The following is a 72,089-nucleotide window of genomic DNA, read 5'->3' as shown; positions in this document are numbered from 1 at the left end:
GCGTCTGCAAGAGTTCTACCTATATATGGAAAATATGCAACATTAATTATTTACCATAACCTCAAATTTGCAGTAGATTATATTTTATTTAGCGCCTTTAAAACACTACTAGTGTAAGCTCATCTTTAACAGCTCCATGCTTTTTTTTTTTTTTTTTACAATTTGTCACATTTGCTTGCCCCACAGTGTCAAACTGTACAAACACAGTCTTAAATTCAGTTGATAAAAAACACACTCATCTAATTTAATCTAATTTCCCACCATCAGATGAGAAATTTAGATTCACAGCGAGAAAACACCAAGGTCTTTCCTGAGCAGCTTTATTCTTCCTCTCTTGTGTGGGAAACATGTGAGTGTCATTCTGCGAAGCCATTGGCCTGAACATGATAGCAACATGAGAGCTCGGACACCGCACATTATTGGCTGCTGACTGATGATGACGCTCATTACCTGCAATCAGCTGCCCCATCTGTGGCCAAAACAGAAATTGAGTGTGGCATTTTACCTGCTGACTTTGTGTGTATAACTTTATAATTTATGCGGTGTACCCATACTATTGACAAAAACGCAGCGCCGTGATCAAAGCGAGCCATTCAGGAGGTTGGACAGGGCCACGAAGACAGGGCCTGTAACACTAATGATCTTCAAACGCTCGTCTATTTCACTGGGAGCTATGCGCAACTCCCTAGCAAGTTCCCCATCCTCCCCCTGGAGGTAATTGTGCCTGGCTGGTTAGGTGACAGGTGTCAAGTGGCCCCTCCTCAACTGATTCATCATGCTAAGCAGAGAGGAAAAGCCCATCTCAGTCTCTCTCTCTCTCTCTCTCTCTCTCTCTCTCTGTCTTTGTATTTTTCTGCTTGTCTGTCTATTTTCTTGTATCCTCATATAACTACTTTGTCATTACCTCGGAGCGCCCCGATGACATGTATGTTTTATTATGAGATACGTGATCAGCTGTTGGTCCACAACTGGGTTCATGTTGTCAAATACCTGCTCATGTACTTGATCATAACAGAGAGAGAGAGTTGGGCTGCAACTAATGATTAGACTCAGTTTTAAACCGACATTTATTTTGGCCAGTAAAAATGATTGTCCAAAAGATCATGGAGATGTCTTCACCTTGATTGTTTTGTTCATACAGCTTAAACCCAAAGACGTTCAGTTTACAATCACATAAGCCAAAGAGAAGCAGCAAATATTCAGAATGGAGAAACTGGAACCAGAGAATGTTTGGCAAGTGTTTTAGCACAAAAATGCTAATTATTTATCCAAAATGCTGCCAGTTTGTCATCTGTTGATCAGATCATCTAGTACTTACCTATTTGGCATATTAAGCTCTTATAGAGAGTGATATTATAGTAGATTTTCTGCACTCTAACTGTAGTATAAAAAATACAAAGGTTTTAAATTACTATTTCTCCATCGAAAGTAACTCCTGATTTAAATTTCAAGATTCAGAGGTGACACCTATAGATGGATTATTTTGTCCTTCCAACATTAGTGACACCAGATATCAAACATACAACAATCCTCACTTTACAAGCTTAAGCAATTAAATGTGTATTAAAAAAATTGTTGATTAACTAATTCAATAATTAAGAAATTGTTACAGCTAGTGGCTTTAGATCTGCAGTCTTCTTCCTATTTGTGCAGAATAACTGGCGGGAGTTCAGTGAGCTACTGAGTGCATGTACAGAGCAATGCAATCACAGAGCCACTGACAGGCAGGTTAGCAGGCTGGCCAAAAATCCTGCATCCCAGTGGATCTGTGGAGAAAAAATACAGTCTACATTGTGTGTAAGAGAGACAGAGATAGAGACCACACCCTCACCGTGCCGCCTGTCTAAGCAGAATCCCATAGGGACCTGCCTTACGCACACTCTCTCACACACAACCCAGTCATTAATTCCTGCTTTGCATCTCCACACCATGTAATATTCATGGGTCACCGCAGCTTTGTATTCACAAATGGAAACGCCAAGAGAAAAAAGGGAGAAGACACGATACCTCAATCAATTCTGCGAATAAGGTTCAGATTGTCACATCATGGCTTTTTTCCCTCCACTAAGCCAGTGCTTAGGCAGCATTCTTTTCTTTGACCTCTAAGTGTTTTGTATGACGGATTGTCAGACACAACCTCTGAGATGGAGTCATATTTAACTCCGTTAGAGTTGAAAAAGCTCAAGGCAAAGGTATTATGAATGGGAAAATTTCATCGCTGCAGAATTTGAAGAACAACAAAACTGCATTAGTTGGTAAAAACGAATGCAGGCTTGGTTCATTTTTGCCAGACATGACACTGGTGTATAAATGACATGCACCACTCTAGTACAAAGATTTGCTGCAATGCACAATCTCCACACTAATCAAGGGAAGTCTTTGGTGCATTTTCCCCCCTCTACATCTGACAGATCATAATTGGGGCCTTTTTTCCACTTCCTAAGATGCTGCCTGAAACCTGTGATGCAACAGTGGGAGCCATACCCTCACTGCCTTTCAAATCAACAGTGGTGTCAAAATAGAGCCCTGAGGAACCCCCAGTAGAGCATGGCTCACTAGACCCCTGTAGAGATTTGAAGACCACTTTGGAACTCTAATCCACTCAAAATGTGCTGATAATTTTCCTTGCCAGGACACTCTCTGCCTGGTGTCACAAGAGTGGCCTCCCGGGAGCAGATCAGCCAATGATAACAAAGTAGCCAGATGTCTGGCGCTGGCTGAATCCCAGAAGCCAGACAGCGGCACGCAGCAGCATCCGCTGTGGGCCACAGATCAAAGATACCTGAGAATTACTTATGGGCACAAAATATGTGTTGCTTACTCTACAGTTCCCATTAATAACAATCTGGGAGAATTTGTATTTCTAATTAACGCTTTTCTTTCGGCATACAAAGTGCTGTAGGTTGTCTAAGGCTGCAGCAGCAATTTTTCTGTGGCAACTGCGAGTCGACAACAGGAAGTCGGATGCAGCGCTGTCTGAAGGAGCTAGATCAGCTTTAAAAGCAGTTCTGAGGCTCAGAACACCCCCTGACTTGCCTTAATAAACAAATTGTGTAAGAGTCAGCTTATTTAGATTTAATCATGCTGCACGGTGCCTACTTGGACTGGTCCTTGATGCGTACCTCGAAAGCTGTAGGTGTTGACATTGAACTGATTCAAATGAGATTTAAATGTCATTCGTGGCTTCATTGTTGAAGCTTAGTTATTTTTTTTCAGAAAATTTATCCGAAAACAGAGGAGGCAATACTTTATCTGCAAAGACCAGGTCAGTTACACCAACATTTCCAGTCCATTTATGAATTGTAGCCATCGTGTTTCTGAGTCTTGCTGATTTATACGTTCTACAAGATTTGAAGCCCTGGCTTGTTTTTCACCATGGCTGTTTGTGTTAGTCGAACTGACATTAAGAAGCATTGCAGTTCTATGTTGTTTTCTCCTGCAGGCCCTGCACTTCCTTCAGAGTCCTCCATTCATTCCATCTTATGTGCTATGTTTAAGACACAAATATTTAGAGTAGACCCCGACTTTGAACTGAGAAGAATAGTTAAGCTCTCTCTGCATGGGGAAGCAGAGAGAGCTTTCTTTTTCTTCATCTTTATTGGGGGGTGAAGAGACGTACTTCATCTCACACACATTTGTGCATATTTTGTCTGACTCACTATGTTCTAATGCACTTAAAAGTAATTGTTCGGTGGATGGATAGTATGTATCCCATGCAGTGTGTGTGTGTGTGTGTGTGTGTGTGTGTGTGTGTGTGTGTGTGTGTGTGCGCGCGCGCACTGTATTATATTAATTATTAAGTATAGAAAGTGTTGCTTCATGTCCGTATTTGATGGAGAATTCCCTCACCCCATACCCTCCCACCCTTTCCCCCAATTATGTATATTACCTTTGGTGGTGCATAGTTCATGCAAATTCTCATTTGCATCGCTCTCTTGAATGTGCTATCTGCTGGATGGAATTCCTTATAGCACATAGTGAACGCTGCCCTTCATCACATCTCCGTTATGACCTTTTCTCTTTCTATCTGTTGTTCTGCTGTAACTCTCACGGCTGCGAGTGTGCAAATGAGCCACCAACAAAAAAGAGAATTTTCTATAGAGCCATGTTAGGCTCCCATTGTTTCTGGCTCTTAATGGAGATATATAATTCTTTTCTATCTTGCGTTCTGAAAGTATTCACCTATTTTACATGTCAGTTCACGTATCTACATTTAAAAGAAGAGATACTAAACAACCCTCACATGATCTCTAATGATCCACTGAGGTTGACCCTGATGGTGTGGTTTAAAGGATACAGACAATTAACACATGATCCAAAAATACTCCTAGTATGTTTTTGAATAGCCCATTTCTACGCATATTAAGGTTCTTACACTGAAGCTGAGCCACGGAGAGATGTCTTTTATGAGTGTATTTAAAGCCCTGTGCCAACATCCACAGGGTTACTCCAGGTCATTTTTTTTAATGTCGTTTACTTGAAAATGTAACTTTAAAACGAGGCTTAAAACTGCCTTAGTGAGATCCTGTCTCCCAGCTCCGGCAGCTCATCACTCCTAAAACAGCCGCTCTCGTCCACTCCGGCCCCAACCGTTATTAATGTGTGCTGAATAATTTAACAGGGTAAAATTACCATGCTCTTTTGAAAAGATTTTTGCCTACACAATTAAAGAGCATTATAGTGATTTTTAGTTGAACAAGAATTATGACTGTTTTCCCTCCTCACTGCTACGCTTTCTAGCTTCCTTGTTATGAGCTGTGGGTGAGAGAAGTTGTAAAGGCCCGTTATTCTCTGCTTCTGTCTGACTGCGAGGAGGTTGTGCTGTACCTCTGACCTATACCATGATGGGCGGCTGATGGATAATGGATGAAGCAAGTATATGTTCAGTTTCTGCTGAGAAGACCCCCATAATGGTCCGCTGGCCCCGCTAAACACAGGCTATATTTGGACTGTTAAAAAGTACAACCTCAGATAGGACAACTGGCTTGGAGCAGCTGCTTACACTCCACCTGACTGCAGGTGTTCAGAGGTGGATTATATATATATTTTTTTCAGAGTTTCTCGCTGAATGACATGCTAAATCCAAAAGATCCTCTTAGAAATTACAGTTATCGCCTATTTTATGAAAGTTTGTCTGCCAACATTGCCATATTATATTGCTGTTATGCTACATTAGCATCAGCAGCAGCATTTGCCAGGCCTTCACTCTTATTCCATGTGGACTACTGTCCACATCTCAACCACAGGCCAACAATTGGTAGTAATTGGCACGTTGCCTTGGCTGTCCTGGGAGAGATCTAAGAGCGCACACGGCCACAGACAGGCTGCCCTTTCCACCAATTAGAGAGTTGTCGTTTCATGGGGCGGGGGCTGGGGGAGGTATACCTCACTCTTACCTTGTCTCTTGATCAAAATGATTTGTGGAGATCCTTTTTCTCTTCACTCCTCTCTCCCTTCTCGGCTGCCTCCCTCTCTGTCTCGCCGCTGAGCCGCTTCAGTGTGTGAACTGTTAGTGAGAGTCTTCAGTCAGGGACCCCAACCAGCGACTGACAGCCTTACAGTAGCAGTCAGAGGGACATTCACATTAGAGGTGCTCTGACAGTCAGACTGTGCTAGACAGGCCTCCCAATGAAAATGTGAAAATGCTCCCATTGCTCTGCTGCCGGTTTCCTAATACATTACTTACTGGCTCTCTTCTCTATATGAACTTATTTTTTCTACCACTGGATGTGACTCTGAATTGGGTTTGGCAGAAGCTGAAGTTTCTGTGAATAGCTGAACTACAGTCGTTTTTTCAGACTTTCTCTTGTTGCTAGTGTGTTGGCTTTTTGTTGTTGTGTCTCCAGGCGTAAGCAGCGCAATATGGCTGCATGGCTTTATTATGATGGCTTTGACGCAATGATAGCAAGTGTCTCATGTGGTTAGAAATGTGCAGGCCACACAAGGTACCAGGGGACCTCAGTGCAAAGGATCATAGGCCTCAGCACATGCTGCTAACACTCCCCGGTTTATGCCACAGGGAAGGCTGCGGAACCGACACCCAACCCCCCTATTCTCTCCCCTTTCGGTCTCTCTTGTCCTCAAAGCCTATGTCTCTCCGCATTTCACTTCAGTAAATATGAGGAGGCGAGGAGATGCTTCCTATACTCAGAAATATGTGTCAGGCTACTGGGTTATGTTGTGTTGCAATGTGATGTAGAAGGCAACAAAGTGAGCGCACACACAGAGGGAGAGAAAGAAACAGCTTTACTTATTCTCTTTAATTCATCGTGAGATATTCAGAACTAGGTTAAGTTATACCTCACATTACCCAACACTTTGCCCTTTTTTGAGCATGTAACCAGATCACGATTCGCACATGTGCTGCTCCTTGTATTCATTTTCCGTCAACAATTAGCACAGGTAAATCCTTGCCTTTGCTACAGGTTGACAGGCTCGCCATAAAGCAGCTTTATTTCTCTGCAAGGACCTTCATGAGGGGGGCCTACCTAATATGCTGTCTGGCCCTGGGGCCTGTGGGAGTGTGGTTGGATTATTATGTTAATGCATGTGCCTCCTGCCCTCTCCTCAGTCCCAGCTGGCCTCCCTGTCGTTAGGAAGTGCTTTGCTCTGACAGAGGAGTAATATGCTCCGTGATTGAGGGGCCAAAAGATCGAGCTCTATAAGAGAGGGGCCACCACTGATAAGCATATGATAAAAGTGCCATTGTAAGTGAATGCCTCAGAGACATGGAAGATGACTTAGCAATTCCTTTGGATTTCAGTGGGAGAGTGAATATGTATAAGGGCCGCGTGGTCCTTTTTGTGCAGCTGAATTTAATTACCCATAGCATTATATCTTGTGCCATATATTTTATTGTGCTTTTATTACATGAACTCGTTTATTATGAGCTACTGACACCTCCACCTGCATGTATGATGGCTAAACAAGCTATGGTGTGATGTTTTTAATCATCCTGTAGGAATCAATATGACACTAAAAGAAGATATTGTTTGTAGTACTCTGTAAGGTAAATAAAGCAATTAGACAGGCTCTAATTTTGAGTGCTGTCAGTGGAAATATTCAATCAAACCTGCATTTTTAGATATCAGAAATGTAGCAGTGCCTGTGCCGAGCAGTCCTAATATTAACTGATGGAGAGTTAAGCCAGTGTAACTCCATCAGGAAACATGATGACACTGTTCTGCCAGATGGCATTATTCTGCAGAAGTGTGTCACGCACTCCCATCTAATCAGCTTGACACGAAAGTAAAGAAGGAGTTGAGGGAAAAAACTAAACTTCTTGTGACTTGTCGAGAAGGAGAAATGCCAGTTGCACTGCTTTGGATCCTGCACATAATTGTGTAAATATGTCAGCCAAACAGAGGAAGATCTCTCTTTTTAAACAGTTGTCTTTTTCATCTCGCCTCCTCAGGAGCGTACAGGTAGCTACATATTAGCTTTGTGCAGGCCCATTCACAAAGTGTGTGTTTTGTAGGGGGTTTGTTTTGTTTGCTTTTTAATCAAGTTCAATTTCGTCTCCATCAATACGAGCTCTTTCCACACCCCTCTTCCTCGTGTCGGCCCAGATTATAATGTGTCTCTTTTTGCTGAGGAGCCTTCACTGTTGTTATTGTTTGTTCCCTTTTACGGGGCCCTGGATGTAAGGAGAGGAAGGAGATCTGTGGGTAATTGGTGGGTAAATACTTTGCTGTGACTAAATGTCAGAGAAAGAGAGGATGTAACACAAGCAGGTTTTTGTGCTGCTTTTAAGGAGAAAGTACAGAGAGACAGGAGGCCTTTTAATAAAGGTTTTTAGCTAATATTCTTTTAAAACATCACATAAAGTAAAAAAAAAATCAGACTTTGTGAACTTACATAACAGCATGATTTCTGTCTGAAGATGTGATCAATTGAAGCTGCATCAACTTGAAGAAAAGTTGACTTGTTGATTGAACTATTCAGTTATTGTCTTGTTTAAATAATTAATTGCATATTTAATACAATGCCAAACTCTAGTTTAAAAGACCTCCAAGATAACAATTAGTCTTATGTCTTGGTTAACCCTACTAACATACCAAAAACTGAACATATTCAAATGAAAGCCATGTAGAACAGAAATGTGATAAATCCTAATGAGTTAAAAGATTAGAGTTAGACACATTCTACACATTTTTGGCAGTTTTACTTGAAAAAACAACAACTTAAATGATTAAGTTATTTTTTGTGGGATTTTGGACTGTTTGTTGGTTAAAAAAAGATATTTGAAGGTGCTACTTAGAGCTTTAGGTATTTGAGATGAACATTTTCCACTATATGTTTGAGGTTTTATAGAAAATAACTATAAAAAGAATGAAAAAATAATCATGCAAAATGATCAATAATAAAGATAATGGCAGCCATACAGTTGCCACTGTGACATATATACAATTAGCAAAATATTTTAGTCCCCAGTTGTCTATTTGAACACTTCATCATTAACCATGTCTAAACAAAGAATAGGAAAAAATACCAAAACAGAAGTTGTTTGCTTGGGAATGAATTTCAATTGTCTCTGAAAACTCACCTTTAGTGGTATTTGTCATTATGATTTCAGTTTATACTCGACAGGGACACTTCATTGGACATTTTTTTGGCTGTTGTTGGGTTCAATCTGTGCATTCCTTTACACGGGATACTTCACTGAAACACAATTACATTGACTTCATTTACTGTATATCCATTTAGTTCTCAGGGTTCTCTGCTTGTCATGTAAAATGTCATTTTCCACGAGCTGGCAACTTTTCACTCAAGCTGAGCAAAATAGAACAGGGGCACTTTGATTGTTACCCTCTCCTTTGTTGTTTGTTAAAGGCCTTGAGGTTTGGCAGCCATTGTCTTTATAAACTCAAAGCTGTGTTAAATGCAGCCCCAACCCGGCTAATGAGAGGGAGCCTTCAAAACCTCCATTAGATGATGCTGTCAAGTGGGTGACATAAAAACATTGCATGTAATCCCCCTGTGCAGACCCTAGGTGTAAATATGCCGGCTTCACCATTTTCACAGCGTTTACTCCCAGTTCAAACAATATCTCTCCCTCCTCTCTCCCTCTGTGAAAACACAATGACAGCTCTGCGATATTCTCCTCCAGAATCCTTGGCTGCCTGCGACCAATGAAACAACCAGGAACAGCTCTGATAAGCTCTTTCATCCACATTGTGGGTAAGACACCTCTCTCTTCTTCTTTGTTTCTGTGGACTGAAACTTGTGCCACTCACACATTTTGTCATGAATGTGTGCTGAGTTTGGGTGTGTGGTGCTTAGAAATATATTCAGTCATTTTAGTCGTGGAACGGTGCTGTTTGTTTGCAAGCTTGTCCACATATGTTGTTAGAAATTTACTGCTGATTTCAAGGTGAAATGAAATGATTTACATGAACATGTGTAGCTGCTTGAAACCACACTGATTATGTTCCTTAAGTCTTACATAATGCATACAATATGTCCTGAGAGCTAACACTTGGGACTTGTGATTTATTGTTAATGGGATTTTCCTGTCATAGTTGAGGTCCTGTTAACAGCAAAGTAAATACAGATTAATGCAAAGGCACCACCAGCACTGAAGAAGCCTCTTGGATGAGAGGTGAAACGTCTTCAAGGAACCTTCTTAAAGTCCAGTTGGATTGATTAGAACAACTTTGGATAAGTCATCATACATAAATTACAACATACTCAATGATCATTCCAAGAACCAAAGACTTTTTTGTAGACAAACTTTGCTTTTAGTGTTTCTCGTCAAACACACTGTGTGTATCCTTGAGACCCAGTAATAATAATAATAATAATAATAATAATAATAATAATAATAATAATAATAATAATAATAATAATAATAATAATAACTTTATTTATAGAGCACCTTTCAAAACAAAGTTACAAAGTGCTTTACGAAACACAAAAAGAATAATAAACCCCGACAATACGACAATACGTGATTAGTATACAATACAATAGACAATGAGTATGCAATATAAAATTCAACAAATAGGGAACAGATAATGTGATATGTAGCAATAGAGAGCAAGACAAATTTATATAAACAGACTGGGAGAAGGCTTGACAATAAAAATGAGTCTTTAGAAGAGCTTTAATAGAGGACACCAAGTTTGCTTCCCTAAGCTCCTGAGGGAGGGAGTTCCTCAGCTGAACCGCAATATCCCGATCACCTTTAGTCACAAAACAGGACTTTGGAATCATTAAGAGAGCCCTGGTAGAGGATCTCAGACGATGGTCAGGCACATAGGGAGTTAGTAAATCACAAATGTAATTAGGAGCCTGACCATTCAGGGCTTTAAAAACAAGACATAAAATCTTGCAATTGATAGTAAAACTCATACTTGTTGAATGTATTTTATTCCCACATTACTACATTAGCGATGTCACTCTTAAAATTTGACAGATGTGTTGTTTGCATCCACTTTTCTTGACTAGGAGTCTCCCTCTTCCTTGCCTTTATTGACATGTTTTGAATTTTTTTTTTGGCATTTTATTGTCACCAAAATAAAACAGGAACCTACAAAACAATGCTTCATGCTAGTTGCTACTAATTACAAAACTTTAGTTTCTACACAATACTGTTAAGCTTCGGCAAACAAAATTGCATAGGGCAAGGTTATGGTAAAGAGAAACGTTTTTTTCTTGTTGGAAAAGACACTACATGAACAGTAGTCTCTCGATGACCCAACAATCTCCCTTGCCTCTTCCATAAGAGGTTGTGCAGTGATATAAAACTGTCACGTTATTCCCACCTTTGCTACTTAGAGGAGGAAGCAAATATTTTCACAACCTCAAGAGGTCACTTGTCAGGGCGGTGTAAAAATGGGTTGTTTTTGGTGTTTGGACAGCTAACCAATGGTGCTGTTTTTTTGAGGAGAGTCTTAAAACTGGAGGGATTTGGGATTGAAAAAATAAAAAGAAGCATGTCATAGAACATTTTCTTTGTGCATAATTTTTTGCTCAACCATGTCCTGAGCTTGATGCTTGAAAGATGCTCTTAATTTTTTGCCAAAAATTATGTCATGTGAAAAGCTTACAAAGTGAATTTATCTCATTGATAAATCAATTATGAACAACTGTTATTTGTTCACCCAATGATTACAAAAATCATCAAAATCAGTGGATCAGTGTTGAGCTTAAATTAACATTAAATTTTAGTTTATTACAGTGGTTCTCTTTGTTCCTCTAACATTGTCCGGACACAATGCCGATGCTATCCGATACACTGCTTTACTTATGTTTCTGACATGACCCACACATGTTCCTTATCCATCGGCTCTTTCTGTCTAGTTCGGCTGCTCATCACGCTGCAATCCATACTGTGACTTCTCATTTGCAGGCTCCATGTTTTGTGTGGTCCCTCTTTTGCTTCCCATGGATCTGTCTGCAGGGAGTTGAGCTGACAGACTTGTCTGATGGATGTATTGTGGGGCGTCTCGTCAGCTATTGTTTTCCTCGCCAGCGTTCAGTGGCTTCACTTCCCAGCCTTATCTGGCCCTCCTGTGTGGATGCAGATGTGTCGGATTCAGTGCGCTGCAGGGAGAAATGGGTCATACAGTACCCTATGAGCAGTAACGGAAACACAGTAAACTTTACTTTTGCCTGACGTGACAATTTTTAGAGTTTAGTTTTTGTCATGATTTGCTACAAATTTGTTGATTATTTGTGTTTTAGCTGTGGCCTGACTTTGCTCTGTGGAACTTTACTTTGGATGACTTTCCCAACTTCCATATCAAAATAGTCATGACTCCATGCAAGTAGCGTACTCACCTTAAGACCATGAATAGTTTTTGTCTAGTTTGAGTGTGCACCTGAAAACTTTCCCACAGAACTTTCCTGGATGTCAGTGCTCGCTCCCCCGCCTACCCTATGCACCCTTTGATAATCCTGCCCAAAACTCCTTAAATTCACAAGAGGATTCTTAAGAATTCTTGAAAAACTACTCTCTGGCAGTAGATGTGTTACTGCCCAACCGTTCACCTTCTTGATGAAGTGGGCAAGGCTGGAAGGTTGGAGAGGCTGGATGTCCGATCACGGCACAGGCCATTAAAGATGAAGGACTGGAGTGTGGTCAGAGGTAGGGGGGAAAACCAAGTCGGATGGTGGGCGCTCGCACTTTCCCTCGTAGCATCACAAACCAGGCCGACACTTCCCCCAGTAATGAGCAGGGGCCTAGACTATGGGGTCAATTATTCATACCCAGTCAGCTGGGAGAGATGGAGCTGGAGAGGAGGGGTGCTGAAGCCTCATCGAATCCAACAATTCTACCATACCCCACAATGATTTTTGTTGCAGTGCTGCCTCCAACCACACAACTAAATCTAAGCCCAGGTCTTGTCTGGATGGATGGAGTGTAACTTTAAAAGGCATATATGAGTGGCCACTCACTCCAGTGTGCATCCTGGAGTAATAGCCTCAGCTACTCAGCCATTCTCGGGCCTCACAATTACTGTGTTGAAAGGACAGACATTGATCGTCAATATACTACAGCTGTTTCCAAGTATTGCCATTATGCATACAGTGGACCGTGTCAGGTCAGTTATCAAAGAGAATTAGTCAACATGAGGAGCTTCAGTGTCAAGTATTGGTCCTGGGCGTTTGTAAAACATGTGGATTATGTTACTGAATTAGAATTGTAGATGTTTCCGTATGGTGTAGTATCTGCTGAAAATGCAGAAATGCACCTTTATACAGAAGCAGAAGCGTCACAGGGGATTGTAACAGTTTTCCTGTTTTTGTCAGAAACAAGTGAGTGCTTGATCACGAGCAAGCAGGATCAAACCGATTAAGATGCTCCCCATCACATCCATTTAAGACCAGATTGAAGACACTGATGGAGCAACTCATGGGAATGAAAATGACTCCTCCTTCAAAGCCATGTTGCCATGACAGAAATTTCCATGTCTCCATGTTTAGTGGCAATATCTCTGACATCAGGATAATCCATTTAGGTGACAGATTGCTGAGCTTTTCACTCACAAGTTGCATATCAGTCTGCATTTTAATAGTTCTCAAGCGCAAGGGAAAAAGAAATCTAGTTCTTACATGCTGTGTCTACATCAGTGAGTACATGCAGTGATAATGTACTCAACATGTTCTTATTGTTACATACTCACCTAAGGTTATGCATGTACTAAAGGTGACTAAATTGTGCAGTTAACTGTAGTGATAGCAAGTTTTTATGGTGAATGAAAAGCAGTAAAACCTCAAAAAAAGCCTCCTTCCTATCACTATCCACCCACATGCTTAGTATTTTGCAGAAGGATTGTTCTAATATTAAAACTTGCCGCATTTACAGGTAGCCAAGTACTATTTACACATTCTGCATAGTAGAACAGACGAAAACAGTTCACGAAACTTTGGGACTGTCTGTCGTGCTCAAAAGATTGGAATAACAAAAAGGAAGCAAATGGTTATGTGCTGTGTCTGGTCGGTGCTTCTGTATGGTGTTGAAACTTGAACATTGAACAAAGAACTGACAAAAAGGCTAGAAGCATCTGCAATGTGGTGCTGGAGAGGAATGTTATACATCAGTTGAACAAGGGAGATCAGTAATGCAAAGGTTTTGGAAATGGCAAATTATAAGCGCAGGTTAATGGACACCATCAAGTCAAGAAAGATTGCATATTATGGTTACATCTTGAGAAACAATGAACTGTTGCGCTTACTTATTGAAGGCAGCATTAACAGAAAAAAGCAAAGGGCAGGCAGAGGAAGGTGTATGCAGACGATCTGCGCTAATGGATGGGGATTAAGAGAAAAAGAGTACAAACATTAGAAAATTGAAAAACAGAGAGAAGCTCTATGACAGTGGAACATGACCTCCTACCTTCGTTTTGAGGAGATAGAACTAACCTGAGCCTGCAGTACTATTTGCATAGCATTTTCGCGGTTATGTCCACGGTGCCTATTTGAGAGTTCATCAGAGCTCACAAATGATACATGAAACCATCCTATGAATTGTGCAAATGCAAAACTCAGATGAGCTCAGGCATTTTGACCAGCCAATCTGTCTGTTTTTTTTCTTTCCTCTTGTGAGTGTGTGTCTGTCATCTGATGTTGTGTGTCATCATTATAAAAGCGGTTCTAGAAACACCTACTGTGGTAGAAACAAAGTCGGTTGTGACAACTTTCTCAGGTGTCCATATGACTGCCTGGATGTGGACAGATTTTGTCAACACAACCATATAAGATGCACTCAGTAAAGTTTACAGATGTGTTGTTGAGACTAAAATAAAGGAAAGGAACATATTTATTCAAATTACCAAACACACATGATATGTGAGCCCTGTGATAGACTGCCTTCACCCTAAATCAGCTGGGATAGGCTCCAGCCTCCTGCAACCCTACTGAGGATTAAACAGTGTATAGATAATGGATGGATGATATATGTGAGTGATGTACACCAACCAGCTGTAGCATTAATACCACTAACAGTTGAAGTGAATACCACAGATCCTCTCATTATGATTTCATGTTCTGCTGGGAAACCTTGACAACTTGCATTCATGTGGATGTTACTTTGACACATATCACTACTGAAACATGCGGCAACCCAAGCACACTCTCCATGGCAACAGTTCTAACCAACACCAGTGAGCTCCCTGATCAAGACCATGTGCCCACCACACCAAAACCCCTGCTCAGGAACAGCTTGAGGAACACAACCAAGAGCGCAACAGAACCAAAAGATCTACTGTGAGCGTTTTGTTGCCGGAAACTGGAGTTTTTATGGCTGGCTTGTGTGTTTGTCTTAATAAGAAGAAAACGAGGATATTAATTGATAACGATATGGGGAAGTTCTTTCCTAACTCTGTAATGTTTGAGCATGAATATTATTCACATAATATCCAGCGTCATAGTCAGAATATTCTGAAACCAGCTTTTGGGCTGTTGTGGTGCACTAGACTGTTGAATTGTGGGATGCAATCAGCTCTTAATATTGCTTTTTCAAGATGTGGATTAAGTTGTGGGTTGAGTTTGAACTTAGTGTAGCAAATTTTCAGAATGCGCTGAACTTGGCAATACACGAAGATGCACTTGAGTGCTCAAACCCACAAATATTTTTTCAAAACACAGCTGGTCCACAGTTTCTCCAGGACCCTCAAGGAAGAAAATACATGTTGCCATATTTTAAACTCTTTAATACTTATTTGAACTTATTATACATCGCAAAATAAACTTTGGAGCATGACTTTATTAGAATATACAATGGCAGTTTTCTATCAGTGCTATTTTAAATGGCAGTACAACTGAGTCATAATTGTCCATGAATATTTTATGCATGAAGGTTTAGAAGATAAGACGTAGTTGGTACATTCATGTCCAAATGCATAATAATGGACCAAATCAAATCATGTAATAAAAATAAACATCAAAGGATCTCTATTAAAATGGAATTTCCTTGCAGCTAAACGGTATTTTATATTTCTCTGTTCATACCGGAGCCCATGCTGGGTGCATTTTGTGAGAGTGACTGTGACTATGGAAAGGCATCTATCAAAATCGTATAATGGCCGCCATCAAGATGCGCCATGAAGTAAAAACACATGGAAAGAAGAGTCCCCTCTTTATTAGCTGTCATCTTTGCCATGGATATATGTGCAAATAAATGGCTAGTATCACACAGGGAGCAAATGTGTCCCCAATGAATCCTTGGAAATGGGACAGTGGAAGGGAGGCTGAGTGTGTGAGTGGGTGAGTATATATATGTGTGTGTGTGTGTGTGTGTGTGTGTGTGTGTGTGTGTGTGTGTGTGTGTGTGTGTGTGTGTGTGTGTGTGTGTTATTAAGAAAGAGAGAGAGATAGAAGCAGCATGGTGAGGGGGGGTTCATGGATGAAAAATCATCACCAGTCCAAATGCAGATATTGTGGCGGCCTCACACTCCTGCTAGTGTCACCCTCCATTCGTCACTGTCCGCGAGCCTGCCTCTCATTAAGTGGCCCCGCTCTGGCAACAACTTAATTTCCTTAAGAGGACCAGACACCTGATTCAATTGTGCGCCCATTACAGATTTGTTTTCTCCGTCTAGGCCTTGCTGGGACCACATGGCTCTGAACAGAAATACACTCCCACTATATTAAATGTTGTGGATGTAATTCCCAGACATATGATTCATGTCTGCCTCCCAGTATCCATCCCTCACAATGCCCTTAGCTCAGATGTTGCTCCAGTCAGCTGGGCTGGTTCAGCACAGTTCCTGCCGCTCCAGATGTTATATCATCACTGACGTCTTTTATTTTATATGTTCAGATAGCTCTTTTGATTGTGCCTCATGGGTGGAATCCTAACGGTGTTTCTTATAAACTGGCCTATGTCAAGAGGAGGCCTTATACTTTTTTCACACCATTCGATTTTTATTTGGATGATGTTCATTTTTGTCGTTAACTATCATAGGATAACGTTATTTCTTTTACACCGACAAATCAAAAATAAGATGGTTTTACCTTAGCTGACATGTTTCAACTGCAACTGCAGTCTTCTTCAGAGCGTCATCTGGCGTGTGCTGACGTGTCCTTTTTATCATGTGACCAGTCTGACAGATCTGTCAGAATCTGTCAGATAGGCCACGCCCCCCGCTGTCCGGTGACATAATCACCATCCCATATATCCGTGGGATAACAGAACCCATACAGCGCATAATGAAAAAACACAACATCAATACAGCAGTAAAACCACATACAAAACTCTGGCAGCTATTAGTCCATCCTAAAGACAAAATAGAACCAGACAAGAAATGCAACATCATTTATGAAATTCCGTGCAAATCTTGCGAGAAAACATACATTAGAGAAACAGGCAGAACATTCAGCACAAGACGAAAAGAACACCAGACAGAATGTGAAACTGGACAACTCACAAGAACACAAAAAGAAAAAGCCGAACAAGAAAACAAAAAATCAGCCATCAGGGATCACTGCAAAAGAAATAATCATATCATGGACTGGGACAGGGGGAGGATTTTAACACCAACAAACAAACAAGCATTAACGATGGATCAAGGAGGCCATCGAGATCAGGAAGCAGGCGAGCTGCTCCATGAACCGGGACGAGAAGCTACACCCTCTAATACCTGGGACTCCATCCTCCAGAGACCACCGGACGGCGGGGGGGCGTGGCCTATCTGACAGATTCTGACAGATCTGTCAGACTGGTCACATGATAAAAAGGACACGTCAGCACACGCCAGATGACGCTCTGAAGAAGATTGCAGTTGCAGTTGAAACATGTCAGCTAAGGTAAAACCATCTTATCTTTGATTTGTCAGTAAAAGAAATAACGTTATCCTAATTTGATTTTTGATAATTGCAAAAATTAAACCGTTGTGTTCTGAATATTCTTTTAAGTCAAAGATAAGTTTTCATCCGTGGATTATTAAGCCTATTGGTTAGTTATCACGTCATCCAAAGACCCAGAGCTCTTCAATAATTTAGAAACACTTGTGAACCATTTCAACATGACTGCTCCTCAGTCTTCTGTCTTTGAAGATCAGACAGCGTAAGATGTTTTTATCTGTACGTCAGCACGAGCAAGACTGGCATTGTCCATTTGACTGCTGGTCTCCATAGTTTACCTCTCACCTACTCTTGTCAGTCAAACGGTAGCCATTGGAGACCGGTAAGAAACAGCTTTTCCTCTTGTACAGGGTTTAACTGATTGCTGCTGTAATTTTTCTGTCATGGCTTTCATCCACAAGGTGTGAGTGTTTGATACCAGATGCTCACTGAAAACCACACAAAAGCCATTCATTTATTTATGGTTTTATTTCACAATCACTCTGTCATTTACCCAAAAAACAAGTCCCTTGAGGAGTGATTTTTTTAAACAACAATGGCCCAAATATGATTATGTATCTCTGTGTGTTGTCTGGTGTCAGTAATGCTCTGAATTCTGAGTAAAGCCAGAGATTAACACCCACCATCCTCCACACATCTATACACACACAGTCAGAGTGCAGGTTTTGCCTTAAACCTATCCAGAAGATACCTCCTAGATCTAAAACTGCTGAGTATGGGTTTGTTTTCAGCAGCCAATAAAACACAGAGAAAACTTCAGGTTATAGAAGGCATTTCATCCCCCCTCACTGCTCCCTTCCTGTGATGCTTTCCCTCTGATCCTGCTGTACGTGTGTGTGTGTGTGTGTGTGTGTGTGTGTGTGTGTGTGTGTGTGTGTGTGTGTGTGTGTGTGTGTGTGTGTGTGTGTGCTGTTATTGGCAATATGAGAAAGTACAAAAAGCAAAAGGATCCTTTTGTATGTTGCAGATTTTAAAGGATGCTTAGAGTTGAAATTGAGATCAGTAGATTTGTAGGAAATTAAAAATGATTTTTGGTGAGTCCCATTGGAGTCTGGAGAGGTATAATGGATGTTTTTCGCTATTTAGAATAATGGTGGCCTTCCTAATTTTGTGTGGCATATTTCACTCTATGTGAAAAAGTCACAGTCACCTAACAAGGTGTCAGGGTTGACACAAGTCCAGAAATTCCAGCCACTATTTCCACCAATGCAATACATGTTACCGGATCCATTTAGACCAGTGGTGTCAAACTCATTTCAGTTCAGGGGCCACATACAGCCTAATTTGATCTCAAGTGGGGCGGACCAGTAAAATCACAACATAATAACCTATAAATTAACACAGTTTAAAAATTTTCTCTTTGTTATGGTGCAAAAAAGTGCATTCTGAAAATGTTCACATTTGATGAACTATCTTTTGACAAAACATTATGGACAACCTGAAATTTCTGAAGAGAATTAAGTGCAATTTCAACAATATTATGCCTCAGTTTATTATTTGTGCATTACAACTTACAGATCACAGTGTTTCTACAAAGGCACAAAACATTAAGTCACAGGCAGTGATAAAAAATAAATAGTAGTTAAAATGGAAGTTACGTTTATTGAAAATTGCAGTTAATGCCTTCTCTGTCATTTTTACACTTTGCAAAGTCATCGTGTGGGCAAGATTGGACCCTCTGGCGGGCTGGTTTTGGCCCGTGGGCCTTATGTTTGCCACCCCTGATTTAGATAGTGTCCATTTCATTCATTCTCCTGTTGTCCCTTTATACAGTCTGGAAGCTTGATCATTCTGGTTCATATTTACACCAAGAAATTACCAGCTGATTCTGTAAAGTTCTATTTCCTCAGTACTTTTTATGTTTCAGTCCTTCATTTCCTACATTTTTTCCCTCCACCTGGTACGGTAGAGCTCAGCAGGTGTGTGGAGGAGTGTCTCCTGTTCCCCCTGTCCTCTCCCTCTCCAGGAGCATCAAAAGGAGGAGGACCCACACAGTGTGTTTGAAGAGCCCACTGACACTCCCCTATGGGTGGTGAACTGGCAGATGCTCAAACCACACAACTCTATCTAGGCAGGAGGAGCATCCTTCTCATCTGCTTTTGTACCCCTGCCATTGGTTTTCCTTGCAGCCATGAACCAGACATTAGTTTCTACAGTATTGTCGTTTGTAGATTTGTGTTATAGTACGTAGCGCTGTGCAATCACTTTATCATCTGTCCTTCAGTCTTGATGTTGAACCTAATTGTTGTTTGTTTTGTGTCTATATTAACTGATGTGTAATTTAAATACTTTAAATCTTTCAAAGATCTAGAGATGAATATATTTGGATTCACGGTGTGAGATTAATGCAACTCTTAATGTGTGATTTAAGAAGCACTGGTTTGTTTTCAGAACTGAACTTCAGATGCTCCATCACATTTTAATGGGGGTCTACAAATGTAGTTTCCATTCAAGTATTTGAACCCGCAATGAAAAGCAGGAATCCTAACCTCCATACCAAATCAGATCGATTGAAAAGTGACATTGAAATCAGATTCCACTGCAGCATTTATTTCCAGAACTCTAGATATTTTATTCTATTTATCTATCTATTTTCAGACGCACTATTTCTTTGGTGGTATGTAGTCCCAATGAAACTGGTGACAATGAGGTCCAGAGTGACTCGAGAAATGGTAGCATTGATTGGTCCACCACTTTGGTCCAGTCTGAAATGTCCTCCACTACTGCAATGAAGTTTTCTCAAGACATGCGTGATCCCTTTAGGATGAAGCCCATTGGTGTTGGTGATTCTTTCTTCACTGTTTTTGATCCACGGTGAGTAATTATTAGCCTTAACCCCCAGGTACACTGAGACCCGACTTATGTGTGATGGCTATAGTCCCAAGTGAACTGATATGCAGTGGCGTTTTTAGCTTGCAGTGATTTTCCCCCTTGGTTCATTGGGCTCATGTGCAATCGGTATTAATGGTATATATGATTAGACCCTGTTTGGATGAATAGGATGGCGATTTTATGATTTGCACAGTGGATAATAGATTTTATCATTTATACACCTTCCTTTCTTGTTCTCTGATTTACTTAATGCTTGGCCTGTAGTGTCAGGTTCAACACTTAGCCCATTTTGTCGTATGCAATGTTCTGGATGCATTGTACTATCTGGCTGAAATAGGATGAAGCATGCTTTGGCTTGTTTGTATTTTTTTTTATCAACCAATCAGTGGTGAGCGGGGCTACGCAAGGAATGCAGCTTTGGTGTTCCCTCAAAATAGAGGAATTGTATTAATAGACCACCTGGAAACAGAGAGACAAGCGCTGTCAGTAAAATGGGTAATCACGGTGCTGGCTAAGTGCGTAATCCAAATCAACTCTGCAAAACTTAGAATTGTCAGTGTGGTATGTTGCTAGGCTGGAGGTTGTTATTGTTGTTTCCTGTAGCAAAATGGATTTTGTAAATGGTCGCACAAAGAAAACAGAAGACGAGGACGAAGCTGTGTAAATGGTGCGTGCATGTTACATCCGTCAAATGAGCTGACCCAAAAGTTGGCTTCTGTAGTTTTAGGTCAGGGGTGTCAAACTCATTTAAGTTCAGGGGCCACATTCAGCCCAGTGTGAACTCAAGTGGGTCAGACCAGTAAAATCACAGCAATAATAATAATGACAAATCTGATTTTTTCATTTGTTTCAGTGCAAAAAGCTATGTTCTGAAAGTGTTCACATTTAAGGAATTATCTTTTTCCAAAATATTATGAACAACCTGAAATTTCCCAAGAAAAATAAGTTTAATTTCAACAATATTATGCTTCAATTTGTCATTTACACATTACAACTTACAGATCACAGTGTATCTACAAAGGCACAAAACATTTCGTCACAGGTACCTGGAACTGAATGATGTAGGATTTTACTTTTTGATCAAAATGACAGGGCTGCACAGTGGCGTAGTGGTTAGCACTTTCGCCTTGCAGCGAGAAGATCCCTGGTTCGCGTCCCGGCTTTCCCGGGATCTTTCTGCATGGAGTTTGCATGTTCTCCCTGTGCATGCGTGGGTTTTCTCCGGGTACTCCGGCTTCCTCCCACAGTCCAAAAATATGCTGAGGTTAATTGGTAACTCTAAATTGCCCGTAGGTGTGAATGTGAGAGTGATTGTTTGTCTCTATATGTAGCCCTGTGACAGACTGGTGACCTGTCTAGGGTGTCCCCTGCCTTCACCTGAGTCAGCTGGGATAGACTCCAGCCCCCCATGACCCTAGTGAGGATTAAGTGGTGTATAGATAATGGATGGATGGATGGATGGATGGATGGATCAAAACAACAAAAATCTGACAAAAAAGGACCAAAAAAAAAACCAACAAAAAAGACAAAATATTCCAAAATGACAAAAATGAGACACAAAATGACAAAAATGAGACAAATTGGCAAAAATGAGACAAAATAAACAGACAAAATGTCAGACAAAAAAGTTACATCGACAAAAAATGGACATAAATGAGACAATAAATGACAAAAAAACGGAACAAAATGACAAACAAATAGACAAAAAACAACAAAAATAGCACAAAACAATGAATAAAACAAAACACAAAATGTCAAAAATAAGACAAAAAACACAAGTGATACAAAAAGGAAACACAAAATGACAAAAACATGAGACAAACAACAAAAGTCAGACAAAAAAAGACAAAAATCAGACAAAAACAAGATAAAATATTACAAAAAAGAGACACAAAATGACAAAAGAACAATGAACAATCTAGTATTTTACTTTATTATCAAAATAACTTGTCATGGTCTAGAAATTATTTTAAATTTACAGTTTGCAGTTAATGTCTTCTCTGTAATCTTTTCACTTTACAAAGTCGTCCTGTGGGCAGGATTGGACCCTCTGGCAGGCTGGTTTTGGCCCGTGGGCCACATGTTTGACATCCCTGTTTTAGGTGAACTATCACAATCCTCTACTCAGGGCTGGTGGGGCCTCATGTAAGTTACTTACGGCAGGTTAGCTCTGGTTTTGGGAAATCTCTGTCTCTCTCTTGAGCTGCTAAAATGCAAACTTACGTTTTAGCTCTCTGTGGTGCTTTTACTGCAGGAAGTGTACAGTGAGTTTATAGAGTTTTTGTTTAGTTTTTTGAAGAAGCCACCTGCTATAGGTGGAATAGAGGTAATAAAATTAACCACCAAGTGTAAACCAAACCACCAAAGTGTAGTATGGAATGACATGATTAACATGAGGATTTACTGTAGAAAACTTGAGTAATCTCTTAATTTGCTGTTTCGCCTCGTCATCAGGTCAAAATTGGTGCTTCCTAAGCAGTTTATAACCAGTCAGGCTCAATTGCATTTGATGTTTAACTTTACCACTGCTGAATATCACCATGTGTGAGTATATTAACGTCTGTAGTTGTGGCTGTAGATTTAAATTGTTGTTTTACAGGTAATTTGTTAAGGAAATTACAATTTTATTAGGAACCATTTTACTTTTTGGAGGACACTTGGATTAAGTTTCAGCCTGATCTATACATGTTTCACCGAGTTTTCCCCAGTTTTACCACATGAACTACAACATTGTTTGCTGCCAGCACAGAGAAGTACAATGTATTGTCAGTATCTTTTCAGCAGCACAGCTTTTATAGCATCACACAGCTGTGGTCCCTGCCATGCTGACTGTTTGGCCTTTAGCTTCCTGGGTGGCAGCATTGAAGCTCTGACCTGTTCTGTCTCGCTGTACTCCACCTGCTCGCTCATCTGCCTCTATCTGCTCGACAGCACTCACCTCGTCCGTCAGGCCTCCCAGAACATCGGCTCCTGAAAGACAGGTCTCTCTCTTTAATTTATCTCTTTCTTTTCTCCCAATTTTTCCGTTGCCTCCCCCGTATCTCCTTCGCTCTCACTGTCCATCTATCACAGCCAACTCGTCTGCAGCTCCTGTGCTCTCAGTGTCAGCGAGAGGTGAAGGAGGTGTGTCACTGTAAAGGAGAACCTGCAGCTTTGTTTCATATCACACCTCACAGAGCGCTGTAGCTGTCTGTGGCTATCATCCTCCACTGCTGCCTTCTGCAAACACCTTTTTTTTTTCTCCTCGGTATACTCCATCAACTTAGTGATTCAAAAATGCAATAGAAATATGGCAGACACATGGGACAAAACTAGATGATCTAATGTATAATTTATAATTTTATGTTGCGAACAGACAGACAAACAGACGGACAAACGCACGCTGATCAGCACATAACTCTGCTGTTCCTTGGCAGAGTAATAAGGAAAAGAGAATGATAAAATAACTATTGAAAAAATTATATACACATATATAGATATTTACAAATCTAGAAAAGATTATGTATATATACAGTAGTGCAAATGACAATCTGTCAGTGTAAGAATAACTAGATAACATGTAATGTTATTATCAGCTGCATCAGGTCCATTCCAGTGTTCCCAGATTTCCTCCTTATATTGTTTTCTTGTATCATTGATACATCTATATTGCCCAGAACTCCTAACAAACTGAAAAGTCAACATTTAACTGACAGCTAATACAAATCGTTGTTCTAGACTAAGAGACTACATAATCTTGTAAAATGTGCCATTATATTGTCTGGACTGATCGGCACACAAGTTGTTGCTGAAAAGCTGAAGTTTCATTTTGTGTGCACATAACCACGTCTCCAGAGCAATTATCTTTTCCAACCTGCATTTTTATGAACCCGTATCAAGCTTAATAAATAGTCGTATCTCTGACACAGAGTCCCAGAACGCAGCCCTGGAAGTGGACAGCAAGTAAAGAAGACTCAGACAGACTGAGAGATGCGCTGCCCAGCCATGTTAGTGAAACTGACAGACCGGAGAGCAATGCACTATGAGCTAGCACATCAACTAAACGTTACTGGTATTTGCTGCTCAAACTTGGAGAGGAGAGAGCACAAGTTTACCTGATTGTCGTTCACTCTCGCTGTGTTTTGCTTCTCTCTTGTAGTGACCAGAAAGACAGTTCCACTTCATCGCCTCATAGAAGCTGTAAAGACTGACATCTGCTTTGACATAAAAGGGAGGCGAGGGATTTGTAGAATTCATGGAGCCCTATGTAAGCTGCAAATACAGGTGACGGGCTCTGATTTGGGGAAATCTCTCTCTCTTTAGTTGCTAAAGTGCTAAATTATGTTTCAGCTCTCTGTGTTGCTTTTACTGCAGGTAGTGGACAGTGACTTTATAGAATTTTTGTTTAGTTTTTTTGAAGAAGCCTCCTGCTATAGGTGGAAATAATAAATCGAGTAAGCCTCAACAAAACCACCAAAGTCGCATTACATAAAAGCAAAACAATGATCTGAAATATATTAAGAAATGAAGGAACTGTGAATATTCTCTGGGATCATCATGATGAGTAGTCCTTTTTACCTTACACATAGATATTTTAACCATTGTGAACATTAAAACATTCATTCATGCAGCATTTGTTGAGTAAAGCTACATAAATAACTGCTGATTTTTGAACTTTTTGATTTCATTTGACAACTTAATATAGCATAAGCAACTTAAAAACGTCAGGTAATTATTATAAAACAATCTGAAAATGACACTGAAGATGCAAAGACAAACTTTCCCAGTGTTTGTCACTGGCTTTTTGCAAATTGCTATTTGAAATTTCGTCTTTACCGTATCTACTTAAAACTATTTTCCAATTTTTTTTCCAACTAAATGCTCTTTTGACAAAACAATCAACCATCTTCCAGTGCTCCCCCACCCTGGCCTTGCTCTGAGTTGCATCCTTCTCTTGAAATACACAGATTACAGATGCGTTTCTCCCAAGCACTGCTTTTGTGTTAATGGGCCTTTAATCAGCTGAGGGATGCACTACAAATGCGGACATTTTGCATCATGTTTGTTTGTAATTCAGCAGGGAAACAGAAAAACACAGTTCTGTTTTTTACCCTCTTCATTTACAGTGATCCTACTTCCCCCGAGCAAGCTATTACAACTCCGTGGTCATATTTCATTAAAGAACTGTTTAAAATGCAACATTCTTAATAGGCTCATTGTAACTTTGTGTGTGTGCACGTGTGTGTGTGTGCACGTGTGTGTGTGTGTGTGTGTGTGTGTGTGTGTGTGTGTGTGTGTGTGTGTGTGTGTGTGTGTGTGTGTGCGTGCATGCGTGCAGCAGCGCCCGCCCATTATAGTAGTGTGTGTGATTCCTGTGCTTGTTCGATCTCTTTATCTAGTGATCAAAAAGGGACTATGTGCCCATGCTGAAGGGGGCTGGCCCACTGAAGGAAGAGAGAGGGTCTCTACACATGTAATCCTTGTCAATGAATTTAGGCAATCTTTTTTTTTTCATTAATGAATATTTCAGTAGTTATTGCAGTGAGCTTCTCGTGCGAGTCTCTCTTTTCACTGCTCCCTTTGCTCATAAGTGAATCACTCATCTAATGATTTAATTAATAGCATTGTATCCACAGATGAAAAGCTTATATTTAATCAGTAAAATGGAGTGAACTGAGATCAGGGGCCTTGACTGTCATCAAAACGTGCTTGGGGTCCCACTTGCTCACTAAGCCACTCTAAGCCCTGGGACACCCATACTTAATTGAGAGTTAATAAATAAATGTGGTTAGAGTAATCCCTGGATCCAGCTCCTCAGAGCCCCCAATCTAGCTGTGTGTGTGTGTTTTCAATGTGTCTGCGTCTGTGTGAGTGCAAACCCCGGCCAAGCTCCCTGTGTCACCACAGCGCTGCCAAGGCAGACTCTACTGTCGTGTGCCAGATATTGGTTTATTTACCTGAGATGCCCCCCGTGTCACTGCATATGCCATATGTTAGATCCCAGGACGACTGGTCTCAGAACACTCCCTTTTTTCTATTTTAGTCAGATATATGCAATAGGTGAATATATTCCAAGCCTTAGTGTTAATAGATTTTTTTTCCTTTTAAATGTATATTTTTTTCTATTTAGAAGATAAATAAGTGAATGGGTTCAAAACACGCAAACTTGAAACCCTGCATTAAGACAATCTGGCCCTGTTTAGTGAAATCAGGTGTATGTAACTGTGCCATTTGTTTTTCTTCCTGTGTGACTGCGAACTTCTATGTTGCACATTTAAAGATGTGGCTGCCTTGACCAGCATAAACCTGTAAAGAATATCTTTGATCTCAGAGATGCAAAAGCTGTTGCAAGATTTTCTGGGTATCATGTAAAAGCTCATCTGATTTTAGTTTTGCAGGAAGACTGAATGAAATCAGCATAAAAATGAACTAAAATTTATTTGGTTTGTGCAAGTAAAGTCAGAGAAATCTTTAGCGTTGTCTAAACAACTCAGAGCACTCAGAGAGCGCAGTACTCCGCCAAGGCTGCTTAGTTGTTGTATCATTTTTGAAATATCATGGATCCAGACTATAAGCCTCATCACTGCCAAAATCTAATCACCTGACCTTGCCTGAAAATTTCATCCAAATCTGTTAATCCGTTTTTGAGTAATGTTGCTAAAAGACAGACAAACAAACGCTGATCATCACATAACTCCACCTCCTTTGCAGAGTAATAATAGAAACAGAATAAAAGTGGAAAAGCCTATATTTGATCATCAGCTACATGAACATTTTCATTGCTTTAAGAAAAAGTTGGTAAATGACATAATATATAAAGTAAATGAATAAGAATAAAGACACATAACCAGTTAACAATAAAAATAAGTAAAATGCCTTTGGCATTCACGCTATGTTCTTACCATGCTAAGCTAACTGGGAAAAGTACAAACAAACTACAGTAATAAATTGTAGGAGTCCTGAAAAAGCTGCTGAAATTACTGCAAATACTGTCCAAACTTTCTTTAAAGAAGAATCACAATAGGACTCACGAGAAGAAAGAAGTTAGCATTATGAATGTAAAATAGTGTCAAATATAATGTCATATAAACAATATGGAAAATAGATGAAAATGAAAAGTGTTTCCTGCTGTAGGACAAGCACGGGTATTTACATTACATGATTTTGTGACAGTAAGTTAAAACGAACACACCAGAAGTGACCAAACTGCACTTAAACTGAAGCAGCTGAATGTAATGCAGCCCTACCTGTGTACCTGTGCGACTGTGGCATGTCTGGGTGGGTTAAGTGGAATTCTTAACTCAGTTTAACTCAACTTGAGACTTGGTAAGGTCCACATTTTTTTCTTTTTTTTGGTCCATACTATTTTTATCATACTAATACACATTTGCTGTTATGAAAGAGGAGGGAAAGGGAGGAAGAAATGGAGAGAGAAGCGTGTGTTTAGCTAAGCAGGGGCAGCCCCTGGTCCATTGCCCATCATTTATTGATAAAGGCCCTGGAAAATGCGCGGGGGAAAAAAAACTAATGAAATTATCAACGTTGCTGAATTAATGATGAATGCGAATAAGAAAAGGCTGGGTTCTCTGTGGAGTCAGAGAGGAGCGCTGCTTCATTAGCCATGCAGTCTTATCACATCCTCTTTTGGAGCTGCAGACACTGGGGCTCTCCACTCTCTCCTCTCCTCACCATCAGGACCTGCCATTGGATTCCATTCAAAAAAAACTCCCATCTTCCCTTATTCCCTCCGCCCCTACCTCTCAGCTTTTTCTCTGTTGCCTATCTTGTTTTTGTTTTTTTATGGTCTTTCCTATTACGTCACCTGCCCGCCACCTCCATCCTCAAGATGGGAATTTTTCTAATTTCTATTGATTTTTCCTGCAGATGAAGCGAGAAAAGCTGACCCTGTCCCATAGGTTTTTGTGGTCAGGGAGCACACCTCTTTCTTTTTTCTTTTTTTGTTCTCCAGCTCTCCCTCCTGACTGCCTCTCTGTGGATATCATTCCTGATTCTGCACATGCAAATGATACAGGAAGAAGGGAGGGAGGAGGGGGTGGCTTCACTCGGATTCATCGCCCCCCCTCCTCCTGCTCCTCCTCTTCGTCTTCTTCTTCTTTTCCCTGGGTGGAGCAGGAGTGGGCTGGTGAGCCGAAGCACGCTGAGAAACCACGGGCATGGGGTCTCATTAGGTAAGCAGAGGCCAGGGCAGCAGGGCTTCACCCAGACACTGATTATTCTGAGAGCAATATCTGGAGGATCACCTCAGCGATACACCTGATTAGAGCTACTGTCTGTTCGAGTTCACAGCCCTCTTTGACTCAAGAAAATGAATTAATCTTGGCTGTCGTGTGGGTTTCAGTTTTAAGTTTGAAATTTAATGCGGTTAAATGTAAAATATACATATGTGCCTCATTTGTCTGCAGAGTTGCTTTGTTTTTGTTTTTTTTATTTCTAAGGCATTTTCTACTTCTTCTTCTTGAATCCCAGCTGCTCCTGTCTGGCGAGGCCTTCCTCTTTTCATTTATCTGTAGCTGAATGCACTAAATGATTGTTCTTCCAGTTTGATAGATATAATTATCTGTCAGCGCTGTATTTATTTGAATTCATTTCACAGCAGAATGAATAATTTTTGCTATTTTTTTTTTCTTTTTTGGGGCTTCCTAATGCCTACAGCAGATCAGCCATATATGCATGTGGACCACTCATAAAAATCGATGACACCAAGCACGATGCGTGACAGACAGTAGTGACACGCATAATCTAATGTGCAGTCCTTTAACCGGTAATCTGATCTGAGAGGGATTCAATTATTTAATAACAACACGACAGACTATCATTAAAACAAATTGTGTATGTCAACGTGAGCACGGAGAGCTGCGAGGTCACAAATGTAATGTTATGTTTTGAAGTCCTGATCCCTCCCACACACACACACACACAAACACCTCCTCGCCATCCTTCTCTTATGAATTGGCTGAATTGATCCTCATTTGAATTAGGCCTGTCCTCAAAGGGCTTCGTCGATACATTGACTCCTTTTATGAGGGTCATCAAACAGCCATTACTGGGCATCAGGGGGTCCCGTTTGGGGAGAGGAACGCCCAGGATGAGTGATGAGGCGGGTGGGGATGGGAGCTCGTCTGGGGGGCTACGGAGCTGTGGGCCTGTAGCAGGGAAGAGACGGAGGAAGAGGGGGGTGCTTATTGAGCTTTAGATTTATTAGTTAAGGAAAGTCAAATGATGCTGCTGTGAAACAGAGATGCTACAACTATTCCAAAAAATGTTGTCTGCTTTCTATCTGGTGCCTCAGTGTGATCCATGTGAGGAAAACTGAGCAAGTTCTGCAACTAGCAATCCATTTTCATTATCAATTAATGCATCTGTGAATGCAATTACTCTCTTGACCTATCAAATACACTATTTTCTTTATGTGAGCAGTGATTATTATAGTTTTCTAAATCCTAAAGTGTCAGAAAGTTTTCAGTTTATAAGGCCAAAAACAGATATGGATGTTTGATGCTAATAATTGTTTAGCAAGATAATTTAATATTACTCTTATGTCAGTCAACTAATCAATTAATAAACCTCGGCTATAGTTTCTCATTAATAACTTATCAAATTTTAAATTTCTGGTGCAGGGGAATGTACAGCAACATAGTCATAAAACACATTTTGTCTTGCATTAAGTTAATTTAAAACCCTACTTAGTTCATCTCCCCCTGATTCTGTTGCTTTAATGACTTTGTCAGATGTCTCAATTATCACTTTGAGACTGTAAATGATTTCCAGTCTGACATAAGGTTTCAGCATATTTGTTTCATAAATAAAGTGACAATCAAGAAAAAAAACAAGAAAAAAAATCAAACAAATTGCTCAAAATGTGATATTTAACTCATGGCAAGAAAAGATTATGTTGATGTAGCAGCAATAGACAAGCACACAAGAAAAAAAAGTCCTGGAGTATTCCCCACGGTTGCACTCAGGTATTACGAAAGAATCTTTGAAACTGAACACAGCAGGATGTAAACAAACTGTCACTGCTGTCAACCACCCACTTCAAGAAATGTCAAAAGTTCAGACTCTTCAATTACAGCAGTTTTAATATGCAAGCACGCCTCCCCTGACTGATTAAAATGCACCATTTTAAGTCTAATTGTTCAAGAAAACTGTGTTTTATGTTGCTGCAATGGTAATAACTAATGATAGATGCATAAAATTAGCATACATTTCCCAGACTAAGAGAATATCTGATCATTGTGCCATAGAGAATTGCTCTAAGTTAGGAAGTTAATTTCATTATCTCCTCCTCCTCATTTAAAGCCCGCCACTTTACAATAATTGGAAAACAGAATAAAAGATTAGCTTTTGACTGGATGACGGGCGTTAATAAAGTGTGATGGAATGTGAGTGTTACAGAGTGGGTACCAATTACAGCAGCCAATCTGAGCCAGGCAACCACTGATGGTGGTGGTTCAATCTCTTCATCTGCCGTACAGTACCATCAGGGACCCACTGCAGAGACCTCTGCTCCAGCTAGCAGGCTAATTGTCAATTCTGCTTAAGTCATAAGGGGAGCTATTTTACCAGGGCTTTGCAGAGGATGTGAACTGTAAAATTTAAGTAAAAGCGGAGTATGAATGTAGAAATAAAGTTCAAGGAGAGGCACAGGGAGATTTTGTGGAATAATCTGAGTCGGATAATGTGGGAAAAAAATGTTTTTTGTGGAAATAATACCAAAGAATGATATTATCAATCAACTTTATGAAGCTTGGCATGATAAAATTGCTAAAGTTTATATAAGTGTACTTTCTTCTGCAAGAATGTCATCATTGTCTGCATAAAAGTTTGAAATGTGATCATCTTAAAACATTCCCTTTTTTGCAGTATGTAGCACATTAGAGTCGTATTCCAGTAGGACTACCTTGGGCTGGAGTAGAAAATTCATGACACCGGTTTCTTTCGTATCCTCATGGGTCAGCCTCATCCCTCATCATGTCACTGCTTTAGTTAAATTGACCACATCAGTCACGGTGGCCCAACATGTCATCACTCATTGGCTCTTTCAACTATCTTGAATAAGTGACTAACACAATGCAATTTGGCTTGAAGGTTGATTGCCATTTATGCCATGTGGAACATTAAAAATCTGGTTAAAAGCCTATATATAAAGTCAGACATGTGTAGGAAGTATATACATATATATGTAAAAAAAAAAAAAAGATGAGCTATAGAATAAAATAAAGAGCATAGTACAACATAAGAATAGATCATCTTTTAATATTTTGCATAGTTCAACAGAAAACTGCTTTAGATAATAAATACATTGTTTATGAATGTGTGGAGTGTTAATATTTCAACTATGAATTTTTAAAGTTTACTGTTCGTAGATTTATGGTTAAAATATGTAAAATAATAATAATAGTAAGAAGAAGAATGTTGTGTGTTTTTTTTTTTAAAAGCATTCCTAGCTTCTAACTAATTGGTTTATTAATGTTATCAAGCTACTGGTTTACAGATCAAACATTAATAAGAACAGCTTTTGAGTTGCCAGGTTGCACTTGCAGGCTTTTTGAGCCATTAACAGTGGCGTCGTTAAGAAAGTCGTTAAGAAACTGACGAAGAGTCTGCAGTTGTTATTAAAGTTGTTAATAAATGGATTTTTGTTGAGATGCTCAAACATCTGCCCGAACGTCTCAACTCTGCAAAAATGTTTTATTAATTGTTCTTAATTTATCTTTAAAGCTCTGATAAATAGTTTTAAACTGTGAATAAAGCCACCCATCGAGACTCGTATACCCATTTAAAAGGAATTACACCATAGTGTTGGTCTTGATTGGCAAATGTGTGTCACAAGCTTCTCCTTAATGTTTTCTGGCCTACAAAATGACATCTAGACATGATATGTATACGTAATTATATATTTTTGTATGACATTTGACATTACTATTATAGCACTTATCAGTTTAAACCACTGAAAGCCAAAATCAATACAGAAATAAAATGTAATTGACATTTTTTTGTGTGGAGGTTACTCTATTCTACCTACAGGGACAACAGAATTTTTTTTTTCTTAATTATGATGCAACAAATTTTCTGACAGAACCTTTGTATCATGTAAACAAAACAAATCAGCTGTTCTAAACACCATCCATTTTCCTCCACTTCCTTAATTGGACATAATCAGAGATGTAAGTAGGACACAATGGTAAAAATCTGCCGATTTCTACACACACATGCATACACACACAAACACAGACAATCTAGCCTCATCAAAAACGATGCGGAGGGCCCTTTGTTGTCAAACTCTTCATACAGAAATCGCATATTCATGGGGGTGTATTTAAGCCATTTCTGCTGGCATAAGCACACAGCACAACAGCAGTGTTCTGAAATGTCGTTTCCTGCCATTCTTTGCCACTTAACCTTCCTCTGTGTTTGAGAATGTGGCACCTTGTTTTTGAAGCGTCGCGCTACATCGCAGCCCCATCGCAGTGAAGTCTCCGGGTTTAATAGTGGCTCGGAGGCTTGCGGTAACACAAAATGCCTCCCGATTATACACTAAACAGCAAGATTTGCAGTTATTCAATTGGTGTCGTTTTGTTGCGGAGTGGCAGTGGACAAACAGAGCTGCTTTGAATTAGTGAGTTGCTGGTGCTGGTGTTTAATGCCTTATCTTACAGATGTTGAATGCAGCTGTCTTCTCACTTAAACAATAAAGATCATAAATCACACAACCAGCCAGAGTGCTCACGCTGAACACGACTCCAGACTCTCCTGCACCTTTATTTTGAAGCCACACTGAATCAAATGGTTGCCATTCAAATTCTGTATTGGAAACCAGAAAATCAGGACATTACACATGTAGCTTTGCCACCAAGTAGCTGCCAATCTCAGTGCAGTTATTAGACGAAACTTCTTCCAAAGTCAATTCATCAAACTCCATGTGTGGTATGATGTAGGAAACACAAACAACAGATGAATCACCTAAAGCCAGCCCATCCTCTCCGAGTCATGAGGTTTTGTTTCTCTGGTGAAGAATGATCCACCTGCTGTCAAGCCTCTTTGATCCTCAGTAGGTTTCAGCGTTCACCGTTTCCATTAAATCTCGCCTTTGGGAGAGCTGCCAATAAAGACAGGCTTTTCAACAGCGATGTCCCAGACCTACAGGATGGGACGTTGACACCCCGACACACTCATACCTCCTCTTTGTGTGTGAGGTTTATGTGTGTTAAAGCTTAAAGGAATTGTCAGACAGTTTTGGAAAAATGCTTAACCTAAATCAGTTAGCTTAGCTTAGCATAAAGACTGGAAACGGGCTAGACACTTAGCCTAGCTCAGTTCACATGTAACAAAAACAAACAGGCATCAAGACTTTGCACTGCATCTTGTATTTCTTGTATTTCTGTGCATGTGTGAAGTCTGGTGAGCCACAATCCTTCACTAGATTAATAATCTACACGTACTACCCAAATACTTATTTCTGGATACAGGAAACATAAAAAAACACAACAAATTTATCCAACTTGATGAGAGTTGCATATACTGTGTATCTACATGTGCAAAGCAATTTGTAATTTACTCATATCAGCCACACCATGAATTACCTTAATTAGAAACACCACCCCGAGCTCTTTCTATTGATCGCCCAGCACGCTAAATCAAAAGTAATGTTGGACAGCAACCCAAGAAAGCCGTCGCTGATTAATCAGGCACTGCTCAATCATTAGTCATTTAAAGAATTTCTTCCTCTTTTAACACGTCTTCCATCTCACCCCAGTGTTTTGTATTTTTAATTTCCTTTTCCCAGTGCTTTATTTGATGTTTTGTAACTTTTCATGTGTTGCCAATGGATTGGTGCCTTTAAAAAAGGAGCTGCTTCCCTTCCATGGTGGCAAGGGTGTATATGCAGATGAATATTTTCCATTGATGAATACGATACATCACTGCAGCTCCTTTGATAATCTTCTGCTAGGATCCTAAGTGATGTCATAATGGTGGGACCCCAACCCTGGGCAAAACATCCCAATCCACAGTCGAGAGGAGCAAACATTAGAGCCCTTTGACGTCCTCTGTGTTTAATATTACAGGACTGTTTACCGAGGAGGGAGTTGGCTCTGGCGTCCACCGGGGACCCCAAGTATGTTTAAGGTCAAGCCATCTCAGTTCCTCTTCAGTCAACTTCAGGATCTTTGATCACTTCTTGTTTTTGACTGTGCTGTTTTCAATCGTAGCCAGGTCTTTATAATGCATGAGGACATTACGTAGTTATGAACAGCTTGGCAGGCGAGTCGAGGCAGCGATGGAACTTATACACTTTCCAAGAGAACTTCATGTTCTTCAATGTACCTTAAGCTTAAAGAAATAGTTCAGTATTTTGGTGAAGATGTTCTTTTGATTTCTTGCTGAATGTTAGTTTAGAAGATTGGTACCACTTTTAGTTCCAACAAAACTCGAGTGCAGCTCCACTAAGATATAATCTCACAACTTCTTCTTTAAACTCTGAGTATAGATTACAGATAATTGAAAAGAAATGTGTTAATTGGTGAGACTTGGAGGTGTTTTTGTTGGACCATTTAGCATAAAGACTGGAAACGGGGACACAGTTAGACTGGTTAACCAGTACAAGAAAGTACGTAAGTATATCTAACAACAGTATTGCATTAGCATAGTCTATTACCATTTATAAGACATTAGATTTAGAAGGCTCTCTCTTTAGAGCTTATGTTGAGGGTTAGTATAGTCTTTTATCAGATACACAACAATATCTTAAGTGTGTAGAGTCTCAATCATTTATATTATAGAATGAACTCCAGCTCAGGAGTTTTGAAGCCTCACAGATACAGTATATTTGATCCTGTCCATCTAAATATATCAAGACACAAGAAAATCAAACACAAAAAGATGAAAGAAATATGTTCAGACTTTAAAAGAGTTCAATAGGGTCATAGAGAATTGACAACTTGCTCAAATACCACACCACCCCTCGCTGGTAGATTTAGTGCTTTTATTGCTTTATGTAATGCATAAGGACTACAGATGATGAGTTTATTTTGTGTTCTGAGCGAGTGTAAAACTGTGGAAGGGAAGCATTAAAGTCAAACTCTTGTGTTGTTAGCTTATTCTCACTTTTTAAAAAACTCACTTCCCTCGGTTCTGAACAAAGGTAGTAAACATGTCACTGTCTTCACATGTTAAACACGGGGGGATGCTCATTTGTTCTGTTTCTAACCACATCAGGATTTTTACGCTGTATATGTGTACGTATGATATTTTTTGATATATCCAGTCTTGCCTAAACTCAAGATAACATTCAATGTTTTTCCAGGGTTTATTGTGTCATTATTTAAAGTCAAGACACATACTTTGATCTGGCAAATAGAGGCACAAAGTTTGTTTTTTTCTCCCCTCAAAGAGCCAAAGAGCACCCTATTTTAATATACAGTATGCAATAATAACATGTAGCTCATAAAGAATCAGTGACTCTACATCAGTGGTTCTTAACCTGGGTTCGATCGAACCCTAGGGGTTCGGTGAGTCAGTCTCAGGGGTTCGACGGAGGTCAAGACACACAGTCGACTCATATGATTCGTGATGACACGCCCTGCTTGGCCATCACTGGCTGCAGGTGATCACGCTACATTGCTTGGCCAATCTGTGCTGCAGGGAATTTGGTGCGCTCATGTGACTGTCGTGATGGTACGTCGTGTGATTTCTTTCTTAATATTTTAATCCATACTAACTATGTTGAACAAAAAAAGAAAGTGGTCGGACGAATATGTACAACATGGATTCACATGTATAACGGAACGTGATGGGAGTCAGCGTCCATTCTGCATGATTTGCAATGCCAAGTTAAGCAATTGTAGTCTAGCACCAGCAAAACTAAAGGAACACTTCCTTAAGCTGCATGGAGATGGGGAATACAAGAGCACAAGTGATGTTAATGCACGGTTCATTTTGTACACCAGTAAAACATATAACTATGTCTTGAATTTGAAAAAAATCATATTTTATTTTTCAATAAAGAAGGGTTCAGTGAATGCGCATATGAAAGTGGTGGGGTTCAGTACCTCCAACAAGGTTAAGAACCACTGATCTACACCTTTCCACAAACAGTGACAGTGTGCTTTAACTAACTTCAGCCAGAAAATGTATTAAAAGTTTAAGACTCTACTCCATCCTAAATGTTTGTGTGATTATCCCCTTGTATTTTGTGCACAATAAATGGATTTTGCAATATGAATTTCTAATCATTTAAAAATAAATAAACTTAAATATAAGTTTATAAATATAAAAAACCTTTTTGTGTCAACTCCTAGTATTAACTGGTTAACTTGCACCTATTTCAAAGATGGCCTGACATTGACAGTTTAGGTGTCATAGACCTTTTTGAAGTGTATTTTTCTGATCTATAAGGGGCTGTTTTGACTTGTACAGTAATAGTATATTGAAGACCTGATGTTTATACTTTATTCTATTCTTGAGATGCAAACCATTCACAAGTGCAAAGCCTCCTTTTCTGTTTTGAAAAATGTTGCAGGTGCTGAAATGATCTAACAAAGGTTACTGCCGGTGGAGGCGGAGGGAAAGAGGGAAGCTATCGAACTTGTGTCCTGGTTTCCCTACTAGATAATGATCTCTTGAAAGTGTGTGTTTTTTCCTCTTCTTCCAGTAACAGTGTGTGCTAGATGAAAGATAGTTCCAGGGCTAGTGCACCAGCGCACATCTGACTGAGGCAGGTGTTAGAAATGTAGATGGCTGGCGGAGACTAAAGACAATACAAATTTGAAGTGAAAACGCTACTGGCACGCCTCCTCTGTTCTTAACACGTGAAGCCCCAGGCCGATCAATTATTCATCCTATTGTGCGTGCGCGTGGCATAGTGTTAGTTCTGTAGTCGGAGAGGAGGTGTCTGTTGCACTTAAAGAGTGAGCGCCACGTCGCTTGGCAGGCCTCTGTCTGTCAGCCTGCCTCTGTCTGTCTCTCTCTCTTTTTCTTACAAACACACACACACGCACACACACACACACACACACACACACACACGCACACACACGCATGCACGCATGCACACACACACACGTAAAAAGCCCTTGTTCTGCCTGAGCTTTTTTAATGATGGGATCAGGGGCGAGAATTGGTGGCTAAAGTGCAGCTCCAGTTATTTGAAAAAAGAAAGAAAAAAATGGGGAGAAAAGAAAGAGAAACAGAGCAAGAAGAGCATGAAAGAGAGAAAGATGTGGTGGCTGAAACAAGGAGGAGGAGGATGAGGTGGGAGGGTGGGTGGGTGGTTGGTTGGGAGGGTGAGGGGGTGTGCTTTGTACACTGGGGGTACTTTTCAAAGCAGTGCAGACTTGAAGCCATTGGGAGACTTCTTTGACTTTAATCTTGGCTGCTTCTTTGAAAATTATGACCGAGGACCACGGTTGCTTCATTAAAAGATATGTTCTGTTTCTTGTGTAGTTTCAGCCAGATTTTCTTTTTGTGCATGTGGTGCTGATTTCAGCTTTCCACCCTCGGTGCTTCCCGCAGCCTCTTGAGCACCTTGCTGTGTTAAGGGCCACTCACTTTGGATGTGTATGTAAATAGAGCAGTGAATGTTAACCGAGCAGACACACTTGATTTCCTCTCACCTCTTAGCAACCTAAGTACCTGCTTTTCCTGTGCTGTGCGCAACACCTTGTGTGTCTACAAGCTATTGTCATTTGTTGCATGGTAATTTTACATTACAGTGTCTACTCTGAAAGGTGTAAAGACCCAGGTGCATGTGGTGACTTTTCCCTGTGTAAAAACTGAGCCAAAAGCCTGCTGAATGAAAACTGGTTTCAGTATAAAATATTTAACAAAGACACCAGAAACTGTGGATCATGACTCTAAATGTTGGGCTCTGCTGGACTAGAAGTGATCTGTAGGACGTGTTCTCCAATCTCATCAAAAGGCAAAAGTGTTTATAGGTGTTTCCAGTGGCCACGCTCAAGAGGCAGAATGCAAAATTAGCCATCATCAAAAGAAAGAAGATGTGCTATCACTAATAATGGAGTTGGACTCGTGAAGAGGGACGGAAATAGATGCGAAAAGAAAGTTTGAGACCCTACTTCCTGTTTCACCTTCACACATCTGACCAATCACAGTGCCCATGTGAAGGTTGAGTTGGAGAAGATTTCTGGAACTATTTATTCGTTTGATTAGCAGTTCTGATGGTGTTTTTCTAGCACTAGCAAGCTGAAGTAAGTGGCCTTAGTTGGCTATACAGTTAAGCATACAGTAAACAACGGTGGTGAATACACCGCTGTGCAATATCACTTAAATGTCAAATGATTCAAAAAAAATAAAGCATAGATGTCACCTATTTCATTACTTCTAAGTAGAGCAGTAGGGTGTTCCCTAAACTAACAGTTTAGATTTATTGTATTAAACATGCAGGTGCTACAGCAGAAACTCAAGGCAACAAAAATAAGTTCAGCTTTAATGCTAAAATCAAAATCTGTTACTTGTCATATGTCCAAGTGTATTTTAAATGACAGACTCAATCTTTGTTGGTGTGGAAGTTACCAAATGTTTGGAGAGGTACTCTGTCATTCTTCATAGACAATATTCTCCGCTGCTTTTTGCTGGAGGGCTTGTGCTGCTCTGTCCTTGTCTTTAAAATACCCCAAAGGTGTTCTGTTGTACTCAAGTCAGCCACCATCCTTGGCACGGTCATGGTTCTCGCTTTTTTTCTACTTGAGAAAACTCTTGTGTGATTTTAAACATGTGCTTTGGATTGTTGTCATGCTAGAATATTTCTTTTTGTCAAGTTTCTGCAGAGAGGATTTTGGTACATCCACCGACATCCATGGTGCCCTCATCAGACTCACGCTTCCTCATTACATCGTCCTGGCCAGGTTCATCCCAGATATACTGGACATCATCAAAGCCGCAGTCTCACCTGACCAAAGAATCAGCTATTCATCAGGCTTCTTGTTGTTCTTATAGTTTAGTGCCAAAGACTGAGCAAGGTTTTTTTTTTCTCAGATGCTATCTCTAGAGCAGTGGTTCTTAACCTTGTTGGAGGTGCTGAACCCCACCAGTTGCATATGCGCATTCACCGAACCCTTCTTTATTGAAAAATAAAATATGATTTTTTTCAAATTCAAGACATAGTTATATGTTTTACTGGTGTACAAAATGAACCGTGCATTAACATCACTTGTGTTCTTGTATTCCCCATCTCCATGCAGCTTAAGGAAGTGTTCCTTTAGTTTTGCTGGTGCTAGACTAGAATTGCTTAACTTGGCATTGCAAATCATGCAGATAGGACGCTGACTCCCATCACGTTCCGTTATACATGTGAATCCATGTTGTACATATTCGTCCGACCACTTTCTTTTTTTGTTCAACATAGTATGGATTAAAATATTAAGAAAGAAATCACACGACGTACCATCACGACAGTCACATGAGCGCACCAAATTCCCTGCAGCACAGATTGGCCAAGCAATGTAGCGTGATCACCTGCAGCCAGTGATGGCCAAGCAGGGCGTGTCATCACGAATCATATGAGTCGACTGTGTGTCTTGACCTCCGTCGAACCCCTGAGACTGACTCACCGAACCCCTAGGGTTCGATCGAACCCAGGTTAAGAACCACTGATGTAGAGGTTATGCAATGTCCTTTACGCTGTTAAGCTCCCACAGAAACTCAAATTTCCATTGATAATCACTGTGCCAAGTCTGAAGCAGCTGTCCGTCTGTTTTTGAGACATTCAAGTCACATACTATCCATGGCAACATTTTGGGAGGACAACTACTGCAGTGCTGATTAGTGGGACTATACTTTACCCGCTGATTAGTGCTCCTTTTGTCTGTGAAGTCGCATAATCAGATTTTTCAATTCCTCTGACAGGTCTTTTCAATGTAAAATCCTGATGCAAAGTGACGGCCCATAGGTCCAAAAATGACAGAGTTCTGGTGTTTACAGGTCATTTTATAACTGTGTTCATGCATTTAGGCTAATTGGAAATTAGAGGTGGACTCAGTTTAGTGTCAAAGATCACAGGTTTTCTGACTTGTGCGTCAATAATCACATGTCTATTCACTTTCAACACATAGAGCTTCTACTTTGGTGCCTGTATTTTCAAAGTGGTCTTGCTAAAGCATCTCTTTTTCTTGATTCATAATATGAAATATTCAACTTGTCAACTTAGGAAAGGGTGATTTGATTAGAAATCATTTGATTTTATTTGATTTACATTAGTGTACTTATGTACTCCTGTTCCACAGGTGTGGCAGATCAGACAATGCTGCTGTATTTTTTGTCATTTTAGTAGTTACTGACAAAAAATGTTGTCTTTTAGTCAGAGCTTTTTGCCCTTTTGTTTTTGATTTACTAGACAATGTTAGCGGTCAATCCCTTAACACATATAATAACTGATCGTTGATTTCAGGATGATTCATTAGAGTAGAGTTCATGTTTTACAAATTAAGACATGGCACAAGTCTACCCTCAATTTTACGTTAATTGTAAGCACCTATTCTTGTCAGAATCTACAGACAAAGAGGATGTAGTGTGAAGGAAGGGGATTCTTTGGTTAAATCTGTTGTCAAAAAGTTACAGAAAAATATTAGAACGCACAGATACACTTATTTAATTTATACCTGCACATGCCTTTTACTACAGTAAAGATAGATTCATACATATTTAAATTATTACAGTAATCAATGCCTGTGTCATTTTTGTCTCTTAACACAGGGCACATCGTTGACAGAACAAAGATGCTTGACAGAACAGCATAGAGGATCCTTTTAACCACTCGTCACGGCTAGTTGGCTTCCAAACTGGTTTTTAGCACTATTCTAAAGCAGAGAAGGTCACTGCTTCTCTGTCTCGCTCTCTTTGCACCCTCACCCCCATCGCACGCACACACAAACACTATATATTGTAGATTTGATCCAGTTGATCCAGTGGCACTAGGAAATGAAGGTAGAGAGATGAGACCTGTGTGAAATGCCACACAAAGTACTAATCGATGTCTTGCTGTGTTCACATACTGTGAATGCACAAATCAGGGCACAGCAAGCTGCCTCTAATGACCTGGACCAGTAGGCACAAGCACACACACACACATACACAATGGCCTGAAACTCACAAAATACGTACGATATGTGAATAAATGTGCACACGCACATATGCTGTTTGTACACAGACACTGAGCCAGAATGATTTGCCCTTTGCTCCTTCATCATCCTCTAGCCCCGTCTGCCAGTCGCTCTCTCCCTGAGAATATACAGCTCCCACAAATGTTGACTAGTAATTGCTTTATGAAGTGCCAGTTGTACAAATCATGCCAGTGTAGTTCCCCAAAGCTCCGCCAGCAGGAAGCATCTGTAGGTTGTGATCCTCTGTAAACTGTATGTGTTTTAAGGATACTGTACATGCAATATTCATGGTGAAGCAGTGTCAAAGTGTCTGCCTAAAGATTGTGTGTGTGTGTGTGTGTGTGTGTGTGTGTGTGTGTGTGTGTGTGTGTGTGTGTGTGCGCGCGTGTAGCTCTCAGAGAAAATGACAGAGTTTGAATGTTTCTGTGTGTAAGCTTGGTTCATATATATATATATATATATATATATATATATATATTTAAAATATATATATATATATATATATATATATATATATATATATATATATATATATATATATAAAAAAACATAAAATGCAGATTCTTTCACATAAATGACTACTTAGTACCCCTTACTGTTCAGTCATGTTCTGTGGAATGTATAAAAGGCTAAGAAAACCCACCTGATTCTGATTTAGTATCTAGATGGCAAGAAGAAAAGATCTAAGTGACTCTGAAAGAGGTTTCATTGTTGTGGCACAGATGGCAGGAGCTTCAGTCATGCAGACCGCTCAACTAGTCAGTGTTTCTGCATGTAGATCTATGGCAAAGACAACAGCAAATACTAAAATAGTTGGAAACTGTGGTCAACATTACACATTTAGTGGATTTAGTCCGATATGTATGGAAAACTAGAGGAAGAATAGCTCAGATTAGGAAGAGCAGCTAGCTCTTCCCAATGGGATTTCCTGGCATGGTTTGGGTCCACTTGTCCCCCTAGTGAGGATGGTCACATCAAATCAATACAAAGCTGTTCTGAGTGGTCACCTGTATCCTATGATGAAACATATTTATATTGTAATAGGAATGCTCTCATCTATCTGACACAAGAAGTCACTAAATGAGTTGATGAGTATGAAAATTATGTTAATCAGATTCTGTGAACTGATTTTTGCAGATTCCCTTTCTGTCGCTAATGATAACTCTTCATTTGCCATTGGATCTAGAAATCTACAGATGAGTCTGATGAGACAAAGATTGTGAGCATTCCTTCACAGAAATCAAGAGCTTAGTCGATATATTTTAAGCAGTGGCTCCAAACTGTATTTGTTTTTCATGCCATGGGAAATGTAGAAAGTGGTTTTGAAAATACAATATATCCACATATTTGTGTTTAGGAAAAAATAGAAACATATAAGTACAATAAAAAAATATGCATAAAGCTCATCTTAGTGTATTTTTTTGGCATGATAATTACTAAACTTCCAGGACACACCTCCAACCAACCAACATATTTGGCTCGCTTTAATTCCCAGGGCCTCAGATATTGCTGTTTGTCCATCTGTCCATCTGTTTGTCTGTCCGTTAGCAATGTTACTAAAAAACAGACTAGTTATCTAGTTATTCATAGACTGACAGATTGTCATTTGCACTACTGTGTATATTCATATTCTTTTCTAGATTTGTAAATATCTATATATATGTATATAATTTTTTCAATAGTTAGTTTATCATTCTCTTTTCCTTATTACTCTGCCAAGGAACACCAGAGTTTGTGATGATCGGTGTACGTTTGTCTGTCTGTTTGTCTGTCTTTTTACAACATTACTCAAAAATGAATCAACGGATTTGAATGAAATTTTCATGGAAGGTCAGACATGACACATGGGCCAACTGATTAGATTTTGGCAGTGATGCAGCTTATAGTCTGGATCCATGGATTTGTTAAAGATTTCTGTATTATTGCGAGATAGCGACACGGTGTCACTGTAACTATGACAACAAGTAACACTACGTCAGCTGCCTACTGCTGATCACATGATTGCAATCCTACTACAAATCGACCACTGCAGACTTACAGGGATTTATCTGTAGGAAATGATAGAAGGAACAACTGATTAAATTGTGGGGGTGTTTCTGGGTCCTATCAATTTCTGCCGCCCGCTACATATTTAGGTCATGTGATTTGGTATCCGTTCATAATTTACACATGCATAACACACGCCTGCTCTCAGCGCAAGGTCATTTTTTCATAAAAAATTTCATCCATTGGAAATGATACAATGTCTGAGCAGCCTTGGCGGAGTACTGCATTCTCTGAGTGATTTTCTTGTTTTGCTTTGTGAGTTTTCAGTTGCTGTTTACCTTTTTTAAATTATTTTTGCACTGCAAGTGGAAGAATGATGGTAAATTTGTCCAAAAGTATGAAAAACAATCCCTCAATATGAAAAATAACTACTTTTATGTATAAAAAAAGCAATGTTGGTTAAATAAAATCTAATAAAGAATTAATTCAAATGAAAATTTTGAAGAATAACAGGTAGTGAAGATGACTTAAACTGATGTTACACCACTGTACATGAAACGGATGAGGTTGGTTATTTTATTCGAAGATTATAAAAGGTGAAAGTGAAAAGTGTAACTAATACAGTAAGCGCAGCAGGATATGCTGAACTGTGGAGTGAGTCTATTCACGTTGCAATGGAAAATTGGGATTATATATTTACTTTTTGCTTTCCTTTTTTTCTTTCAGGTTTGACTAACTCAGGGGTAAAACCTGTCTGAGTGTCTGACTGCTTTTGATTTTTTCACCCAGTGTGGCTTGTTTACAACGTTTTAGCAGTCGACTCAGTGAGAATACGGTTACTATTACTGATGTGAACGATAACCAAACATATGGAAATAATACATATATTGTTGTACACTGGAATGGTCCTTTGAATGGGTGGTTTTGTTGTGTTCCATTAAGCATTAACAGCATCATGTGGTTCAAGCTGTTACCATCACATGCTCATCTTTTGTTTTGAACCCCATAAAGTCAGTCTTAGCTTGAAATTTCCTGGTCCATCCTCCCATGCACACATGGACTAAAGCTGCTGTGATTCCCTATTTCCCAGCATAAACATTCTTGTTTTTAAATGCTATACAGTGCAGTAAGTCAAGCCAAGGCCTCTCCACAGCACTAGGTGTTTTATAAATCTATTTAGTGTTTATCAAATGGACTCAGAAATTACCATTTTCACACTGCAGTAATAAAAGCCAAACTGTCCTTCAGTATGTGTACATGAAACAAACAGAGACATGCGGGAGCCCTTTGATCAATCAATCCGTAAACAAACCCAGATGCAGAAGCCCTACAATTGGGTATGTGCAGATCAAACAGTGTCAAATCATCAACGGGCGAATAATAAGTTCTTGTTCTCTGAAGGGCAGCAGTCACGGCAGCGCCATCAATTAGACTCCAGAGTTTGTGTCTTTTTCCTTTCCTATTGATCGTGAGCTGAGCAAGTCAGACTCAGGCTTTGTCTTGTACCATACCTTCAAACTCGGCTGTTTACATTATGGTGAAGATGATGGAGAAATGAATGCGGCTTGTTTTTGAGAAGTGTTGAATCCTGTTGGGAGTTAAATTACAAATACTGCCATGCTGATGGGTGGAAATTGTGCATGATTTTTTTTAAATTGTATTTATTTTTTTTTTTTTTACCTGAAAGTTTGTTCCCATCCTGTTGGCAATCGGGACATTCTTAGTGAGACATCTGCGTATGGCATGTTTTGAGATCTGGCTGTCCTGTCATCACTTGAATTGTTTATATTTTGTCCCTGATTGTGTGGCCACATAGGTAGAGGCTTCACAACTATGGATGAAGTTTGGAACATCTTTTTTTTTCTCTCGTCTGCTCCTTCTTGTTAGTGCATGCCTCACACTGTGCATAAGAGTATTACCCTCAAACAAGTCTGTCCTCTTTGTTTTGAGCTCTATGGGGACCCCCACTGCAAAAAAATAATGTTTTGGAAGGCAAGCCAAACCAATGTGCGGGAGAGAGCATGGAATCAATAGTCTTCTTTTCTTACTTGATTTAAATGAGGGCTACCAGCTCTGAAGTTCCTTCTTGCCATGTTCATCTTGAAAGAATGTGTGCTGGTTGCACCGACTCCAAAGCCCAGCACAGTTACCATTGGCATATTAATAATTTAATGCAAATAATCATTGAGTATGCAGTTTGTGTGTGAATTTGAGCTGAAAGACAAAAGTAGAAAGTGGGGCCTCACATTGCGTTGAGGAAAATAAAGTGAGATGTTACATAGGCCTCTTTCCAGCGTCTCCGCGGGGCGAATGCTGGAATGAATCCCCTCAAGAGCTGCACCATCTCATCTAGCTTTCTCTGATTTAGATCCTATCATCCGTTCTCATTTCACGCTGCCGTAATACGAGATGTCAAAGTGTAATTTGACAAAGTTTCTCAGAATAAACAGGCACTGAGCGTGAATCGTGCCCTCGAGTCCCCCATGGCCAGCTGTTAGCTCCACCTGGGGTGATTAGTATTTACGGTGTGGATGCTCGCTGGATTATCTGGTGCCGGTGTGTCTGCTACGTGCTTCTTGTTGTCCGTCAAGAGGTGGTTGTTGTGATTCTGGCTAGTTTGCGGTTGTGTGGAGGTTGTTTGGAGGTTGGGGTCATTGTTACACGTCACACAGACACAGAAATAGATATTATATTAAAGCTTCTCCTCACCACGGTTGCTCTCAGGCTTCAACTCCTGCATCATTCTCTCAGTCCCATTAGACTGTCAATAATTCATGTCAGGGATTTCATGGGATTCAGCAGATACTTTCGCCCGTACTGATGGCAAATTTCTTTTATTTACACGGGGCCTATAATGAAATAAGAAGCCTCACATAACTCTGTACTTAGTCTGTAGGCTAATTTCTGAGAAAGAAAACAAGAGGACTGGCAGTGGTATTGTGGAGCCGGTGGGGCTTTGGTTGTACTAAGGGTCCCTGAGCTGCCTTCCTGAGCCTCCCTGCTTTTCACTCTCATTAAATGTTGTGCTTTTCTTCTTCACCCTTGTCCTTTTCTCCCCATCTGTGACAGGCACTCGAGGTTTGTAATCCTGTTACATTGTTGTCAGTCATGTTTAAAAGAAAAATTCACCTACCCGTGCCTATTCTGCACAGAAACTTAACTTAGCAACCGTGTCTCCTACAAATTCTACATTTTCTCGGCCACATAAGTTCTGAAGTGGACAGCTGTCTGGATTATGTGTTCATTGCCAACATTTTTTTTTGTACTCAGGTGAAGATTTGGTCAACGTGTTTTCAGGCTAGTTTAGTTTTAAAGTTGTAAATGAACTCTAAAACAATACTTTAATAAGCTGTCAGCTCATAGTATCTCAGCATTTGGTGATACTGCACACGAAGAAACAGCAATGAGCCAACAGTTGTAGAGAAAAAAAATCAACTAAACATGAATATAAACGTTTTCACCCAGGTGCGCAACATTTCAGTTAAGAATGAACCAATAAAGTTTGCAATCCAACTCCAGAGTGTACATTTAAGGTTCATGTACCTGTAAATTAAATGTTTATAAAGTTATAACTAAATGATAGATGTTTTTCAAAGCCAAATATTTGTGAAAAAAGTAAAATATGTCACCATTTTAGAAGCATCACCCAAAGCTGCATCCTCTATTCTGCTTCACAGAACTTTATAGTTTATCTGCATGACTCACAGCTTCACTGTTTTGGTTCACATTCTCATAGCTCTCATAGCATTGCATTTGCCCTCAAAAGAGACTACAGCGCTAAAAAAGACGATTATTGGTCTTGCATTTTCTGGAAACATGACTCCAGATGAATAATAATGTTTGTATGTAACTGTTGGATGTATAAAATAGCAGTTTGTGAGTCTTATCAACTTAAAACCTGACAATGTGATAATGTTGTGTTTGTGTTTCACCTTCCCCCCTTCAATGATGTAAGGTTTAAGAAGAGCTGCTGTTTTGCTTAAATATTGAGACGGTCACCATTTCAGCCTTTGTTGAGCTTTAAAATAAGTTTTTTTCAATATTTAACCAAGACTACAATCTTTTCTCATCCTCAAGCAAACTCTTCGGCATCTCTAGACATAACCATAAAAACATTAATTATGGTTTAGTTGCTACGAGCAGATATTGTTTGGAAACTGAACATTTGGCAGGTATTGTCAGCATGTGTATCAATAGGAAGATTTCCACATTATATTCATTAAAAACTCATGTGCAACCTTTAAATTAAAGCTATGCTCTTCTAACCTAAAACAGTGGATATGTTTAAGCTTCAGTAGATGCACAAACTTACACAATATTCCTGCCAAACATACAGTATCGACAACTGATTGACTTACAATATATTAAGTTAGTCTGCAATATCTCTTGTTGCAAACATTTAGGAAATTCAAAGGACAAGATCAGGTCAAATATGTGGATTTTGTAAGGTGTGTTTCCTTTTTAATGCTGGATGTGAATTCTCACCTCTCTCTGCTTTGTATCAGTGACTGCATTTACATTTCCCTTAAATGTTTTTGGCAAATTACAAGGACACCAGGTTGCCAAGTGACACAGTGTGTCTCCAAAATCTCAGGCTTTATTGAGCAATGAAAACAGACTTTATTAGAGAAGAAACTTTTCACCATATTTAATATGTTTCTGTGTGGTTTTCCCTCTACTGACAGAGGATAATGGAATCCTTCACATGGCAGCAGCAGCAACATTATCCCCTCATCAGCCGGCCCCCGTTATACAAGTGCATAATGTGTGAAAATTACCCTTTCATTAAGTTTTCCTGTAGGTATAACAGTTCAAGTGCTCTGTGTTTTGCACCTTTCCACAACACTAAGTAAAAATAATTAAAATGCAAATGTGTGAGCCCTCATAAGTCCGAATGATCAAAAGGTACTCTAAGCAAGCACGAAAACAGTCATAAAGTGGTTTCATCACCTGCTATAACAATCAATTAAAATACAATATGCAAAGAATGTGTGTGTGTGTGTGTGTGTGTGTGTGCTCAACACAGATGCGTGGAATGAATCAGCGAGTGCCCGTGGACATTGTCATATGGACATATTAGCAGGAGCACTGGATTCCTTAGTGTTTTATGTGTATAATTTCCCCCTGATAGTGGCAGTGGTTATGGTGTTGTGTGTGTGCGTGTGTGTGTGTGTGTGTGGGTGTGTGTGTGTGTGTGTGTGTGTGTGTGTGTGTGTGTGTGTGTGTGTGTGAGAGAGAGAGAGAGAGAGAGAGAGAAATAGAAGCAGAAAGAGAGAGAGAATGAGAGAGTGAGAGAGGTGATGTGGAAGGATGAGGGAGGCTGAGACAGGAGAGCTGCCCCCAGTAATGAGGCCCTTTTATGGGCTTTAATTTGTCCCGCTCCCCCGGGAGACTGATGGATGACTCTCTTTATGCTCACTCTCTTTCTTTCCCCCATCTGTGATACAGAGGATTTATTTATACCTTGATATTACCTCTCTAACAAGTGCTGCCTTGCTATTACGACTGCCTGACTCGTCTTGCATAGATAGATAGATAGATAGATAGATAGATAGATGGATAGATAGATAGATAGATAGATAGATAGGAGGCTGTTTTTGTGTAAAAGAAGGCTAGTGTGTACTGTTTGTGCGTGTTTGGATGTCTGAAGGCTCGGCTCGCTGTCTGTGTCTGATTCTTCCTCTATTCTTTTTTTTCCTGTTTCTTTTCACTATATTTGTTTCTTTCCAGTGCGCGAGTGGGTGCGGGGGGGGAAACAAAACATTTTTGCCCCTGGGCAATTCATTCCAAATTCTGGCTGGCTCCTGCTCGGTTTGACTCCAGGGAAATGAAATTTAAAAACTAACTTAAAAGTTTATCACCAGTTGGCAGTTTTGGCAAGTGATAAAAATGACCAGTTGGAGAGGCAGATTTAGCTTGACAGCCACGGTGGGATGAAAATAGCGCGCTGCATACGTTTACCTTGGCTGTTTCAAAGGAGCGTGCGCCACACTGGCAGTGCTGCCGATGCCCATGTTCATCCATTCGTCCACAGCACAGGGGCTTGTCACGGCGTAAACTTCAAAGGAGAGTTTCAAGTCACAGCAATCACCTGCAGCAACAAACAATGCACACAATGCGTACATATATGCATATATTTTGGACAATATTGGTAATTTACATGCTCAGCAGCACTCACAAGTGGAGAATATAATGATTATACATGATGGTACACAGATACACTCCATGTTACATCATGGCATTAGAGGTGAAATATGATGTAAATGCAAACAAAAGGTTTAATCTGCTATAAAAACTTGTTTTTGCTCCCATTGTTATTGACAGATTTATTTAATATTAGGATTAGCAATGGTTCTTCAAGCTCTTTGTGCTCTCTACATTAGTGGAAGGCATTTCATTTTCTGTTGGTTGCACTGTTGTTTTCAATATCTAATCTATCCATTTGTTCCTCAACTCAATATATAATTACGAGACTTTTTGTATCATAGTTGACATTTTTACTGTTTTCAGGCCTAAAATCAACATGGCTGCCTATAACCAAACACTACATGGCATTTTTACAGAAAGATTCTTCTAAATATCATATATACGGTTGAGTAAAATTGAAATTGAAAGATATTTATGAAGATATTATAGTAACACTGTATACACTTCATATTATATAACTAAGAAAGAGGAGAAAGAACATACCTTGAAATCTTTCCAGTCTTTTCTTCAGGAGGAAATGACATCATATGGTGCAGGTCATGTGATGATGTGAGGTGTTTTTGTAATGGGTAACAGTTGAAAGTGATTTCTCAGACACAGACACAATTTGTTGTTTTCCATATGAAATTTGATATACTGCCAAAAAAGAAATCTCAACTTAAAAGAACACAATCAAATCCATTTTTGAATCAGCTCATTTTACTATTGTTTAGCTAATTACAAGGTTGTTGTTGTTAAATTTGGACAGTTATTTGGTTGATATTTCAGTAATATCCAGTCATTTTTTATTAATAATTGTTTCCATAATAAATAATTATAGAATTTGTGATCATAACGAAGATAAAAAACATTTTTTTCTACTTTTAATAAAAATGTATGCAAGATATATCCCAGTGACTTCAAAAGTCCCTCAATTATATATTGACCTGAATAATAATTTGGGTAGTAAAACAGTGAAGTATTTCCAGCACATCCTACAGATGGTTTTCTTTGAGCAAATCAACACTCCACAACTCAAAGACATTCATTTACTATAGTAAAGCCAAAGAAAAACTCACATTTAGGAAAGTGGAACCAGATATTCATTGACATTCTTACTTCAAAAATTAAGTTTAAGGATTAATCATCTATCCAAACAGTTACTTAATTGTTGCTAAAAAGATGATTAATCATTAATTAGTCAAATTGTCAGAGTATTTACAATGATTATTAGTTGAGTGGTCACTAAATGCCTGTCTGGGGTCGCTCTATTGATTTTTGAGCAACAAGTCAAGCTGTTTAATTAAATATACATTATGTGAATATGAGTCGTTCAAGCAGACAGAGCAGTTCTGTATATTCCAGTATCTTCCAGTCCACATGCTACCACAGAGTAGCCACTAATATTTAGGTTTGTCACACGACAGCAACAAAGTGACGGTTTAGCTACTATTACTCACATCACTTGAGATGTATGTTGGGTGTTAGAGCTTATACTAACACCTGTTTGCTAAAATAACCTTAAATGTGTCTGTTTGAAGGAAAAAAATAATTATATATTGAATCTTGCTGTTAAGTTAAGCAATATTTAAGGGATTTTTTGTGGTTAGTGTGATCATTTCTCACGTGTCTCTTAGATTTGGTTGTATTTCGGCCTCTTCCTCTATTAGTATTTAGTTATATGTGAGTTGAATGGGGACATACGTTCATGTCGAGTCTATCTGAGTTTTTGTCAGATGGATTTGTGGCTTCAGGGACCGTCAGCTTTTGTTCAGAGAAGCGCATTAACGGCACCGGTGCCATATTCTGTGATAATAAACAGTGTGAATCTCAACACAAAGGTCCCAGTTTGGGCTTATACACTATAACAGATATATCATACAATATCATGTATGCAAAGTCTATTACATGTTTCCCTATTTTTAAAACTAAATTTGATTCACCTGTTTGATGTTTGCACTGACAATTTAATCCTAATTTGGTCTAAACAATACAGTGATGATGTAGAACAGCCAGTGGCAATCTCTGCTATTTTATCTGTGCCACTTTTTTTGTTTTTTTTTTTTACTACCCTGTGTCAGCTTCCTTGAAGATGAATTGTTGCTTTTTACCTGTTTCTATCTGTCTTCCATTCACTCGGCCTACCCTTCAACTCATATAAATGAAACAGCAACACAGGAGAAGAAGAAGAGCGCTGAGAGTAAACAGAACAAAAATATTGGTTTGCTTTCTTTCTGCTCACTCTACCCCTCTGGATATGTGATCGCTAACATCTATTGCATGTATTGAGGGCTGGGCGATGGTTTGGCACGTAGATTGTCAAATCTCACCTCTGAGTAACTCTCAGCACACTTAGCTCAAGGCCCCTCCAGCTTACATAATCCTCTGATCTGTCTGCTGCTGGAGCAGGGCCAGCTGACAAACACACTGAGCTAGAAATGAGACAGCCCATGCTGTCTTACAGGGCTGAGAGAGAGAGACAGAGAGAGAGAGAGACAGAGCACTGACGACAGCCGCTGTAAGTGCTAACACCGTCTACATGGATGCTCGTTCTAGACAAAAACCACACCGCATCGTAAGGTCCCTGGTCAGAGATTTAGACATAACAGCATCAGACTTCTCTGTCTTCATGTCCTGCACTGCTTTTTTTTCTTCTTCTCAGACTTTTTAATAACTGTCATCAATCCTTAACACATAGTCCTTTTATTAAAGGACGCTTTTCCCTTTAATAAAAGAAAGCAGAGAGGTCTCCTTTTCATGCCTCACCCCTCTCACCCGCACGTCTTTCTCCATCTATCCAATGACCCTCCATCCGTCTGGCTGGTGAGAAGGGAAGCCCACTTGCAGTGCCCCCTTTGGCAATTCTTTTCAACTTCACAGTGTCCCGTGGTTGAGCTTGGATCCACTACAGAAAGCCATCTGCCCACTGTGATCGCTTGCTAAAGTGTCTTAATTAAGCCTCATTGCCTTTGTGTTGTATGCCCCCTTTCAAATGGACCTCAGAAACACCCAGAAAACTCTGCCAGGCGGAAGATATATTGTTTGAAAAGACGGGAAGCGAGAGGTGGACTTAATATTTACACACTGATCGCACTCAGTAAGTCATGTCACACATATTATTGTCATTCAGTGAAACTCCTGTGCTGGCTGCAGGGATTTTGTTTCTGTTCAGTAGCTCACAGTGGAGTGGAGGCAGTAATGGGATCCACTGATCTTCTATCATTTGCATGTTGAACACACCAACGGCTGCTTGATGTTGACGTGAAACACAAGTGGTCCGCAATGTGGCAGTCATGCAAGGTCCTAATCGTAACCCGACACACATGTACACACACACATACCAAGGAAAGCTCTGTCATCCGCTGTCTTGTTCCATGTCTTGGTTGTGGGGATGCTGTTGAGACGTATTAGACTTTCAGGACCTTTAGATCTATCAGCAGTTGTTCAAACAGGAAAAGGACTAAACTGTTGTTGTCTAAAGATACTCCCTCACAGCAAGCCACACAAAACATGCAATTCCTTTTTTAGCAGATTTCCTTCCAGGCTGCTCTTAGTAATAAACACATGGACATATAGAAATTAGTGGTGGGATACGATTTAAGAAAATTAATCCAATTAATGTGTAATTTGTAATTAGTCGCGATTGATCGCATTTTTGTCAAATAACTATATTTAACGCAAAAAGCAAAGTTTTTCAATTCAAATAAATTTTGGTTGATGACTAAATCGATGAATAAACAAATACGTGAACTTAAACAACAAAAATGTTTGTTTCATTTATATTTATCTGCATTTTTCATGTCTACTGCATTCACAGATTACTGCAAACTCAAAGTTCAATTATAGTGATTCTATTCAACATTTTAAGACCTTTTGTAAACTCAAGCACCTTCAATGTCTTGAAAAGTGGTCTATTATGGGATGGCTACACCAGGACTGTCGTAGCTAATTTGTCCATATGATTGTCAGTTTCTCGCATCCCATTCATTGTCCATGTGAAATGCACCACATTGCATGCTGGTTGCGTTGCAGCGCATTTCAAACTGCATTGTGGTATGTCTACCTGGAGCTCATTTGCATAAAGTAGACTTGACTCCTACCTTATGTAAATTTGGCAGCGGAGGTCCGGCGCATCATGAAATATTCGTTAAATATCTAAACTTGCTGTCATTGAACTAAAACGAGGACAGACCTACTCGAGAATGATCATCTGTCAGAGTGGATGTTAAGTGAAGTAGTGACAGTGATAATGGCATTGCTTTTTCAGCTCAGTTTCGCTCAAAGCTTTTTATATAAGGTGATGATATTGCACTTTGTGATTCACTTTCAGAGCCAGCATTTAGTGCCAGTGTTGTCAACAAATGCAATCCAGTAATGCAGCAATGCTCAATATCAGTGTTTTTGTGTAGCAATAAGGTAAAAATGTTTGCGTTTGTCTATCCTAGAAAGCTCAGACTTCTAATCTTTGAGAGTTACCTGCCAAAATTCTTGCAATCACAAACAACTTTGTAGGAAATTCAATGCAGTAAGACTTCATTTGAAAACAAGAGAAGTATCACATGGGTTTGGTTGTCTTCTGTTAGACAGAACAGTCCGAAATCACAGCTGTGTGTCTTTACTTTGGAAAACAAACAAAGAGAATGTGGGGGGGGCAGTGGTGGCGCAACGGTTAAGTCTCTGGACCACTGATCAGAAGGTCAGCGGTTCAAACCCTGACATGGCCACTGTTGGGCCCTTGAGTGAGGCCCTTAACCCTTCCTGCTCCAGGGGGCGCTGTACTGTGGCTGACCCGTCGCTCTGACTCCCCCAGTTGGGGAGAGGTGCGAAAATCAGAATTTCCCCTCTTGGGATTAATAAGGGATAAAAATAATTTTAAAAAAAGATGTTTGCAGGGATGGTTCGTGTATCTCAAGCAAGTTTTATGCAGCAATAAGTGGATTTTTTACTGACCAAACAAATGCAAACGAACAGCAAAAGGAGTGTTAATAACTTGTAGTATGTGCTACAAAACTGTTGATTTTAATAATGTTTACAGAGGTTTTTTGTAATAGGATAGGACTTTGCTAAAAAGTGATCTAACAACTAGTACAATCACGGAAAAAAACTCCAAAAGTACTTCTAACTGCTCTTTTTCCCCCACTTCCTCCCCCCTTCTCTTTTCTGCACAGTCTTTCTTTCACCATCGATTACAAGTGTGTGACAGGTTCCAGACGGGTTGAGAGGGGAGAACAATGTGTTGTGACCCTCAGTACCGCCCTCCAGCTCAGCGCCTGGCTTCGACTCCTTCTCCCAGCAGGCCGTGGGGGGCCTGGCCGCCGCCCCTCTGCCTCCTCTCCCCTCTCCCCCGCCTCCACCACCACCACCAGAATCAATCGCTCTGCGACACCATACAAACGATCCACTGAAGTCCATGCATCACAGTACAGTGCACCACCAACAATGACCAGCCATGTGGCTCAGCAGTGAGAGAGAATAAGATGGAGAGTTATTACGGGTAAATATAAAATTCAAGTCGAGGAGCAAAGAAAAGAAAGAATACTGAACACTGAAATAGAAACCCTACACACATTACTGCTAAACATTTTTGTTAGAAATATTTCAAGCTAGAGTGCAGGACTTTTACATAAGAATGAACGTTTATTGCATTCAAGCTGTGTTCACGCAATGCTGATTACATCTGTCAGTGCCAAGCTAATGAAATATACCAGAGTTTTAAATCTGGTATCTGAGGAAACATTCCTGTGCTGGTGCATAATATGTGAACCAGCAGTGATTGGTTTACCAGAGCTGTAGAGAGGAGCAACTGTGGCGATGGAGATGAGGCAGGATAGAGCAATTAGGATCATAACGGAGCCTGTGATGGAGAATGCAATCCAGGTATCCATGAAAACTTATTGATGCTGCATAGAAAAAAGAAACATGACATTAAGAGGAAAGAATATAGTCTAAAAAAGAAAGCGCTTGACAGCGAGGGATGTGTCATGAGTACATGTTGGCACTCTGCTCCTGTCCCAAAGGGAAATATCTTATTTTCTGTGTAGAACTGATAAAGGGATGCATACATGTGACAATATTTCCAGTACAATCATAAGAATTTATTATTATAGGACAGTAAGTGCATACTACATACTGTTCTTGATAGCATCTTGTTTAATATGTGCAGGAAAAGTGTGTTTGATGTACAGTGTATTTTGACCCAGTAGAACAGAGCAAGCGTCGCCTCAGCCCGAGGTGGCAGATTTATGCCCTGCGTGTATCAATGAACTCCAGTTCTTTCAAATCTTTATGAGTAAGTACTGGGAAATTAATTGACACTTCTGACTTGCCTTGATTTACTTTTGCACTGTAAAAACCTGCTTTAGTCTTCTTTCTCTTCAACTTTATTTGTTGACTCCATTTCTCTGGTTGTGATGAATCTCCAAAAATACAACTTATTCTTTTTAGTTAAAACCAGCCACTCCTACAAAATCTGCGCGAGAGATTAGTTGTTAAGATATTTCAAGTGAATGAAACATCTAAAACTTTGTAGTTTCTATTATATGCAAACTGCAACTACATTAGCAATGAGCTGCTTTAGCTGGAAGCATTAGCTGAAGGGTTTGGAAGTGGACTGGTCTAACCAACTTTCTGTAGTTTTTGAGAAAAATAGGTTCAAATTTTTGTGTTTTCAAGAATGGTCTAGCATTCAAAGTGCCACTGTAATGCTACATTTGAGTTGTGGGTTAGACCACTTTGCCACTAAAATCTAGACCATAAAATATTACATGAATTTTTTAAAACTCAGTTCTGATTTTTTTTTTTTTTTTGTGCATTAGACCATTCTGCTTCGAACATATGCTGGACACCTACTCAGAGCCAAAAAATCGCCTTGAACATGAGCCCACTTGCAAAAAGCAGATTGCACTTTTTATACTTGGTTGTTGTGCAGATTAATGAGCTTATAGGTGTTGGTGGAGTTTCCAGCCTCTGTTTTTTGGGTATGCTAACTGACTGGTGCATTTCCAACAAGAAAAGCATCAGAGAGTGCAGTACTCTGCCAAGGCTGCTCAGTCCTTGCATCATTTTCGACAGCTGAAATCTTGAAAAAAAATTGCGGCAGAAAATGACCTTGCGCGGGGCACAGGTGTGTGTTATACATGTGTACGTTATGTATGGATACCAAATCACGCAACCTAAATATGTAGCCGGCGGTGGGAATTGATGGGACTCAGAAACACCTCCACGATTTAATCAATTGTTCCGTGTATCATTTCCGACTGATAAGTCCTGATAAGTCAGCAGTGGTGGATTTGTAATAGGACGGCAATCATGTGATCATCAGCAAACAGCTGATGTAGCATTCACTGGTTGTCATAGTTACAGTGATGCCATGCCGCTATGATACTGAAGTCTTTATCACATCCGTGGATCCAGACTATAAGCCGCATCACTGCCAAAATCTAATCGCTTGGTCCTTGTGTCATTTCTGACCTTCCCTAAAAATGCCATTGAAATCTGTCCGTCCATTTTTGAGTAGCATTGCTAACAGACAGACGAACAGACAAACCAAAGCCGATGGCCACATAACTCTGTCTCCTTGGTGGAGAAAAAATACCAAACAAGTACATTTGGCAAGCACGGCTGCAGCTGACAAAAACTGCCAGTCACTCAGTAGCTAACTCTGTCACTATTTACAGTTTCCTGAAACACAGCTAATTCTGCAAGTTACCATTAACATTGCGGCTCTTTGAAGACAATTAATCATTCAGTTGTAGTGCCTGTGTTGAACAAGTGAAAATTAGTCCAAGCTTTAATTACAGTCCCTACATTCAGCAAGCATCTGAGGTCCTCTCTGGTCAGCCACTGCTATTGTTTACTTCAAGTGTTGTATTGCTCTGACTCCCAGAGGCCCCCTGGGAGTCAAGTGCCCTCCGTCAAACCTCCCCCTTACCCTCACACACACTAACACACACACTTGCACTCGCACTCACACACACACAGTACACCGTGGCAAAATTGTGTTAATTTACCCAGCCAGTAGTATTAACCATATTATATCAAATAACTGCCACAGACAATTGGGCAGCCAGCTCCGTGACTTCATTTTAATTGATTTTCTTACATGCTCTCAGCCGTGGATGATTTGGTTTCCCTCTGACACTATGTTTATTAAAGGCATATTGCATAAAGGAATAAATAGATATTGTTGGTTGGATTTATATGAGCTTTGAGGGAATGCAACGATTCGCCCCTTGTTTTAATATGAGACAGACTTTAAGTGTTTAGTTTGATTACAGTCAATATATTTGTTTAACCTTTGGGCAGAAGGGACACCTCAGTGTGTGTGCGAGAGAGAGAGAGAGAGAGAGAGAGAGTGTGTGTGTGTGTGTGTGTGTGTGTGTGTGTGTGTGTGTGCGCGTGTGTGTGTGTGTGTGTGTGTGTGTGTAATGGGGTGTGTACTAAAGTACAGTAAATGGAAATGTTTCCAGTTATCCCAGCCTGTCCATCACAGCAACAACACTCAGCTACCTGCACGAGCTGACTTCATTGTAATATGTAATACAGCGCATGAATACAGCCATGAAACAGTTTTTATTTTCTGGCTTTTCTTCACGCAGGATGGCTGGGAGGAGACCCCAGGACCATTTCATCTTGAACATCCTTTACCAGCTGTCTCAGTCTTAAAGGCATGCTGTTCAGCCAACAGAAAATCCCACTAATCATCTTTTTGTGTTTGAGGGCACAATATGCTGAAACAGGCAGGGTGTAAACACACACACACACACAGACACACACCCACACATGTATATATGTACACATAAACACACACACACACACATGCAGACACTGCCAGCCTGCTGCTCTCTTGTCCCCATGCCCTGAGGGGGAGAAGATGGAGAGGAGAGGGGGGTTCGGTATAATCACTTGTTAGAGGTCTGGCTCCGTCCCCCACTCTCCCCTTTCTCCTCTTCTACCAGGGACCTCCTCACTCCTCCCCCAACGGTTCTGTCCATCCACCAGTCTGTACAGTATCGCTCTTTCTCTGTTTACCCCACGACTTCTTCCTGTGTGTCTGCTGCTCTGCCTCCTTTGTCTTTAAACACCTTTTTGCTCTCTAATCGACTGCAAAACTTTGAGTGCAATATGCTGCAGGAAAAACACAGAATTCACATCTGACAGTTAACTATCGCAGTAATGTGCATTATCCATCTTGGATAAACATAATGGAAATTTGATAAAGGACTGAGGGTTAGGGTTAGGGTCATTTATAGTCATTTATAATTAGAAAATCTGCACAGGTGAGCTGTATTAAATTGAAAGTGCCAGCTTGAAAACAAGTACAAGAAGCTCTAATATTTGTGGGTTTTAAATAAGTTAACAGCTGCTCAAGACAACAAAATTATTAAGTGGCTGGAGAAGTACAATATTTACAAGTCAAATCTCATGGACTTCAATAAAACAGCATTTTAAAATACACTTCATAAAAATTACAATAATTTACTAGAGTTTGAGGATCACTTCTGTGGTACATTTGTAGTTTAGCATTATTTTAACAACCTGAATGCTTAAAAATGATACACACAGGAGAGATGTATTTGTTCCACATAAGTTAGTAATTGTTATAGTGATATATGTATTTATGATTTGTCTTATAACACACAGATCACAGTGAAGAACCGTGCTCAAAAAAGAGTTCAGATTGGAAATTTAATCCAGAGGCTTGATGTGATCATAATTTCAAGGCAGTTTTGGGTGAATGTTTTTCCCTAAGACATTATTTTAAATTGAAATTTTAAAGTCTCCTTGTGATTTGAGTTGCTAAATGATTTGATTATCACAAAATATGTTATTTGTATCATATTTGTCAATTTCATTCAATGTTATCTTGCTTTTTCTTACGTAACTCATCTCAGTAATCCAAAAATAGGTTTGAAATGTGAGCTATTCTTACACGTGTTTTCTTAAGCTATGAAACTTGTTGACTGCCTTCCTACAGTGACGAGGGGGGAACCGTGAAGGGAGACCACTTCCGCTGACATCAGGACGACGCCATGAAGTCCAGATTAACTGGCGACAGGACTGTTCGCTCTGAGTGATACCTCCACATGGAAAGTATAACAAAACTGTCAGGTAAGTCTGCTTTTTCATCCTTGGTAAGGAAGTGTTATTATCACTTTCTAATTTACCATCTAAATTATGTGGCTTTGCACCTCTTTTTTGTGCTGCAGTTTAATACTTATCCAGGGAGTCATGTGAACAGTAAGTTCTCTCTCTAATTTCCCCACTCAATGACTTTATGAGTGAACAGGTAATGCATCATTCTTCTCATTGACTAATGTTCTGGTTCATTTTGTCCTTTCCGCTTCGCCATCGCCCGCCGTGCAACACTGATTAATGCCATCACAGCAAATTAGATAGCCGAGGAACAACATGTTTATCATTTTCAAGCATTAAGAAAAGTACTTTCTTGCTTCGTTTCCTTCAGCACATTCAAAGCAGTGGCCACATCAAGGTGATGTATGCGTAGGCAGCATAGAGGAGGAAATATTAATTGGAATGTAGGCAGAGTGGTGGCCTCTCTTTTATAGGTTGTTAGACAGAGGACGAGGGCTGAGGGTAACCTACGTCCACGTACTGACGCTGTTCTTTACTGTGCACTCTAAGAGAAACCGACTTTGAATGGAAAATGTTTTCACTGAGCCTCTGCTGAAAGTGCAAATGTTAAATGTTGTCAGTTGTCTTCTTGATCGCTTATAGCATCAAGAGGTATTTTAAAAGCATACTTGAACTCCAACTAAGCTGGCTGAGTCTCCAGAGCTGTGTTGCAGTTCATTGAACTCGATTTATTGCTGCATCCACAGGGTGAAAGTATAATGGTTTACTTGTGAAAAACCCAATGTAAACTCTGCATAGTGACCTCATTTGTTGTCAGACAGGATGAAGTGTTTGGCACAGCAACAGGCTAACAGCTGCCGGAAATTTACCAGCAATTATAAGGATCAGTTGTCTGTCTGGCTGGATACTGTTATTTTATTCTTTAGGTAACTTACATTGTTGTCTTTAATAACTCATCATCTTTGGCTAACTGTTGTCACATTTACAAGACTTCTGATTCAATATTCACTGTCATCATACAATTTTATGGCAGGAGGCGGGATAATAAGCTGTAAATACAACATATTGATATTATTATTCTACAAAGTTGCCATGAAAAAGACCCTTTTTTATACATCCAGCAGGTACATTGACTAACTTCAGTATTTGTTTTATGTTTCCTGCCATCTGACAAATGATTATTCAATATTCACCTTTCTTTCTGCCCCGTTTTGATCTCCACCAGTGCGTGACACTTAGATAATTAGCCACTAAACTGCTCAAGCTCCACTGTTCAGCCGCTAGTTGATAACTTCATCTGTTACTACTGAGCTAGTTTTTTTAAAAAAAAGAGGTACTTCCTGACAGCTGCTGCTGTAATTTTGTTGTTAATTTGTTTGTTTTTATAGGTATGTTAAGCTAGTTTGAGACCAGAATCTTGGCTGACTGAATCACAGTAGCACAGCTGGAGGCCCTAAAATCAGAATAGTTAGCTTAAAGACAGTACAGTTTGGTCATAGATCTGTATTAAGGTATTTGATCTACTGCCTGTATGTAAATATTACCTAGTGTAGCTTTAACATTAATGTATTTAAAATTTTTATTGTATTCTTTTGTTTCTTTTTATCTAACTATGTAACCAGGACTGCATTTGAAAACTAGAAAAGCACTCCAAGAGCGCTGTACTCCGCCAAGGCTACTCATTCTCCTATATGGCATTGTCAGAAATGCAACTTTTTTTTGTAGAAATGCAGCATTTGTTTATTAGTTATTGATGATCATAAATCACGGCACCATAGAATGTGGCCATTTAATATAGATGTTCCCACAAACAAAATGACCTGCGCTGAGCACAGGCGTGTATGATGCATGTGTATGTTATGTACGGATACAGAATCGCCTAAGTATGTAGTGAGTGGCGGGAATCGATGGGACTCAGAAACACCCCCACAATTTCATCAATTGTTCCTTGTATCATTTCAAACGGATAAGTCCGCAGTGGTCCATTTGTAGTAGGATCGCTGTCAGGCTGGCAGCTGCCAGAGCTAGATAGTGCTCCGTCTCCCTCTTTCTCCTCCTCTTTTTCCTTTTTAGGTGTTCCTGGAAGTAATTGCTGCGCCAGGTGTTTCACATCACCCTCATCAGCTGGTTCAGGAGCAGGTGGAACGCTGCCAATCAGACCTCACTCTCTCAGCATTTAAGCAGACGCTACTCACCTCTCGGTGCCGGATTGTGATACAGCCTGTACTGGTTATTTCGCACTCTATAGTTTCTAGTTGTCCATTTCTTGTACCTGTGGTGACATTGTTTGTCTTCCTTCGTCATAGTTTTGGATCTACCTGCTCCTGCCTGGTCTCACCTGGATTCTTCGCCGTCTTCCTCACTCGGGGTTGATTCATCACAGCCGTTCCTTGGCGTCCACTTCATACCTACCGGCTGTCTCAAGTTCTCCCTGGTTTCCGTTCACATGAGGTCCTCCTGCGTGAGCCCAGTCCGAGCATCAGCCTAGTTTCAGTCTGAGATGAGTTTATCAAAGTTATTCTGAGTAGCATTATTGTGCCCTTTGGTTACTTTGGTTACCCTTTGGTTTAGTTAGAGTCTCTAGACGAGTGCGTTGGAGTCTATTGTTTTGTTAGGATTAAAAGCTTTGTAGTTTTAGTGAAGTTTTGTGAAAACCTTCTTGCCTGAGTATTACCCACAGTGAGTAGCGTCTTTAGTTGTTGTAGGTCCGCCTCACCACTAGTAGTATTAGAGTGCTCATCCTGAGTATAGTATTGACCGTTTTGATCCTTGTTTTGGTCTGTAGTAAAATCCGTTTGTAAATAAACTCTGTTAAATCGCTTCTGCGTATCTGCTTGTTTCCTGCGCCTGAGCTCCTACTGAAACCGTAACAATCGCAATCATGTGATCGTCAGCAGGCAGCTGACGTAGTGTTCACTTGTTTTCATAGTTACAGTGACGCCATGATGCTATCTTGCAGTGATACAGAAATCTTTAACAAATCTGTGGATCCAGACTATAAGGTGCATCATTGCCAAAATGTAATCAGGTGGTCCTTGTGTCATTCCTGACCTTCCCTGAAAATTTCATCCAAATCTGTTGGTGCATTTTTGAGTAATGTTGCTAACAGACAGACAGACAGACAGACAGACAGACAGACAGACAGACAGACAGACAGACAGACAGACAGACAGACAGACAGACAGACAGACAGACAGACAGACAGACAGACAGACAGACAGACAGAGACCAACACTGATCATCACATATTACGCCACCACATTCCTTGGCGGAGTAATTAGGAATGTTGATTGTTGTGCATTTACCTCAGATGAATTCATGAAATGACCCTAAACATGGTTCCCATTTCTGTTTTCAGGTGTTTGTTTCACCCTTCTTAAATAAGCAAATATGATATTGTGCAAGAGCATCGTGAAAATCTTGATGGGCCATTGAGTTACAATAGCAGCCTCAGGTATTGACAGAAAGAGAGCAAGCACTCACATATTCTCATATCATTTTCATCCTCATACCATGCTGAGAACGTAGCCTGGCATTGGTATGTTCTTACCCAATGTTCCATCTCTCGGGCTGCATATCAAATCATAAAGAATACATAAACCCCTTCTCCAAAAAAACCTACCCAGTCTCCAAGGCATCAGTGCCTAGCCCTGTTCTCTAACTCTGAACAGAAAGAGCTGAAACAAAGAACTTTCCTTAGAAAGAAAAAGAAGAAAAACAACATTGCTCAAAAAAATTGAGAGACAATGCTAATAACTGTAAAATATGAATGGTGACTTGACATATTTACAAATGCGCTGAGAGGCGCCCTACTAAATGTGATAAAATGGGAAACCAATGGCATGGAAGAAAGCGGTTGTGGGCCCCCATCTCTCGCCATTAGATGTTCAGTGGAAGCTGTCAACAGAAGGCGCATTTGCCTGCCAAGCTCCCTCTCTGACTGAGCTCTCTGCCTGCAGCACGCCCCAAGCTCCTCTTTGACTCAAAGGGTTCATTTCACTTCTTTTAGCCTCATTCGCATGTGGTGCTACACAAAAACCCGGCTCGCTCGCAGCCTGCCTCTTCTCTGTGAGTCTGTGCAAAGTGTCTGTCTGCGTGTGTGTGTGTTTGTATGCGTGTGTGTCTGAGATTCTTCTTGCTTCTGTGTGTGTGTCTGTGTGTGGGCGAGTGTGTATGACTTTTGCACAAGTGTGTGTGCACATGCGAGTGTGTAAATCACAAGGTGATGCCAGAATCCTCACTATTGCACTGACGGCCATAAAGCAGCAGTGACAGGAACAAGGAAAGAGTCCAGCATCACACATTTTCTAGAGCTGTTTCAGCAAACTGAAGCCTTTTTACAGAAGAAACTCTGTCAACTTGTTTAGGCTTTGATATCTTTCTAATTATATCACAAGTTGAAAATCCCTGTTTAGTATATTTTTATACTCATCTTCCTCTATATGGAGCAAAGGTTTCCTGTGTGGGATTCTTTGGGAGTCCTGAGTCCTCACGCTGGGAAACATTGATTTTCGCTCATGTTTGGTTTTTGGAGTGTTTTGCATCTTCATCCTTTGAAAAAAAACTAAACAATGACACATTTTCTCGGGTCACAAGTCAATGATTTCAGGTAGGTGATGGGTGTACAGAGGGCAAGCGTTTTACCCTGGAGACGTCAATTTGAATCTTGTGCCATAAGGTTTTGTTACGAGGGCATAGAGAAAGATTTTTGGAGAATTTAAGTTAGATTCATAACTTTTAATTAAATATTTAAGATAACCCATGGTCTTTCTCTAACCTTAGACAAAATAAACATATTGCCAGTGAATGTTCACTGTGCAGTTTTACAGGTATGGTAATTAAAATGTTTGTTCATGCAGTTTTAATTCACATAACATACTTAATATTGCAAATAAACATGCATTTTTGGAGAGATTATTTACTCTCATTTATCAAAAAATCTATTTCAAGGTACAGTTGCTTTGTTGTTCTGCAGATCAGAGTAAACTCTTGAGGTGAACTCCATTCAGGAAATACTTCTGCTAATAAAAAGTAAAGCTAAAACCAGGAGCTGCTGATTTGTCTTCATAAAAAGAAAAAGAATTACAGTCACTATGGGACATCCCCCTGTTTCAAATATTAATATAAGTTGGAGAAATTATCACCTTTTTAAAATTAAAAATGTAAAAATGTAAAAAACGGTAAAAACTAATGAGGCTTTACTTCTGCAGATGAAACAAGCATTTTTGGTCCTGACTTGATAACACTGTGGCTGTCCTCTGGCCAGTGTCTTTGACTAGCAGCCCAAGGGTCAGACCAATGGAGTGGAAGTTGAAGAGGGCTGTTTGAATGTAATAGGTTTTGACTGGCATGTGTTACACGCTTCACTCCACCATTGATTGAGTGCTTGTTTGCTAAATCACCGCTGGTTTCCCTCAGTCTGGTCAGCCTGTGACACATATGGTGTGTGGTCACTTCGGCTCAGAGACGGAAAGCAGCAGGTCGGCTGCAACTCTGGTGACCAAAACGAGACACAAGTCAAAGACGAGGAGGTAGAAGCCGTTTTTTACTCGTCACCGACGGAGCAATCAGTCCCTTCAATTCAATCGCAAATCTTAGCACTTCAGCCTTTCCTCCATGGACACTGCCTAACACCCCTCCTCCTCCTCTTCCTCCTCTTCCTCTCTCCCATTTCACTCCTTCTCTCCCCCACCCTCCTCGATTCAGACATGCTTTTTACAGCTCGGAGGACGTGGCAGTGGAGGGAGGCTGGTGTCACGGGTTAATGTCATCCAGGCAGCCTTCGACTGACATGGATCACTGACATGAGACCTCCCAGTTTCTGTTGCTTCCTTCGACTCTTTCTTCCGGTCTCACCTCCTCTGGTTGCCAATTTTAAACACAAACAAACAAACCTTACTTTAATTGTGGGGTAAAAAGCTGTAAAGTATTGTAAGGCAAAATAATATTCACACGCAGACTTGATTCTAACTTCAAACATGACAGAGTGATTTGTTTCCTTCTCATTTAATCAGAGGTGGCTAATAATACCTAGGTCATTAATCTGTGTAGTGAATGATTGGCAAGCAGGTTCATTAAACTACTTATGTGTATGAAATATGTAGCTTTAGCGTGTGCAGGAATATCTGTGCCCCAGGTGAGTGCAGCCCCATTCCTCATAAAACCCTTGGAAACCCTCGAACATTCTGCACTCCACTGAACATACAGGTGATGTAATTAAAGTCCATAAAGGTTCATTTACTGCTCACGGCTTGGCATGAAGATTTGGACGAGGCCGGGTCCTCCAAAGGTCACAATTCACAGAGTCACGTCCTCCAAAGAGCCTGAAGCCTACATTGAACCTGCTACTCCTTCAGCCTCATCTCGTCACAGAGAGACCAAAAATAAGTCATGCATGCTACATGGAGGTGGGCCTCTGTGAACTCTCAGAGAAAAGAAAGTGATTTTTCATCAGAATGTTGCCCTCAAATTAACAAATGATGGGCTTTACAGTGTAAAAGTTTGATGGAAAATTTATCAAAGTAACTTCAGTTTACTTTCATCAGATTTAAATATGTTATTCGTCTGTAAACAGAATACCTCAGCTGCAATTAAGAGCAAATGTTCTTCTTGTCTAGCTCTGGTCTTTCTATTAGTTTGCTTCATGTTATGTATTTAGTGGCGATTAATGACAACCTGAGGACAATTTCCTGGAAATGCAGAGCCTCAAATGACATACCACACAGTTATATACCATGAAACTGAAAAAATAGAAGCTGGGTTTTAAACTGAACATTTGTGTTAGCTTGCTTTTTATATTTTTGGTCTTGAAGTGGTGGCTTGGAGGGACGCAGCCCTTTAATTGGGCTTCTGCATGAGCCAAAATGTGGTCAGTAATGTACCTCAGTTTTACATTAATTAGGACAAGAAAACTAGAATGCTTTATCTTTGCATATTGGAGTGTATGAATGAAATGGACAGTGCAAATTTGTGCACTATGTTAACAAATATTCGACAGATTAGTGTAAAATTTTGCATCGACATTAATGTCTGTCAGGATGTTTTGACATCACTCTGACTTAAAGCTGGAGTCTGCAATTCTGGAGAAAGAACGTCAGTATTTAGCTAGTTAGCATGACTGACATGTGCCAGGTCAAACATGAACTTGCACAGGACACACTGGAATAGTTATATATTTGTAATATTTGTATTGTAGTTTTTATTTTATTTCTTTTCAGAATGTACATTTTACAGATATTCACTGAATTTGACAAAAAGTGCATCAGATTAGAATCACATACTCTACCTTTAATGTAGCTCAGTTATTATTTTGTGTAATACTTTGCTTATACTCCAATATTAGCTTGCTGATATGCCAAATATTTCACCTGCTGAATATTATCATGTCAGCAGTCTTTTTTTTTTTTTTTTTAGCATATTAGCACTTTTACGTTACAATTTTGCATGTTGTTTAAATCACCATCACCACTGTTTGAGCCTTTTTTTTTACCATTAACAGATCAATTTCAGCTTTTTAAATGGATTAATTACACCATATTAAATGATCAGCTAGCTGTATTCTCGTCAAGTAAACATGTAAGGCAAATCTTTTGTGTGTAGAAAACTCTGTGCTGTGCTATATGCTACAGGAGCATGAACCGGCTCATTGTTTGACATCATTCTCTTCTATTTCCCTCTCTAATTCTAGCCTATCCAGCGCCTGGAGTTCTCTCCTCCGTCTTGGGAAGGCTTGGCGAGTAAACAGTGTCTTTGCTGATTACAACGCCTCTCTCTCTGCAGCCCAGGGTAAGCTAAAACACTTTGATCTGCTATTGATTGTCTCCCTCCTTCTCCTTATTCCTCCGCCCTCTTTCCTTGCTGCTGTTAAAACATAGGTGAGTCAGCCAACGGCCCGAGGCGCCAAAGGAGAAACCAGCAGGTTCGCTGCCGTGCTTCTAATGCTGACCACTGAGGTTAATTGATATCCTCTCTGTGGTCTAAAAATTATAATTAAGTAAGCCGAGGAGCTGTTTACAGCGGAGAATACAGATGGAGCTTCAGATACAGAGCAACCTGCAGAATGAGAGCCACTGGATTTTATTTATTGAACATCAGATTCTTTGAGTATTATCTTCAAATACAAGGAATGTGGAGCAATGCACAGGTCAAGGTGAGGACCAAAATAAATGAAACATCAAAAAGGATGCAAAAATACATCAAAAAATGCTCAGTAGTCAACACTGGGGAGTCATGTTACTTAAATTGGCACAATGTGTGAGCTTTCAGAGGACAATGCGGTGGTCAGTTTCATGAGGCAGTTCTCAAAGTGCACATCAACAAATAGGCCCCTTTTGAAAGCACAAATGCATAGCAAAAATTGAAGAATTATTCAGCAGACTCCCAGAAAAGAATTGTTGTTTAATAATTGTTTTAATTATGTTTTATTAATTTTAAAAAGCCAGTTGAGCTGCGGTAGAGTTGCAAATGTTTCCCCTTCCTTCAGTGTTGTCATCCTTCGCTTCTACCCATGTGGATGGCAGGTTACCTCCAGGCTGACAAGTAGGAAGATGAGGATAAATTATCCTAATTTTACACATTTGCGTTTTGTAATATGGAAATTTGTCAACATAAACAGATAAGCATGCATTGGCAAACAGGGAACACATCATTAAAATGACTACTTAGATTGTTCTGTCAATGCATAAAATGAGAGATTTTACACATTGTCCCAACAGGAAAACTCTTCTGGTGTTTGTAGTAATGAGTGCTGCCCAGCAAAATGGCAGCAGTGGTCTTGGGTGTCACAACATACAGCAAAAATCTCTGTTTTGAGCCAAATCCGCTCAACAATTGAGCCATTTATGTGAGTTATTTCGGAAGTGACTGACAGACTACGCATTTTTGTTATTTTAGATTCGTTGTATAGAAATTACAAAGCACAGCAAAATGTCAAGCATACAGTGTAGGAATAATGCAACTAGCTCCTTATTTGTACCTCATGTCCCAGTGTTATCAGATGATCCCATCATTTTGTCCAGTTCTTGCAGTTTTGCAATGGAAACAGAGCAGAACCCCAAAGGACTGAGGCCAGATGAAGGAACTGAGGAATCAATCAAAGCACATGTAGCAATGAGCTAAAACTGAGATCTACCCAATATTTTGCTTCTGCTTGACATTGCAGAGTGATTTAGTGGCTTCAGAGTGCTAAGTGTCATGCTGCCACACTCGTCTAGCCTTAATGAGAAAGTGTGGAAAAGAACTCACTACCTGGTTAGTCTGTTTTCATTTTTTTTTTCTCGTGTAGCATGTCTGTTTCGTTTCTCTCTCACACCTCTTCGTGTGAGAGGGGGTGCAGCTGTGAGATGATGAAGTTTCAGGGAAAGGTGGATGTGCCATCCATTACAGGAGGTGGAAAGGTGCAGATAAATCACCTTATCAGCCCTGCTTTCTCCCTACTGAGCTGAGGGAGCAGAGCAAGGGGAAATCCATCAACCTCCACAAATGGGACATGACTCAGAGATCACTCTGCCTCTATACCAGCCTCTGTACATACCTTACACCGGCTTTAACATTGTGTTATAACTCAAACCAACTTCCATTCAGACTGTGGCAGACATCATCACACAAAATGCAAAAACATTCACTGAAAATTACACATCTAACAAAGCCTGTCAGTACAGTATGTGGGGGGGGGAAATGGAATTTATGCTGGAAATAATTGCCAGATTTGGCTATTTTAAATAAATTTCCTAAACATTATGCCTCTATTAAATCACAACAGTCGAAAAGAAAGGTCCATCCATCCATCCATTATCTACACACTGCTTAATCCTTATTAGGGTCATAGGGGTGCTGGAGTGTATCCCAGCTGACTGAGGGTGAAGGCAGAGGACATCCTAGACAGGTCCCCAGTCTAGCACAGGACTACATAAAAAGACAAACAATCACACTCACATTACAATTTAGAGTTACTTATTAACCTCAGCATGTTTTTGGACTTAGGGAGAAATCTGGAGAACCCAGAGAAAACCCACATGCAAACTCCATGCAGAAAGATCCCGGGAAGGCCGAGACACAAACCAGGGATCTTCTAGCTGCAAGGCAATGGTGCTAACCACCATGCCACTGTGCAGCCCTCATCTCATCATGTTGTTTTAATAAAGAAGACAGTCACTGGTGTTGTTTGGCACTAAATCATATGTCATCCTCATTTCAGGAGCTGTCTGCAAGGCCTCGCTTTTATCTTTTGCACCAACCATACTGCCGGACAGAACCATCAGTGTTGGAAGATTCTGCAAAACCCAGGACGATGCACAAGATGAAAATGGTAAGGTCAGGATTTAGCAAGTAGTGTATCACCTTTAAATAAGGGGGGAAAAATGTGGTAATCGTAACACTAATTGCAATTTGTACTTAATGATCACACAACTCATACAACACAGCAGGCAGGTCAGGTTTATATGTAGAGCACATTCCATGCATGAGCACAACCCAAAGTGTTTAACATGATGCAGTAAAAGCATAAGAAAGAATAGTAACATGAAACCAGAAATGGTATTAAAACTGTTCTGGTGGATAAAATTAAAAAATGCAAACTTTAAATAACTCTTAAACAACAACATTTTGATGCTGCTTCCATCTCATATGGTGATTGTATTACTGTTGTGATTTTACTTTTATATGTATACACATGCTTGCTTTGTCTGCCATTTTAATGATTAGTTTTGGAGCTTTTTTCTTTTTAGTAGAACAGAGGAATAATAAAAGGCAGCACCAGTCCTGCATCAAACTAGTGCCAAAGGTCAGAAGTAGAGGCAGCTAGGTTCTGTAGCATCATTACACATTTATAAAACTTCTATCTCTTACACTCTATTGCAATTTGCTTTGTTTCCTTTTCACCTAAGAGAAACTTTTTAACTTTGCTGGTCCTGTGTTTTTAGTTACCATTTTTTCACTCACATTTCAGACTGCTCATTACAACAGGTAGGTAGAAACACTCAGAATCCTCTGAGCAACACGTGTTCAACAGGAATAACATAACAGATCAATGTCATCCACATGGTTCATCTTCTGCGTCATAGCATACACATCCACAGTTACCGTACCGTGTACACCTATGGCTCTACATACAAGGTTGCTAAGCAACAATAATGACAGTGACCTTTTAGAAATCAGTGGGATATGTCCCACTAGTGGAAATGACTCCAGCACACACTACAGCACACTTGTGGGGCCCTCAGTGTTTACCTCAGCTCATGCCCTGAACAGGCTGACAGAAAAAGCCACATATGCACGAGACACACCTTCACAGAACATCACGCAAAGGCATTAAGCACATTTTTGCCCTTGAGGAAACCAGAGGAGTTAGCATTTCCCTGCTAGCTTTGAATGTAGTACCTTGTCACCAACCCCCACCCCACCCCCACCCCCGTAATGTAAAAGCAGTCTATTGGTATTCAGCTGCACAGGTATCTAAGAAAGCAAAGCCTTTTAAACATCTTAACCGCTGTTTGTTCTGTCTCTAGAGGGCATGTGCCGTACACTGGGGGTTTGAGAATAGACAAGGAGAATTGCAAATTTGTTTTGCCAGCTACATGTGCTCTGTAATTTCATGCCTCCTGCATTGTAGCCGGCTGTGTTAGACTTTATATAAACATACACAAAGGTGGGATGTTTTGTTTAATTCTTTGAAGATTTGAATTCTTTGTTTAGTTATGATTAATGACTTCTCCACAGGAGAAACATTACGCAGACAGTTGATGTGATGTACCATCGTGCTGTTTTGTTGTTGCTGTTGTTGTTTTTCCTGTGAACAGCTACAGAGCAAAATGAACATGTGTAACAGTTTATTTATATATATATATATATATATATATATATATATATATATATATATATATATATATATATATATATATATATATATATAAAATATATATATATATATATATATATATATATATATATATATATATATATATATTTCATTTTTGATTGACATTAGATACAATACATAGAAGGTGGCTGCAATTTTGCCGCCACTGCAACAGGAAAATGCAACCAGGCAGCAGTGGGCTCTATTCAGGTCTGGAGCAGGACGTCATTATCTATGTTTGGCTTAACTCTCAATATTACAGATGTTGGTGTTTTATGCTTCAGGTTTCTGATGCCTCACTTAAGTTGAGCACAACAGGGAATGGCCTAAATGAAAGCAGAAGAAAGTTCCCCAGGCGGGAAGTGTGAGAGAACAGGAAACCTTCTCAGTGTTGGTCTCTTAAGTCCTGGGCATGCATCTGAATGACAAACCTGTGTGTCTGTCCCCCTTTCAAGAAATCCTTTACAAGTGGTGAGACACCAGGGCCTGGGCTGTGGAGGCTGTATATTTCTATTCATAATTGATGACCCGGACCCAGACAGGCAGCACACTACACATGTAATATGGATTCACTCTTGGTTTCAGATGCATGCCCTAGTCTGGACTTGACTCTGAGCCATCATTGTGTGTGGAGTGGGAACGGGAAGGGAAAGGCATATGTTTGAGTGTGTGTGTCTGCATGTGCAAGTGTGTGCATATCACTGTGTTGG

At 40.0% G+C, this 72,089-nt stretch overlaps 1 long non-coding RNA gene across 2 annotated transcripts; it reads left to right on the top strand.

The window, feature by feature from the left end:
* The first annotated feature begins 27,780 nt into the window (after positions 1-27,780).
* On the top strand, positions 27,781-62,339 carry LOC118469740 (uncharacterized). Of its 2 annotated transcripts, XR_004846699.2 has the most exons (5): positions 27,781-28,310; positions 54,599-54,924; positions 59,407-59,540; positions 59,639-61,748; positions 61,832-62,339. It is a non-coding gene; the product is annotated as an uncharacterized LOC118469740 (long non-coding RNA). The 2 variants fall into 2 exon arrangements; XR_008601481.1 differs by having other exon boundaries at positions 59,407-61,748.
* Positions 62,340-72,089: the final 9,750 nt, after the last annotated feature.

This window comes from Amphiprion ocellaris, chromosome 4 (genome assembly GCF_022539595.1).
Source record: "Amphiprion ocellaris isolate individual 3 ecotype Okinawa chromosome 4, ASM2253959v1, whole genome shotgun sequence".
In the NCBI taxonomy this organism is placed as follows: Eukaryota; Metazoa; Chordata; class Actinopteri; family Pomacentridae; genus Amphiprion; species Amphiprion ocellaris.
The sequence above is the reverse complement of the archived record's forward strand: the minus strand, read 5'-3'. Positions and strand labels throughout refer to the sequence as shown.